The 72089-nt window shown below is 37.3% G+C and overlaps 2 protein-coding genes and 1 pseudogene across 3 annotated transcripts; all 3 read right to left on the reverse strand.

The window, feature by feature from the left end:
• Nucleotides 1–9340, reverse strand: part of LOC103959505 — a 10954-nt pseudogene extending 1614 nt beyond the window's left edge.
• A 5975-nt stretch (nucleotides 9341–15315) lies between these two features.
• LOC103959499 (transcription factor bHLH113) lies at nucleotides 15316–18556 on the reverse strand. 2 transcript variants are annotated; one of them, XM_048576276.1, is made up of 5 exons: nucleotides 18040–18556; nucleotides 17803–17944; nucleotides 17591–17653; nucleotides 17343–17456; nucleotides 15316–15935 (listed from the first exon to the last, which is right to left on the reverse strand). In XM_048576276.1, the coding sequence occupies exons 1-5, from the start codon at nucleotides 18370–18372 to the stop codon at nucleotides 15796–15798; spliced, it is 792 nt and encodes a 263-aa protein (XP_048432233.1). In that variant the 5' UTR covers nucleotides 18373–18556; the 3' UTR covers nucleotides 15316–15795. The 2 variants fall into 2 exon arrangements, with proteins under 2 accessions (XP_048432233.1, XP_009370127.2); XM_009371852.3 differs by having other exon boundaries at nucleotides 17837–17944; nucleotides 18040–18548.
• Nucleotides 18557–36006: 17450 nt separating this feature from the next.
• On the reverse strand, nucleotides 36007–41944 carry LOC103936904 (alpha-L-fucosidase 2-like). Its single transcript, XM_048576291.1, is given in 11 exon segments — nucleotides 36007–36719; nucleotides 36886–37081; nucleotides 37518–37653; nucleotides 37780–37881; nucleotides 37967–38191; nucleotides 38284–38442; nucleotides 38536–38668; nucleotides 38870–39732; nucleotides 40124–40269; nucleotides 41528–41905; nucleotides 41908–41944. Coding segments are annotated over 11 exon segments (2679 nt in total). The 3' UTR covers nucleotides 36007–36415.
• Between the last annotated feature and the right edge of the window lie 30145 nt (nucleotides 41945–72089).

Raw genomic sequence — 72089 nt, forward strand, 5'->3', positions numbered from 1 at the left:
TAAGAAGACGAAAACAAACATAGATCTCTTCAATATCTGAGTCAATCTTTACGTTAATATACTCCCAGAGAAGCTCAGAGAAGCTGTATACAGCTTCAATCCAGCTGTCAGAACTTGGATCCGGAGGATGTTGAGATTCCAAAATAGTATTTCGCAGAATGGTGGATAAATTTTGACTTGACCCTGATTTGTAATAAAACTCAGCAAAAACATTTAACACCATGCACTTGCTGGATTTGAACTCATCAACCCACCCAGGAGGACTTCCAATCCAAAGTTTGTGGTTCAAAGCAGGATCACTTGGTCCCGAATGATCCTTGTTACTTGGACCTAATAATTCCAGAGGCTTTTCTGCAGGAGGGCCCAAGGAAGCACTTGAAGATACGTCATTTTTCCTGTGTGCAGGAAGCTGCCTGAGTACTCAGTTCTTGAGGCAACTGTTGCAACACTGAGGTATCTGTTTGACTTAAAGATGACGGCATTATATCAGTGTTTCCAAGACCTGATGTAGAAACTTCCACTTGATGGTTCCCTCCCACCACAGCAGAAGGAATTGCTTCTTCTTCTACTACTGTATGCTATATCACATGAGGAGAGATACCAATTGTATTAACTATAGAAGTCTAAAACGTGGATATACAATAGACAACTAGAACAAGAGATTCTCAATAACAATATATTTTTTCTGGAATAAAAACATAGGCATTGAAAGAAGAGGCGTAAGAACAAGATAAACCAATTGAGCCTTCATTTAGCATTTGCAACAGACGGAAAAAAACACAGGGATTCTTATATAAAAAGTTCAAAATCCAACCACAACTTGATTTAGTACTGTCCAAAACAAGGCAGGAATGTTATCTAAACTTAACACTGCATCACAACTACAGCCATATCACCGAAAGCTATTATTATCGAAACTGAGCAAACAGCTAGATTGCTTGTAAAATAGAAAGTCAACTTATAGTTAATCTGAAGTCCAACAGAGAAGGTTTCTTTTACGTAATTCTGATGAAAGATACTGGCTGAATATATGAAGCATTGGCAAAATAGAACTGCAGAAGAAAGAGAAAAAGTTGGAAAACAAAATTTACCCTGATTTCTACTGCTGTTTCGTTCTTGGGGACCACATCCTTAACAAGTAGTCTCTCAACCCCCCTCCTTGCACCTAAGTAGAAAAGCCATTATGTATATCAGGACAAGGGAAATATAATGGAGTTTGCAATGAATAGACAGTTATGGAAAAATAAAAGAAACATTACCATGTACTTGTTCATGTGGTACAGTAGCACTGGAATTTTCTCGTTTATTTTTAGCAACATAATCAACTAACTTCCCACCATAGATTCCATTTAGTTCCGTAAATAATTCTGGAGGAAGACTCTCAACAACTCCCAAATCAAGATGACATAAAGGTGGTGGTTCAGAAACCTGGTCCAGAGAAGGTGACAGACTATTTAGCACTGGAGTTTGAATACCGAGTGCACAATTAGATATTTAGAATGTCAGGAATAGTTCCCTTTTAAAACAGTTTAACAGACTACCGACATCTTTCCAATCCTTGAACCTCACGCCCCAATTCGCTTCAGCACCAATAGACTTGCAATCCTGCACAAGACCACACGTAAGCAATGATGGTTAAAACACACACACAAAAAAAAAAAAAAAAAAAAAAAAAAAAAAAAAAAAAAAAAAAAAATATTTGTCTAAAGTTAGAGAGAATATTGGGACAAGAATTTCCTTGCTGTATAGAATTGTAGTGTGAAACAGTCTTCTATAAATAATTGCCCTTCATAAAGTTTATACTTCCATGTATACAGTATACTTAGCTGTCTCCATAACCATTTTTAATAATTTCCTCTACTTAGAAAACAAAACATCAAGCATAAATTCAACTAAAACCATTGAGATCATGGTCTTCTCATCTCAGAAAAGCTGATTTAAATATTGCAAGTTACTCCTGATAAAGTACAACTGAACCATCTCAGTATATGAAGAAAGAAAATCAAGACCCAGATAAAAAAATAAATAAATAAACCTTTGAAATCATACGCAAATGTCCACACATCTGAACATTTTGTTTCTTCAACTTCTGCTCTAAAGTGTGTCCTATACCTGGAAGTTCCTTGATTGGAAGTTGATGTAAATAATCATCCACCTGATGTACTAAAAAACAATGTAAGTGTGTATAGGAAAGAGTATTCCATGAGCTGTCCATATCCCTATTACAAACTGATAGTCATTTGAAATTCAATACAAAAGCCCAAAAGTTAAAATGAAAAATCACTGTTACAACTTAGGATTAAAAGGTATATAGCATCTAAGTCCTCCTACTTTTCACCAACACAAACAGAAAGAGCTACATAAACATAAACATTGAAAGTTTTGTGGCTGATGCGTGTGTGTTTAATACACGGAGATTATAATGACAAGGAGTCTACAGTCTTCCTTATACACATATAAATATAGAAAAGAAAAAGAATATCTACATTTGTGGGAAAATAAATCAAGATGTTATCATCAAATGAGACAAAACAAAACCATCACAGGCATGGGCAAGGGAAAACAACAGGTTTCCACGTCCTATGCATTCAAAATTTCATTTGAATGTTGATGGCTAAAAACAATGGCATACATGAAACATTTGAAGAAAAAAATTCCACATTGGTTTTAAATATGAAGCAAACAATAACACAAAAGAATAGAAGAAAGAGCACACCTTTTCAGTCCATCTGGCTTAGAAGTTTTAGTGGCAAGGCGAGCCATAAGCATATTGATGGCTATGCCAGCACTTGCAGAGCATCCAGTTGTCTCAAAGATCTCTTTTCTTACAGTTGAAGCTAACACCTCAGGATTTACCCCTTCCATGGCAGGTGACATCTAAAAATGCTTCATCACAGCTTACTGCCTAAATTCAAGAACTTCAATATTAACACGAAGGCAACTGAAAACTCAATGTACTTTAAGAATTAGCTTCCAAAAGCAAATATACCTGTACTTTATTGCAGTGCTTATGCAAGACGTTGTAGAACTGATCAGCTACCTACAAAACAGATCGAATAGCCTATAAAATCCCAGTCAACAAGGTAAAATACAGCAAACAAATGACAAAATGAGCGTTGTCTCTATAAAAAAGTATCTAAGCCAAAACAATGAGAATCTTCCAGAAACATACCTCTTCAGAAGCTTCAAAATCAAACAATGACAAGGTTTGTACAAATAGCCTTGGCATCTCTAACAAACATCCCAGCCTTCACTCCTGCAAGTTAGAAATAAAACTATTAAAGACAAAATATAACCTCCCAAGACAAAATAAAATTCAAAAATGAAAAACCCTGCTATAAACACTTGTCACCAAAACCAACCATAGGTTCGAGCAGGGTAGTTTGCAGATGAAATTTCAGCAGTTCCCTTTGGAATATCAGAATGGCATACAGCCACAGGCCTATCCTTAAACTCAGGGTGTTTCCTGATGACCACTGACACAAAAAAACCAGTCCTACAAGAGCATATTATCTCTCAGTTACATTCTTAGTTATACAGAAAACATCATCTCTTCCAAGATATTCATATTGCATATTACTATGAGATCAATCAACTTTACAACTCTAATTAATCCATCAATAACATCCCTCGGGATTAAATAAAATTATAGGAATCATGTATTTTCAACTTGGCCCTTAAGATACAAGTTAAAACTTAAAAAGGGTTTGGAAAAATAAAAATGACTTTGGTGTTGGAGATGAGAATTTGTGGTACAAGATTTAAGAATGACAGTCATCTTGATAATAAAGGTATATGCGGCCAATAGTGGAGAAGACGACAGTGATGATTTTCAACAGATAGCATGGCCAGTGAAAGTCAAAATTTAAAACACACAAGGGAGGCCCATCTGGTTAGCAGATAACACAGGGAGACCAGTAATTGCCAGACAAGTATAAGGATATAATAATCAAAATTCAGGTTTAACAGCCTTGGATTTGGAAGGTACCATGTCAATATAATGGCAGCCTTTTGAAAACTCGTCGAAGCATTAAGATTAGGCTCTGTGCTCTTAAACCCTTTAGAGGAACTTGGGAAACGCTTACGATACCAATTTCTCCACATTCCTATGAAGTGCAGCCTTGAGCTCTGCAGTAACCAAAGACCCAACATGATAGTAAAACAAAACTGCAAATAAGTTTAACTAGAATAACAAAATAGCATTAGCAGCAAAACTGCAAGTAAGTTTAACTAGTATAACAAAATAGGATTAGGAGCCAAATACTGATCGTTCACAATTATACAACATCCATTAGAAGTTTAGAACCACATAACAGATATAACTCAACATCAGAAAGTTCTGAAACTGTACAAGCAAATATACAAGTATCATCTCAACCAAAGCCCGAACTGCCCACCATAAGCAAATTCCATGGGTCCCTCCAAAAGATACCTTTTGCAGTTTTAACTGGTAACTATGTCAGGATAATTGGTTTTGAAAATGGCATAAGATCAATATTAGTAGAAAGTATATACCCAACAAGAATCATGGAGTATGCCAACAAGTGTCAGTGGAAAGTATATACCCTTCTCAACAAAAAACATCATAAGAAAAAAAAAAGAGGTGAAGGCATAAATAGCTTTTGATGGCACAAACCAAGATTAAAAAATGTGGCACTAGTGAGAGAGAGCACACAATTACTTTCCAGTTCAGTACCTTAAAAAATAGTTTTCCACAAAATTGGGATCCCCAAGAGTTGAATGACTTCTAATAGACCCGACATTTGAAGAGCTTGGGAAGCGGTAGCTGCAATCTGAAGCTGATGTTTGGTGGGTACTACACTGAAGTTCATCTTTTACATTGTCATCCTCTTCTGCGTCCAAAGTAGTCATATCTACAATTTGCACTTCACAATCTTTTTCACTACTTACATATGGCTCCTGACCAGGTTCTCCATTGTCATTCTCGAACATAATGCTATCAGATTCTCCACTAGTTTGCCCTTCGTGTTCTGTGGATCTGCCCACTTCAGATCCGGTAGCATCTTCCACTATGGCTCCCACCAACGATGTAACCTCACTTTCATATGTTACTAGATTAGCAGCATCCCTCAAAGGATCACCACAGTCTGGGATTACTTTTGGGGAAAAGAAGGCTGACAGCCTTGGTTGGTTGCAAGCAATCTGTTCAAGTTGGTAAGGAACCCCTGGAATCAGAAAATGAAAATCCCTCACAATTAAAATATTAAACTATTGACTAATGAAATATATATAGCTCTTCACGTCACACATTCGGAAACAAAAATAGATGACTGTGAGTAGACATCATCAAAGCCTGATCAATTATACTGAGGGGAAACATGTAAGAAGCTACAACACAAAACATTCCTTCAATCAAATACCCCTCGTCCAATTTCAAACTGCTACTTTTTGTTGCATTTAATATAATTATCCCATGTATCAAGATACAACCCACTTAGTCAGTACATGGTAGTAACGCTTAGCTGAGCCCTAAATCTCATCAGTTAAAAGAAGACCAAATTAAAACTTTAAGAAAAATAAGACAGAAGAAAAGACAGAAAAAGGCCCATGAACTTACAACTCAAGAGTTTGTTAGCAGCAACTGAATCTAAAATCCAGGAGGGTTTCACTACTGGGAGCCCTCCACTAAAAGACCTGTATTAGGATCAGGAGCCGTACATCAAACTTATTGGAGAGCAATTAAATATCGATATTCAAGATTTTATTGATCTGAAACTAATTAAAGATACACAAACCTCAAATTTTTTATTTTGCTGTCAGGGAGATTACTGCAAATGATGTGTGACACGATGTCTAGAAAAATAATTCTCATATTTTCTAGTTCAACATGTAGCCTCGCAGTTCCTGAAACAGATTATCGTCAACAACTCAAGGTCAAAGAAAACCCACATGCAGTAATGAAACAACTCCTCTCCCTATCGTTGCCACAAATCATTGAGGAAAATCAGTAGAAAAGGAAGCTCAAATTATACATTCTCCGCTACTAAGTTGCAACAAATGTTAATGCTATAAATGGAACGTTAATGAACTTGGCGATTCAGTTTTCCTTTTCCATTTTCTTTTTATTTCTTGTACATCACATCCGTTTTCAACAGCCAACCGTGGCAAACAGAAAATCACAAGAAATCAACCAAACCTGATTGGGAGGAACCGTGTACCCGTCTACAAATATCGAAACCCCGCGAAAGATATCTTTTCCGGTATTTGAACCACTGTGTGAAGAAGCTGAAGCTTCCGTACCGAACTGATTATGAAGTTTCCGTTCTTCTCTACCATGTAACTGCACCCAATTTCCCAACGTCCAATCAGAATATAACTCCAAATTACTAACAAGTACACAGGTTCAAAAATTGAATGCAAAATAAAACAAAACTAGGTTTTACTGATCTCATCCAATTCCAATTTTTCCAATTCCCCAAGCATTTCTCAACAAAAATTGAAAATTGACGGCAATGAACGAAAGAGGAAGAGAGAAGTACCTGCCGAAATCGGAGAAGGGAGCTTTTTTGAAGGAGAAGCGAGAGGAGGAGAGAGAATTGGCGCCCCAAGAGGCGCCAAGGGTTTTCTGGTTGGCCGTCGTCCGCTGCTGCTTCTTCTTGGAGTTACTATTCGAAGAGTTGGAATTGAAGCTCCGCTTGGAATTGGATCGCTGGCCGGACGAGCCGGCGGAGCGAGACGAATTCAAACCTCATTTCTACGGAGGAAAGAGTGTTGGAGAAGCTGTTGGTGGATTTTAGATTTTATCATTCGAAGCGGCAAAATTAGAAACTGTATTTGTATGTTTGGTGGGAGTCGTCGGTAGCCGGTTTTTTTTTAACGGTGAAGACCCGGCCTGGTTCCCGGTTTTTTTTTCTACTCTTTTTAATTTTTTGGACTTCTTTATTTTTTTTAGGGCCAATAACAATGATACTCTAATTTTCACGTGATTGTGTTTCATGTAAATCTAAATATTACTTAGATTTGAAACTATCAACACAAACATGAGTATTGACAAAAGAAAGCAAACACAACATGAGTCCACAAACGAGAGGCTTGTCTAATTTGAGACCGTTTATGTGGGAGACACTTGCATGTCAATACACATTTTTGATGAAATAAATTTTATTAAAAGCACAATAATTTTTACAAAAAATTCAAGTGCTTGCCAGAAAATACACTTCTTATTTTTGTTAACTATAAGCATTTTCAAGGTTTATGGTTATTTGAAAATACTTTTTCTCCTTATACGAGATTTGTTTGTAGCTCAATTAGTTAAAATTCACCCAAGTTAGAGGTGTTGTGATCAATTCCCTCATTTTTAAATATCACAAATAATTTTTTTTTTAAAGTAAACAATTGTTTTTAGCGATTTTGTACTATGAGGGAAGGGGATATTCCATGTGACTTGAATCGAAAATCTCTCACTTACAAATGAAGAAGAATACCACTATATTGCAGTACTAATTGGTAAAAAGAAAGTAAATAGTTGTTGCAAATTGGGGTGGTCAGGAACGAATTATGACATGCCCCGACACCAATATCCTCGTATACCAGGATGGGCACGTGTTGGGCGACAACCGAGGGTGACGAAGCCATTTCAAACATGCATACTAATAAAATATGTAATTAGCAAGAAATATGTCAATGCAGAAATGTGTTCAGAGTATACAACTAATCAAGAATAATGTGAAAGAACTATTATAAAAAGGTACAAACAAAGGAATGAGTCCTACACTGAGAAGACTTGAACGTACCTATGCAGAAGTGCCCTGACGCCAGGATCGAATGCCTCGATTCTAACTCTTGAAGGGGGCGCAAAACAAGGGGTGAGTGGACCAAAGTTTATAATAATACTACTAATAACATGAAAACTATTTTCTTTCTGAACATAATAACCCCCTGTTTTGAAAACACATATAGAGTACTACATAATAGGTTTTCTAAAAAACTCTAGCATGCCATGAAAAACATTCGTAAAACATGTACATGTAAACCAGTGCTCAATAATGGTAATATAGTCGCCCAAAGGCAAATCCATAAAATATCTGTAAATCACATTAATGATGCACTCAACTAGGGGTATTATAGTCGCCTGAAGGCATAACCTGTCCATCACCTGAAGGTGAAGTTGTACGACACTGGGTTATGCTAGTGAAGAAACATGGTAGGCCCCATCACCCGAATATGAAGTTGTATGACTCTAGGTTATGCCAAAGAAGAAACATATGCATAACACATCGACACTAACCGTGGCTAGTGAAGCTGTTCGACACTAGTTTCGCTAGTCAAGCTGGGGGTATGACATAAATATCCTCAACTATGTCCTATGACCATAGACGTCTACATACTCGTGTTGTGTGTATGTGATGTATGATAACCCATTAGATAAGCATCGAAAACATATCTCAAAATCTCGTATTAAATCATTGGAGCTCAAAAGCTCAAAGCCTCATCTCATAAATCCAGGATAAATCATTTTCGTAAATCCATAGAATTTCATATACAAAAATCCAATAACTCATAACCTTTCGTAAAGCGTAAATTTGATAAATCATAAATAATGCATCAAATGTAAAATCATGAAATCATGCTTTTCGTGAATGCAAGCCTAATATTTTGTAAAAACATGCAATTTAAGAAGGGGTCCACTCACAAATATTCCATTGTTGGGGAGCTGCTCGAACTAGAGAAGATGGTATCATTTCTAACCGACGCACCTAAACACAAATAGAGACCATTTAATAAAACTCTACTAAAACAATAGAATTTACGAAAATAGATTGCGGATTCGGATTCGGCATGTCAAGAAACCTAAGAAAAGACCTCAGGTTCCTCTACGCGCCAAAATGGTTTGCCAGAAAATTCGTTAGCGAAGCCATCCACAATGGTGGAGCACTGTACCTCGGCGAAGGCACGTGTGCTTCATGTACCAGCCATGACAGCCCTCCACGCACACCCACGTGCAGGCCACGCACTAATCCTGAAAACTAGGATTAGGTACGAGTCGGGTCGGATGTTGGTTTTAGGTTGCATGGTTGGGTTGGTTTTGGGTTGGGCCTGGTTTTGGGTTGAGGTTAATAGGTCATGGATTTGGCTCGAAACTCGAATCGGGTTTAGGCCGGGTTATTGAATTGGGTCCGATTATTGGATTGGGCCCAGTTATGGGTTGCTGGTCGAGTTTGACTCGTTTGGGCTCATAGGTCGCCGAATTTTGGAAAAATTGTTGGGAAATTCCCAAGCTTTGTTTAACTTCAAATCTCAACTAAAATTCACCATTTGAAACCCAAAATGAAGCTAGGAGGGTAGTAATTCGAGTTATACCGTTTTGGTTCTCAGTCATGGCCGGAAAGTGGTTGGAAAAAAGCCTGCAAGGTCGCGGGTCCATCATCGAAGAGCTGAGTTAAGCTCCATGGGTGTTTTCTGCATCCATTTTCCTCTAAACCAAGTACAAGGGTCAAATCCAGGACTAGATCGTCTTTAAAAGAAGCATTTGGATTGTCCCGAGGCTTACCTTAACTGGGATCATGGAGAACTTGCCAGATTCCATGGCAACTCGTCAGGAAGAAGAAATACATAGTGATGTCGAAAGAGATAGTGAGGTTGCAGAAAGGTGAGAAAGGGAGGAGCGAGGGTCCACAGATGGTGGTGGTACTCGCTGGAGATGCAATGGTGAGTGGTGGTGTGCGTCCGTGCTCGAAGAAAGGGAGAGAATGATGAGAGTGAGAGTTTAAGATAAGAGAGGTACGGAAGAAGGTTCTAGAGAGAGAGGAGTCACAAGAGGAGAGAAAAAGGACACCCCAGAAATGAGGAGAAAATCTACCACGTGTTGCCACCCTAATGGTCCATGATGGAGAAATATCTCCAAATGAAAATTTACCAAAATACCCTTATTGTTCCGAATCTCGTAAAATCTTCATTTTAGCTCCAAATTCAATTTCGCTTGCGCCGACACATCCATAACGCTGAGTATTACAAGGACACACCAAGGAAAATAGCCTTACGCGACACGACACGGGAGTCAACAAAAGTCAACGTTTTTATCCTCAAAGGGCTTTTTCGTAATTTCACGTTTGAAAATGATAAAAACCGAAATATTTGGGGATGTGTCGTTACAAATTAGGCTAATATTTGTGTTTGACTTTTCTTGTCAAGATTGTAAATGTACCACACCTACTTTAATTAGTTTTTAGGTTACTATGCCATTAAGGCGTGTTGCTGCTAAAAATCTAGTCAAGGAATCGATTCTCTCACTTCAAAGGTTTCCTAATGCATATGCATTTCACATTTAATTTACTGTTGCATTTCGACTAGTGACCTTGTCTTGTCATAATTGCTTGTTGTTTTCCAGCGAGGTAAGCACACAATTTAAGACAGCCTACATAGGCTGACTGACACCTTTTATACGGGATTAAGCTTTTCACCATTGGTCTTTCAGACTGCTTTTACATTTGACAAGTATCTTTTTGTACTTTGTTTGCAGCAATCAAAGGTTTTGTTTAATAGGGTTGGCGGAATTCATTTCTTTTTGGTTGAGATCAATTAATTTTATATAAAGTCTTTATCTCCATCTCAGATCCCCTAGCAGCATCAAGCATTTTTCTGGGTAATGTTCTTCATTGAATATTTATAAAACTTCCATGAAAATACTTGCGTAAATCTTCTTAAAAACTCATTTGTTTTGGGCTAGAAAGTTTTAGATTTTTAAGAGTGCATTAAAAAGCTTTGACCTTTCCCTTGTGTTTTTCACTTGAAACCCTAGCTGCATAACATTTTCTCATGCATTGAACTTGTGGCAACTCTGCACATGTTTTCTGAGTTAAGGTTTGCTTTGTACATGGTCTAGTATTATAAGTTTCAAATCTTCAAATAGACCTAGTTTGGATTCACATTGGTGTTCTTCTTTCAATTGTTTGACTGGAGAGACTGACTGGTCGTTAATCCACATTTCATATCATATACACCACAATATCATTTGCATTGGATGTGTTGCTCTCGGTGCCACAAGGAGAAGAGTTCAAGGGTGGAGTTGCCTCATTATGAAGATCGAAAAGGTCTCCATCTTGTGCAAAGTAACATTGCACAAAGGTAAAGCTACTCCATAGATTAAATCTAGGATTGAGCTTGATGTGGTACTTTGTATGAACCTTATTTGCACTAGTCGATTGGACTATATGGAGTCTTAAGTTTTTTAACCTAGATGTGGGTTTTTTTCCGATAAGAAACTTCTTGTGTTCTTTGTTACTTAAATTTGTCCACATATCTTATTTATTAGCAAAAGTTACATGCAACCTATGAGTTGTTATTTGATATGTGTTTGTGACAAAGTTTACACCGCATATTATGAGTAAAAAAATGAATTGTTGTTGACTAGGATAACTTGTAGTAAACTATGTTTGAGTAATAGATTTGTGTTTAGTTAACTAACGAATATGTATTAAGCTAGAGTTCAAGGCCAGTAACAACGAGGCAGAATAGAAGACATTACTAGTCAGGCTACAGATCGCGACGAGATTACAAGTCAATAAGCCATCAGTTCATTGCGACTTCATGCTGATAGTATATCAAGTCAATGGTGATTACGCTATTCATCATCTGACAATGGGACTTTACCTTACCAAAGCCAAGGCATTACTCGAAAGCTTTAGCAAGTACAAAATTTCAACAGATCCCCAGAAGCGAGAATGGACACGCCGATGCTTTAGCAAAGATCGCGTCAATCGTCGATTATGCATTGTGGTCAACAATTGATAACTCATATATTTCATATATTATACAACCCATTTCTAGTCTCTTTGTGATGTTTTAGAGTTAAAACTAGTTGTGTTTTACCCTATTTTGTGTTAGTGTGCAATTTCATGTGCTTTAGGATCAATTTGAAGTCAAAAGAAGTGAAAAAATGCCATTTTTGGAGCCAAACCCTTATTCAACCGTGGAAAGAAGTTTGGTGGCCTATTTTGAAGCCCAAATAAAGAATCCAAAGTGAATCTGGCTTATTAGAAGACCAAGTGCATAATGGGAAAGGAATTGGAATCCCTAGCCTAATTTTGAGGAGCCAAATAAAGAAAAACGTTCAAAACCTTAGCTTAATGGTTAGGACCACCTTGCAATCTGCTGCAGCCTCATTTAACATATAAATACTAAGGTTTCACATCACTTTTACACAAGGGGGGACGCTTAGAGCTCTCTCTCTTCTCTTTCTTTGGCCTTTCTTCCAGAAACAAAACCGTATTCCTGTTCACCTTCCGCTACCACCAAAGAAACCATGCAAACACGCTGTTCTTGAAGGAGTTTCATATTAGAATTACTTTAGGGGTTTCTTTTATGGATATAATTTCACTCATGTTTCTCTTCATATCTATATATTATGTGATCATGTTGTGTAATTAAGTTCATAGCTGGGGATTTTGATGTAGCTTCGCAAAACTACTCTATGTTATTAAATTAAAGTTTTCAAATTACCAATCTGTTTTCTTGTTTCATTCAGTGATTTTATTGTTTAATTTATTTGTTAATCTTAATGTTTGATCACCATTAGGGCTACTTATGAATTATTTGATCAAGGTTATAGTACACATCATGATTAATCTTGGTGGATGTGAATGAATGAAGAAACTACTATGCAAACATCTTGCCATGTGATTTCTCTGTTTCTTTGAAGTTTTCTTGTTCTTAATGGATTCTTAATTGGTAATCTAAGTTGAACATCACAACTAGGTTGCATATTAGGAGTACTTGATCACAACCACACATCAAATGGATGATCATAAATAAGTAAAACGAACCCTAGTTGCAAATTAGAGAGCTATAGTTCACTCGTTTCAAAGTCACAGACACCAATAAGGAATTTGGTTTTCCTTCGCCATCTTACCTTCACCCTACGCTACATGCAAGGCAATGGGTAAGTGGAAGTTTTAAAATAAAAAAAAATAAAAAATAAAAATAAAAAAAAACTTCCTACAATGCTTGAACATAAGGTTGGAGAAAAAGAGCAAATGGCCAAAAGAACTGCCTGGAGTCTTATGAGCATATTGAACAACCAGTAGAAAAGCAATCGAAGAAACCTCGTTCTTTATGGCCTATGGAACAAAAGTTGTCATCCTATTCCAAGTTACTGTGACGCCCAACCTATACACCGAAGAACGGACTACCCTAGAAAGTGGCGGAATTTTGAAGTTTGATCTTGACTTCGCGAAAGAGTGTCGAGAATGTGCTTCTGATTTGCAGCCTAACAATAACAGATTAGGTCTTACTACAACAAGGGCGTCAAGCCTCGAAACCTTTAGGTTGGGGATCTAGCTCTAAGAGAAGTCTTCGAGAACACTAAAATACCTAAAAGGCAAGCTCGGAGCAAATTAGGAAAGCCCCTACAAGATTGTGGGAGTAGAAGGCAAAGGAACTTACAACTTGGAATGTATGGATGGAATTCTGACCACCAAACAATGGAACACCGCCGAGCTCAAACGATACTATGCTAAAATGCCCCCAACTATGTGTAGACAAGTCCTTGGAGAACTAATCTCCTTCTCGCCTCACCATGAGCTACTTGTCAAAGTTGATCCCCAATGACAATTATTACATTATATTATCTTTCTTGAACTACATCAGTGATTTGATTCATCTTTTCGGAGATATGTAGGCAGTCATTTTCAGATTTATCACACTCCCTTTGTCAGTCTATTTTTCTTCAATTCAACTTGATATAATTTTCGGATAAATTTGGATGATTAAATTATTTTGTTTAATTGGAATATTACTACTGGCTATTTATGATGCAAAATCTATTAAACCAACTAGTTATTTATCTAATTTACTAATTTGTTTCAAAGCTTGAATATATTTCTATTGTTTTGGGAATCGGTCATCAAACTAATAGTCTATTTATTTTATTATGTAATTTATCTACTTGCTCAGTTGCTATTTTTTTTACTAATTAATTTTTTTTATCAATTAATTTTTTTTATCTTCTAATTTTAGTTGCTTAATTTTCTCTAGTGATCTAATTTCTACTTGTTTGGCTTACTATCTATAATATTAAAGAGCTCTTTTATTTCTTATTAGGAAATCTTTGAATATTTACAAATTTTTTTTGAAAATAATCTAATAACTAGTTTAATAAATTATTATGCTTATTATTTTCTAATTTTATATTTTCAACTTGACTAATAATAAGATTTATAATAGTATTTGCTTGAGAATTTTCTTAACTATGCAAAATATGGTTATACTTTCTTAATGGAAAATAACAAACTAAACTACATTGGTCTAGCGTAATTTTTCTCTTTTGTTGTTCACTAATTTCTAAATTAAGGTAATCTATCATAAATTAAAGTCTTACCTTTGTTTAATGTTATTGCTAACTGATTTCTTAGATGCTCTCTTTCTTCTTTCTTCTCTCAAATTCTCTAAAGTATTATTACTTGCTGCTAATATATTATGCCAAACTTCTTTATCATTTCTAGTAAATGTGGGGTGTTTAATAACACTAAGAAAAAGCTTTTACTTCTTCACAGTCTTGTTAATTCTCGTATAAATTTATACTAATCTTCTCTTTGAGAATTGTTTGAATATGTACTCTTGCTCTTTTGTTGATATACAAAAGATCAAAGGATGTTGAAAAGGATAAAAGTTCACAAAGGATGTTTAAAAGGATAAAAGTTTACAAGTGATGTAAGAAAAGCTTTGTACGTTTTCTCTATGGGTTGGGGAGTTAGTTTCGTGTAGGTATGTGTGTTGTGATGGAAAGAAAACCCATACGTGTATATACATATTGATATCAAATTTGACTCTTAAGACTGAATCTCTAAAGAAAATGTCAAATTACAATTGATGATTGATATAGCAATCTGAAATTTTATGTCAAATTTGCACTTCTCTAACCGAATTGTCAAATGTTATTTTATTATTTAAATAGAACTTTTTAATGGTTGAATCTATTAAAAAAATGTTGAAACAAAATTTTTATTGGTTGAAATGTTAGTGGAATAAGGGACTCCCTATTAAAATGAGTTAAAAATAAATTTGACATTGATGTCAAAATTTGACTCCAAATCATAAAGTCTTCAAATAGTCAGCAAACAACACTTCGATTGAAGAGACTTTGATGTCAAATATGTACAGTAACATTCCACCTAAGAGTTTGACATTTCATTTGAAGATGCTTTAATCACAAAGCTTTCAAATTTAGTTAGCTGGTTGGATAAACTTTTGATGTCAAACATACACAATGTCAGTTCACCTAAGATCTTGACATCCAAAGAGATGCTCTAATTTGCTATTTGTGTCTGAAAAAGCAATCAACAACTGCGAAAAGAAATCTACACCAGATAGCATTGGTGATTACTAATTGGTAAACCCAAGGATATTTACAGGTGTAAGACATGCCATAAACTAGCCACATTTTCCTCCTGTTTCCACTTTCTTTTCTTTTCCACGATTCCACAATTCCGAAAAAACAAAAACCCTTCTCACACCTACAACTCTTAACTTTCCTCCCTAAACTCTAAAAAGCCACTACCATCCAGAATCCATGTGATTTTTCAATTTCCCTGCTTCCCCCCTTTTCTCTTTTCCTCTTCTTCCTGTGTCTTTCTCCTTTTCATCTTTCTACTCAAAACTTAACATGTCATATCATAGGCCTGTAAAATACCAAAACGAGCACTCTCACTCTCACTAGGCCACCGACCATGTACAAAAGACAAGTTACCGACTAGCTTAACTAGCATAAGCTATACATACTTGTTTCTTTCTAGTTTCTACTAGTCTTCCATTCAATATTTGGTTGATGGAGATGACACATCATAAATGTTGGCCATGGCCGGTGACCAAAAGTCCGCACCGTTGCTGTTCCCCGCATGCGTTGTGTACTCCATTGGGACCAGGCATAGTCCTTGGCTCCTCAGCTCGCTTCTTCTTCCTTCTTGTTTCACCTCTCCACCCTAAACATTTCAAACACGCAAACAAGTGACCAACATGAAGGGGCCACAATTCACAAATGGTCAATGCAATTCTATCTATATTTCATTTTACCCTTCCCATTTACTTCTAGTTCCAATTTTGGTCCAATGTTCAATTTTCGTCAAGAGCTTGCCCTACCCATGAGTAAATGCTTTGTACTAGCCTCATTAGACCCTACATCTTTCTTCGTATTTGAAGAAATGATTCTCTAAAATGATGAGTTACCGTTGATATCGACACATCTGAGGTCACCAAACGTTCAAGAGTTCCTTTATTCAATCCTTATTTGTATAACTTGATATCCGCATGGGATTCATGTGCACGGGTGTCAGTCTTTAGAACACGATTCTTCGAGCGAGATTAGGTACTTGAAATTAAGTTGCAACAGAGTTATGTCAAGTTTTAATGGTTATAGTTGTTGATAGTTAAATTATTATTTAAATATTAACATGTTAATTTTTTTTATTAAAATCACATCATATAATTTGTAAATTTAATTAAAAAAATTTAGTCTTCTGACTTAGACCATCTCCAATCGAAAGCTGGTCAAATGACTCGTTTTGACCCTCTAGCCCTTCAAGAAATTAATATTTCTTACCAATTTCAACAGAGGGCCAAAGGGCATAGAACTTGTTTTAGCCCTGTCACAAAAAATCATTTCCAATCAAAAGCTAAAGGACCATAGGATAAAACATAATTTATTATTTTAAAACTACAACTTAAATTCAAATCTTTGGGCCAAAAGAAGCATGAAGTAGGTGTTTAAGTTTTATGTTGTTAGATGTTTTTAAAATGCTGTTTAAATTTTATGTTGTTAAATATTTTATTTTTATGGTGTATAATTTTTATGTTGTTTCATGTTACTTAATGTTATTTAATGTTTAATAGTTTAGAAGTTATAGGAAAACAAAATTACAATTTTTTAAACAAATTTTGTTAAAAAAAAATAAAAAAAACCTAGCTGATACTAATTAGCTGGCCATTGCAATTTGAATTTTGGTCCGGTTGGCTAGTTTATTTGAACTGTCCCGTTGGCCCTTTGGCCTTTTTTTATCCAGTTAGACCCATTAGTTCTTTGGCATGGCTCTTGATTGAAGATAATTTTTGAATTATTTTCGACCTTCTGATCATCCGAATCATTCGATTAAAGATGACCTTATCTTTTCTAAAATGAGAAAAATCGAAAGAATTATGGCAATTTTGGCAGTCACTCCTTTGACTAAAATTTACCATGACTTGACCAAAGTCAGTGAAGTCACTATCACTGTGGGTCCCACACTAAGACTACCGTCCAAGTACACGTCCGTCAAAAGATGACGTGGAAATACACATAATATAAAATAAAAATGAAAACGTGAAAGTGAGATGTGCGTTTGGTTGGTACTTACATGAACAGGTAAAGGAGGCAGGCGTTGAAGGTAAGGCGAGCACAGCACCTGAACCTGTTCCTGCAGAAATCTGATGTATCCCATCGCTTCGTGAAGCACCGATGCCGTGTCCGTCTGCAGACACTCAATTGTCCAATTTCCCAGAAGAACAAAAAAAAAAAAAATTCAGATTTTTAGGTGAATTTTACAAAAATATGGTTGAAAAAAATGTAACTGGGGTTGGTTGATTTGGCGTTTTGCAATTTCACCTTGCCGTATGGTGAAACGAGCTGCTGCAGCGCTGTGATTCGTTCTCCAAGCTTCTCTTTCCTCTGTAAATTTGCAGAAAATCAGAACCCATGTGTAAAATCACAGAGGGAGTTGTTCTGCTTTGCAGAAACGGAAGAGAGAGGGAGAGAGAGCAGAGCATGCAGAGAGTGGGTTTTGAGGGGAGAGAGAGAGAGAGAGAGATGTAGATGACTTTTTGGAGTTCTGTTTTTGTTGAAGGGTCGGACCTTTCCGTTGCCGGCCGATGTGGGATTCTCGGATTTCGCCCTTTTAGCGGCTCTCTGGATTGGAGGAGTAGCTGTGCTGCTGATCGGAGCCGAACCCCTTTGCCTTTTCTGCCAAGAAACAAAAAAAAAATTAAAAAAGTCAGAAAATTTTGAAAACAAATTCGAATCAAAATTATAAGAAAAAAAAAGGATTAATAACTGACATTGTTGGACTTGGGCAAGGCGTTGATGCTGGCGGTGCCGGTGGAAGAAACGGATGAGGACTCGCTGCATGCGGCGGCCGATTTCTTGGCGGTTTCCAAAAACCCAATTTCCACGCCGTTTCCGTGGGTTTGGTCGTAGTTTCCGAAGCAGAGGATTTTGGGTGGCTTAATCTGGGTGGGATAAGTAGACGGGCGGGTGTAGTTAAAGGTCTGGTCGGAGTCCACGGCAAGGTTCACGACTTCGTCAGCCGGGAAGAGTAGCTGAGAGAAACCAGGGCCCTCTGTTACCGCCAAATGATCCCCCTCGAACGCACCATTTTCCGCCATTTTCATTTCAGCCCCACCGAACCCAAAAGCTTTGAGCTTTTTAGTGAGAGAAAGTTAGAGAGGGAGAGAGTGACAAAGGGGGTTTTAGGAGAAAACAACGGAAGCTTCTTGTTGATAAGAGAGAGGCAGAGAGAGAGGGTGCTCTGTTTTTGTTCTATTGCTTTATGGTTGTGAGTGAGAGTGTCTACACTGTAGAGAGAGAGAGAGAGAGGGAAAGAGAGGGGATGGGTGGGCCTAGAGGAAGGGAGGGGAGTTGCTTTGGTTTTCGGGGACTCTTAGTCAAACCCACCGGGCCCGAGAAAACCGTGGTTTCGAGCTCCAACGCGGTGTTGCCTGACCCCAAAACTCTCAAACGTTTCGTCTTTCGTCACCTTTGTCAGAGCTTCAGGTCAGAGGCTCAGAGAGCATTACAAGCCAATGGACCAGCTTCGCCCATGACTCCCCTCCATATATATACATAACCGATGTCATCTTAGAGAACTTCCAGTGGTGGAAGGCCCTCAGGCAACTGCTTACTAAATTCCTTTGATTATCTTTAATAAACAGTAATTATATTTTGCATCTTTATTTCTAAATTAATATTTTTATTTTATAAAATAATAAAATATAATTTTATTTGTAATTTTAGATAGGATTTTTAATCTGTCTCGTTGCGCCACGTGTCATTAAATAAGAAATTACAACCCAAAGTATTTGAGAAAATATAAAATTTGGTGTAAGGTGGAAGATAATGATAATATATTTATAGAAAAATTAAATCAATTTTTTTTAATTCCGGATTAATTTTTTTACATTTTTTTATTAATTCTATACATTTTTTTAATTAATTTTTTTACATTTTTTTTAATTAATTTGTTAATGTGGCTAACGTCAGGATGCATCAGCGCCCTCAGACACTCGGGCCGTTGATTCCTGCCTCCTGTCTCTCACGGGCCCACCCCTAGCCTAATTGCCCGCACGGGCTGGAGCAAGAAAGGCTGGCTATTGGGTTTTTTTGGTCCCCTTTCCACCGGGCTATACCCTCCGGTGGACTTGCTCTTAGATTTACATATACGTACAAATGTTGAATATTGGAGTGCATGTATGTCATGTACATATGAGTTCAACGGTTGATTGTCCATTGAAATTTTTAGAGTTATTGTGCATTGAAGTTTTAAAAGAGTTTAACAGTTGAATCTGAATCACTTACTCAATTCAAATTCTGAACATATTCTCGTATGTAAAAAGTATGGTACTGTTGCACTAAGAGTTGGTTAGAGTCACATGTGTGATTACAGAAGCATTTCTTTACCTTGTGACATAGCTACTTACATAAGGCAACTCTAACTAGATAAAGAAATACTTAAACTAGTGTTTCCATGATGCCAAAATTGGCAACCATAGATAGGTTTTCAACAAATGCATTATATTGTATGTTAAAATTGCATAGAGCATCTCTAATGGTTAAATACTCTCCAACAATTTGCATAGAGCATCTGTGCAATTACTTGATGAACAAGCATAGCCATTTTAACTAAAGGTTTGTTTAGAAATGCTTTTAAAATGATTGAAAATGTTTTTCGAGAAAATATTTTTGAGTTTCAAAAGCACTTCAAAAATCAGTCTAGGTGGTCGCCTAGGCGCTAGGTGGTGGAGCCCTATCCTGATTTTGGGCAATGCGTTTGGAAAAATCGACTGGAACCTAGGAGGCCCTAGGTGGCTCCTAGACGGAGAGTTAGGCATCACTTAGGTGGTCCTAGGCGGTTCTTATATATATATATATATATATATATATATATATATATATATTATTAATTGTGTGCTTTTTTCTTTTTTGGTTTCATGGTGGTATACTTATAGAAATGGTGTACCTAATTTGCAAATGATGGATTTACTACAAATTCATCCAATAGTGAAACGAATTGGAACACTTTTGAGGGGATACATACAAGGAAAAGAAATAAACTTGATACAATAAGGTTAAATAATTTAGTCTATGTCTAATCCAATACAAAGATCATGATTCATGAACAAGAAGAATTCAGTTTATCATCCAAATCCTCCTCATCATGATTATGCTTACTGTTTTTTAAATATTGAATGTTTTGGATGTATATAATTTGTGCATTCTTCTACTTCTATTTTTGCATTTTATCATTATTTTATTATCCATACAAGTATAGTTTTTTTTTAGGTATAAATAGACACTTATTTATAAGATATATAATAAATTTACATAAATCCGTGCCTAGCGTATAATGATTTTTAAAACCTTACTTTTTGCAATGTGCTTCTTCCAAGATTTACTTGCATTTTTATTAAAAATTGGTTCCAAAAACATTTTCACCAAACATTCTTTTAGTTTTGAAAGTATATCCAAACGATCTCTAAAGTAATAGACTTTTTTATTGTTGGTATAATTATTATCATTTTGTTACAAAACTCAGTTCAAACAGTAAATTAAAACATCATCAGGACATAACTTGCATGTCAAACAACCAAAACGAGAAACCCAAACTTCAAATGAAGTGGTTAAAAACCCTTTCGGGCATTACATCGTACACGTACGCGTGCTAAACGAAGCATATTTTCTTCAACTTATCGGCTGCAGATTCGTCCACTGAGTATTGCAATCGAAAGAAACCCCAATTGGGTTCACCAGAAACACACATGAAAGCGTCGAAAACAGGAAAAAAAAAAAAAAAAAAAAAAAAAAAACACGAAAGACAAATGTGTGTACCTTGTTGAGAACCCAGGTGATTGTAGGCCTTGAGGAAGAGCTCATGGAGGGCTTGGTCGTCGTTCGCCTCAACCTCTCTGTAATTGATGAAGTTCTTGCGGGCGTACTTGGCGTAGTAAGGTTGAGAGTCCTTTGGCAACCTCCTCACCAATCTTAGAACTTCCGCGTAGATTTTCAATGCTTTCTCCATTTCTCAACTTCCGACCCGCCAATCAGTGATCATCGTCTCAAAACCTTCCACAAAAACAAAAAGAGCTCTTGCTTGTCTGAATAAACGGGCCCTTGTTGATTGCCTAACAAATATAATGGGCTAGGCTAAGTAGGGCCGCACCAAATAGTTATTTTTATGGGGCAACCAACCTAGAGCCTTTTTCAAGTACCGGTTATTCAAGCGGTATTCCATATGTCATAATACAAGAGATGAAATGATATATTTTTTTCGTGTCCCTCCACTTATTTTATGACACATGGAGTACTCCTTGAACACCGGGCAGTTTTTGGAAAAAGAATTCTCCAACCAACGAGCTGCTCCAACGAAAAAACTGTACAAGACAAAAATGACTAAGAAATTTACGTGATATCAGTTGTTTACAACTACATGCCTATAGCCCACATCGTGTATTTAGCAATTTCTTCTCAGCCCTTTTCCAGAGCTAGGGTCAGACAAACTAATCGATCCTTCCTGCCTGGAAGTTAATCTTCATCTGCTAAAGTAAATGGCAGATACCTCCTTTATTTCATGAACTTGGATTAACCAATCTTATATTGGTCCTCACGTGAAGTGTGCAAAAGCCAAAGATTAATAGCATGGCCTTATTTTTGCCCAGGCAACTTCTTTACCCGTTTAATTTGATGTTTATTTTATCCTTTTTACAAATACTGGCTGTACTGGTCTCCGTGATCGAATATATGAATCGACCAAGTTATATATATCCTTTCCTAAGAGCAACCAGCTGTCCATGCATAGAAAGTGTTGGATAGATAGTGCCATCGGATAGATAGTGCCGTGATACGATTTTTACCAACTACAAAAATAGGGATAAAAATACTTGCAAAAGAATAAAGTAATTGTTAATAACTCAAGTAAGGTCGTTCTCGACATGAATTGATTGAATAATTTGTGTAAAACCCAAATCTTAATTAATTATTTGAAAACAAAGTTTGAAAACTGTTGATTATATGACCTAAAATAATAAAAACGAATTTAAATAAAAACAATATAAATAAATCAGAAATGTAAAGAAAACAAAAGAAAAAGGTTTTAGAAAGCAATTTAAACACTAGAGTTCCGCTATCGCCACTAACAATTCCATGCAATTTTATCAATTACTTATGAATTTCCACAGTACATGCTTTGAAGGTTAGGTATTTCTAATACATATTTTCCTCGCGATGTTCAATTAAAAACATATATCTAACATGTAATTCGTCTGTGATGTTCAGATCAAATATAAACATGCAAAGCCATGCAACCTTTTGAAAAACCATGCAACCCTTAAGAGCGTAATGTTCGCCTCAAGTGAACTTACAATTATTAATCACAAGAGGCCCTCCTCAATTTTAAGGTGATGTTCGAACATAAATTGCATTAAATTACTTGTCTAAATACCCTAATAGTCATGAATCACTAAGACAACTAGATAGTTTAAACATGGTGATCAATAATTCAAAGCAAACATGCATCCATTCATAACCAAATTAATAAAATCACATTTCGTGCTAAGGCACATCGCCTCGCCCTAGCAAAAGGACTAGTTACACATAATCATAATAAAAACTAAAGAAAAATATCATTAACTAGAAAAAGGATTGAAAACACCTTGTAGGTAAAAAGTCTGAAATTCTCCAAAGCTTTGCTAAGTTCTCTCAATTATGTTGCGTCGAGAACCCTAATGACTAAATAACCTTATTTATACTACTACAATTAAAATCCTTGCTAAAAAGGATCTTCTAAAAATAGGAAATATAATAGCAAATGGATAACTTAAAACACAATCTAAATTTGATAAGTAAATCTATCTAGCAGAAAAATAGCCATGTTTCTAGACCTTCAAGGCTGCAAAAAAGGCCCAAAATGACTTGAATTAAAGATTAGGACCTCATCTTCAAGTTCCAAGAAGAGCCCAAGTCCAAAATCCATCATCTTCCAGCCCAAAAGTCGTGAATAAGCTTTGCAGCCCAATCTGCTGGGCATAAATTAATTCACCATGATCAGATGCTTCGGGATAAAATTATGAATTTTGATACAACCTTCTTGACAGACTCACGAACCCGCTCCAATTTGAATCACTAAAAAATTCCACCACCTGATTACTTTATGCCCAAAATGGATTCGCATGTCCTACATTGAAAATACATAACAATGCATCAAAATCTCATCAAAATAATTACTAAAATATACCAAGAATAGGGGAAAATATATAGTATAAAAGCGACTCATTATGCCATATAGTATTGTTGGCTTTTTAGCCAAAATTGTCCTTGAGATTTGCATAACATATCACTTTGGTCATTGAGATTGAAAATCAATAGAAATGGTCCCTAAGATTGTCCACCACCCATTATTTTGGTTTTTCCGTTAAAAACTCCGTTAAGTGTCTCGGAGCTTTTAGCTGGAAGTTTGGGCAATTTTCAAAGCTGCATAACTCAATCATTTCTTAACCAAATTCAACCCATAATATATCAAAATGAAGATAGGAAAGTGTAGAACAAGATTATACCTATTTGGGGGCCAATGGTTGCCGAAGATGGCCGAAAAATAGCCTGAAAGGTGACTGGTCCGCAACTGGAAAACTCACCAGAAACTGGGTAAACTTTAAACGTTCATAACTTCTTCAATACTCAACAAAATCAACTGATTCAAAAACGAAAATCATACTTCTTGATGAGAAAAAGAGAATGGTACCTTTCTCAATGGCTAACTCACTGTGTTTTGGCCGAAAAATGGCTCGAAAATGGCTATCTTGGTCTCGAGTTAGCCACTGTTGAGCTGCTGTCCGACCAAACCAAGGCGAGTTAGCCATCGAGAAAGGTACTCTTTGTCTTGTCGAGAAGTATGATTTGTGTTTTTGAATCACTCAATTTTGTTGAGTATTGAAGAAGTTTGAACATTTAAAGTTTATCCAGTTTTCAGCGAGTTTTCCAGTTTTCCTGCAAACCAGTCACCTTTCAGGCTATTTTCTGGCCATCTCCGGCAACCATTAGTCTTCCAAATAGGTATAATCTTGTTTTACACTTTCTTATCTTTATTTTGATATATTATGGGTTGAATTTGGTTAAGAAACGATTGAGTTACGAAGCTTTGAAAATTGCCCAAACTTTCAGCAAAGAGTTCAGAGACACTTAATGAAGTTTTTAAAAGGAATGACTAAAATAATGAATGGTGGACAATCTCAGGGACCATTTCTATTGATTTTCAATCTCAGGGATCAAAGTAATGTATTATGCAAATCTTAGGGACCATTTTGGTTAAAAAGCCTAGTATTGTCTAAAGTTTTTGTCTCCACAAGATATAATTGTAGTAAATAGAATAGAAAAATGATGTGGAATTTTGGCTTTACCATTGTCAAACATTGTGGTACCAACCTCCAATGAAGAAGCCAATTTCGGTAAACCATCAAGCATAATGATGAAGTAATTAACTGCAGCTGTGAAGCAAATAGGTCAAATGATATACTTGCACACATCCTAATTTAAATAGAGGAGCCAAAATAGGTTCCAAAACAAGGTCTCCATCACATAGCTCGTAAGGTGCATAAATTTTTCTCTTTAGGAATTATTTTTTGAAATCTTTCAGCAAATCTATAATAACTAGTGTTTGAAATTTATTCACCGTTGTCGACATTTCTGTGGAAATATCTAAAAAATCAGAAAAGATATGGAAATGGGAGTGAAGTCTCTTAAGATTAGACTAAAATCGACAGATTTCGTCGATATTTTCGACATATTGGTTAAATATCCAAGAAACTTTTATATTTCGTCCAAACCAATGTTTCCCATTCCCTAAAGTTTCAATTTTAAGTTTCCACAATTTCCACCAAAAGCAACCGATATCGATATTCAATATAGTAGTCGATATTTCCATAAATTTGTGCATCGATATTTTCACGGATATCGATGTCGATGCAAATTTCTGCCATCTTCAGTCTTGATGAAAATGCACCTACAAAACAATCAAAACCTTTAACCGAAGGCCTAAGCCTCATGTGTCCACGAGGTGAGGGATGAGGGGGGGGGGTTAGGCCTATGGATCTCCGACGCTTATGTTAGTTTCTCTGAAAAAAGTAAGTGTTTAGGGGTAACGAAAGCTTACTGAAATTTGGTACAAATGGAGGTATTTATAGGAGGAGGGGCCGACCATGGTGTTAGGGTTTTACTCTTGATAGGAGCATATTTAGGCGACTTACTTAGCTTGTTTTCGTGCATCTATGTTGTTAATTCATAGTTGTTTTAGTAGTTTAAGCCATTTTCGTGTGTTTTTAGGTTCATATGGCTAAGGAAGCAAAAAGATGCATATTGGAGCATTTTGGAGCAAAATTGGGCTTGGAATGGATAACATATGATTGGAGCCAAAGTGTTGGACGAATTTGAAGGCCTTGTATTCATTTTGGACATAAAACAAAGGGCCTAGCCCATTCTCTCTTAAACCAACCCCAAGGCCATGCATTTCCTTCCAATTCCAAAGCCCACAATCACTTCAAAAGCCATGCAAAGAACCATCCATTCCATCAAAAACAATCCATCAATTCACATGCAAAACCACCATTAACACACATGCACCCAAACAAAGCCAACCTAGCTAACCCTACATGCATTCTTTATGCAACTCTTCATCATTCCACCATTCATTCTTTATTCCACAAACAAGTCACATGCATTTCCACCTTCCTACTTCATCATTTCACCACATTTTCCCTTTTATTTCCACATGCAATTCTTCATCATTGCAACCACAAACACCTTAAACAAATAGCCATATACATCTCCACTCCTCCTATAAATACCCTTGCATTCATTCATTCAAAAATCATCTCATCTCATTCACAACACAACACACCACAAACACTTCCTTAGCCGTGAGTTTCTCTCCCTTAGAATCCAAAAACCATCTTCCATTTCCACCACTCCTCATCCATTTCCATAATTCCCCAACACTTCCATCCCCCCAACCAACTATCCCTAGACCTTATGCTACAATAAAGAGGAAGAGAAGAGTGCCTAAACGTTCATACAATTCACGTTTGAGTTGTTGGAATGTTTAGGCGTTTCTTTGATTTCAATGTTTAATTTCAATTCTCTTTGTTTTGTACGTATGAGGAAATAAACCCCCTTTAGCTAGGGGGTGATTCGAAACTATGTTTATGTTTGTAATATGATTTGATTACTTTTAATTACGTTTCATAAGTTGTGAATTCAATTTGTTTAACTGTTTGATTGATAACCTATTTATGTATGTTTATTAAGAATGAACGCTTAATTTTCATGCATGAATTTGACGCTAGAATATAAGTGAGTTTCACGTAATAGTTATGAACTTATATTCACAAGTAGTGGAGGTTGCTTATAAACAATCGCGTTAAACATATTCTTGGCATAAGTTTCGTGCAATCATAGTAACGAATGCCTCGTCAACACTTATAGTTTTCATGATGCTTAATGATTCTTGCTTGTATCTCTATTATGCAATTCATGTAGGGAACTTGTGAGGAATGCTTTGGATTGTCGTATGCAATCATCCAATTCATTAACTTAAGGAAAACTTGACGGTTAATTTAAGCGGACCTAATTAACCCGAGGCGTTGAGAATTCATAATTTATTGAAAAGCAATTAGACATCGTTTTGTATGCAAGTATAACATATGTGGAGATGAACCCCTTAGCTAGTTTCCCATCCATTCATTTCCGTCAAATCCGTATTTACAATTTGTTTTATTTCCAAGTATCCATTTTAGTTTAAAGTCGTCCAAATCCAATCTCCCTTTACTTTATTGTTCAATTTAGTTAGAAATCAATTTAGTTTGTGTTTTTAAAGCATTTTGAGTCTTTTGGTTTGTCTTAGTGTTTTAACGTTTAGTTTCACATTCTTTGAGTCTATGATAGGAGCATATTTATGCGCCTTAGTTAGCTAGTTCTTATGCATTTTTGTTATGTTTTATTCGTTAAAGTAGTCTTTTAAGCTACTTTCATGTGTTTTCAGGTTTAAAGGACATATTACATGAAATGATGCAATTGGGAGCTTTTGGAGCAAAACTGAGCTGGAATGTGGTGTATGCAAATGGAGCACGAGGAATGAACGAGGTTGAAGGTCAAAGGAGCTTAAGAAATGAAGAAATGAAAGTGAAGAGCAAGGAAGTCGGAATTGGTAACCAAAGTTTCTAAAGTTGGAAGTTTCTATTCTTGGAGGTTTCCATTGTCGTGAGTTTCTATTCTTGGCTTTGGGCTTTTAGAGCACCTAAACCCTAACCTTAGCCCTTGCCGTGGGCTTTAGCCCAAGTCCTTTCCCTTGCCATGCAAGGGGGGGCATTTTAGGCCCAAATCCATGCATTAAGCCCTTCACCCTAATTCTTCCTCCTAATTAGTGCATCCCACCATTCCATTCCATAATTTCCATTAGTGCATCCCACCATTCCATTCCATAATTTCCATTAGTGCATCCCACCATTCCATTCACACTTAAATGCCCATTATCCCATTTTTTTTAGCTTTTAATTCCACACCATCCCATTATCCTTTACATCCACTAAACCATGCATCCACATTCACCTAAATAAACCCTAAATTACATCCACTAAACCATCCATCCACCATAATTCCCACCATCCACACCTTTTCCCATCCACCAAATACCTTAAACAAACATCCATTAACACCCATTCTCTTCCTATAAATACCCATTCATTCCATTCACCAAATCATCTCATTTTTCCATTGCAATACACAAACACTTCTCCTTCCATTTCATACCATCACACAACCTATCCTTAAACCTTGTGCTACAACAACGAGGAAGAGAAGAGTGCCTAAACGTTCATACAATTCAAGTTTGAGTTGTTGGAATGTTTAGGTGTTTCTTTGATTTCAAAGGTATGAGGAACTAAACCCCCTTTAGCTAGGGGGTAATTCGAAACTATGTTTATGTTTGTAATATGATTTGATTACTTTTAATTACGTTTCATAAGTTGTGAATTCAATTTGTTTAACTGTTTGATTGATGACCTATTTATGTATGTTTATTAAGAATGAACGCTTAATTTTCATGCATGAATTTGACGCTAGAATATAAGTGAGTTTCACGTAATAGTTATGAACTTATATTCACAAGTAGTGGAGGTTGCTTATAAACAATCGTGTTAAACATATTCTTGGCATAAGTTTCATGCAATCATAGTAACGAATGCCTCGTCAACACTTATAGTTTTCATGATGCTTAATGATTCTTGCTTGTATCTCTATTATCCTCATCTGTAAGAGGACCATGGGAAGATAAGAAAGACGGGCACCATACCTTACCCTGACGAGACGTGACCGGATCACTGCTTAGACTCAAATCTAAGCAAAGGTTCGATGGGTTGGATGAGCTAGCCATTGTTCACGAAGTTAAAAGAGAAGGGGTGGACGGAGTAGATTTTCAAACGGGCCGAAGAAGATTTCTGGGCAATTTTCAAGTGTGCATGCTAGAAGGTGATCAATCACCTCTATTAAAGGAGAGGCGTTCACCAATTCAGAATGAAGAGACACCACTCTTCTCGTCAGACGCAATCCCAGCTTTTCAGAAGACGCGTGGAAGGCGAGAAATCAGCTGCACACTTTAGCCAACAAATGTGGGAGACAAAGCCGAAAGCTCCCGGCTTTCCAGAAAGCGTGTGCATATTTGTCGAAAACTCCCGGCTTTGCAGAAAACGCGTGCCACTTGTCAAAAGATCTCAGACAAAGCCGCATCCGCGCTGCTACGTGTCGTTCAGAAATCGAAGGGGCGACTGCTCAGAAATCGAAGAGGCAAATTCAAAGATCGAAGAGTCGTCACTATTTCAAAAAGCCGGATTTGCGGGATCAAAACGTTTGTCGACAACGGTAAAAGAACAGTACCACCACTTGCTATTGAATTCCCTATATATGTCGACCTTCATTTTTTTGGCAAAGCAGAACTGAAGAAAATGCCCAACTCTTTCTGACCTCTGAGGGCGCACTCCCAGCAAAGCCTTTTGAAATACTCCATTCTTTCTTCTTCCCCAAAGATGTTACCAGATGCCTGGAGTACAGATGACCCAGGAGGAAACAGCACCATAAATACATGTGCTGATTCATTCACCGCTTCTTCAAAAGCAAAGGTATCTCATATCATCAAGGGCAAAAGCAAAGGTATCTCATATCATGCTCTTTCCCTGTCTTTTCCTTTGTCCTTGATATTACTTGCATGACAAAGTGAAAGAAGCAATCAGCCGGCACTTGGAGTCTATCTGGACTCTATTCCCTGGTTGCTTACCTAGCTTTGCCGAGCTATCCTCTAACCCTCTTCAATACGAATTGGAGAGATTGAACAAAGAAACAGATAAAAGGAGGAAGCTCAGACCTTCAGGGGAGACCAAAGGAAGCCTGCTACCCAGTTCACGAGTAGCACAAAGGAAAATCAACGATGGGAGCAGCGCATTTCAAGAGTAAGCCTGTGGAATCACTCAAGATGAAGCCTCACTGCAATCACCAAGGAGAAGATGGAATTTACACTCAACAACCAGATTTGCATCTCTAAAACTCTTCTCTTTGATAGATACATTCTGCCATGTTTAGTATGTTTAGTATGTTTAGTATGTTTAGTATGTTTAGTATGTTTAGTATGTTTAGTTGTTGTTTTATATGTTTTCTTTTGTTTGGTGTGTTTTAAGCTTAAAACATTGAGGACAATGTTTGATTTAAGTGTGGGGGGGTAACTAAGTATGTTGATGCAAAATTGTTGGATTTTATCACCCATAACTTCAAGTGTTGTTCCTTGCTGTTTTAAAATGTTTTTAAACTGTTTTAGTGTGTGTTGACTTAAAAATTCGAAAATCCCATAAAAATTTGAAAAATTGTTTTGAAAAACCCAAAAAGAGTTGTTTTTGTGTGTTTGTGTCGTAGGTTACCTTCCAACACAATGATGAGGATTTGGTTTTTAATTGCATGACGGTTAAAGAAAGTTACAAACATGGATGGACGTTTGATATACTCTTTGGTTTATGCTTGGTTGTAGTTATAGTTCACGAATTCACATGCAATCACAAAGAAAAAAATTAGTTTTTGTAACATGCTTGAAGGAATGAGCTCAAACTAACACTACATCCCTGTGAGACTTGAGCTTAAACGTTTATTTGGAGAGTTAAAATCTGTGCATTCTTTGTTTTCTAAAGTCGTTGCATGATCTCATTATTCTTTGCTTGGTTGCTACTTAGAAGGCGTTTCATCACTTAGTTCCAAATGCTAGAACTCATGCCCATTTCATTCAAAGCATGTCATTGATTTGCATAACACGTATTCAAGATGAAGTTGTGTAGTGAACACCATAGCCAAATTGCCATATTTCCCTTTTCATTTGTTTGATAGGATTTAACCCCGTTGAGCCTTATGTAGCCTACTTTCTTTGTTAACCCACATTATCTTCACCTAGCCTAGATTAGGACCATCCGTACCCTTGTTCTTGAAGCATAGTAAGCATGAATGAATTCCCTTTGATTAATGTGTGCAGAAAATAAGTGTGGGGGAAAGTGTATTCATGTGAGTTTTTGTGCCATAGGGACGGTGGAAAAAAAAAAAAAAAAAAAAAAAAAAAGAAAGAAAAAGAAAAGAAAAAAAAAATGGAAAAAGAGTTGAAAATAGTTGAGAAGTATTGGTTGTTGAAGTAAGGGCCCAAAACAATGAATTAGGCCCTAAGAGTTGTTTGAATCTCCCCTATTTGTTTAAAAGTTGATTTCTGCATTCTAAGGGAATTCTAGGTCTTAATTTCATTACTTTACTTATTATTGCTTAAAGAACGTTTGTTATTCCTTACCTTCCCTTGTTAGCCAAAACCCCAAGCCCCGTTACAACCCTTGACTTCTATCTTGAGTGTTGTGCATTTCAAATGTGGATTTTGAATTTGGTATGAGCATATGGTGTCACTGGTTCTCGCATCTAAGTAGTAGCATCCCATTCATGAGATCATATCCATACACGTTTAATTACTCCCGAAATTGCTTTCTTTGTATAACGTATGTGAGTACTAGTCTTTCATGTTTACATCAATCTTCTCACATATAACTAGTGTAGGGTGTGTAGTCAGAAAATTTGAGTGAAAATTGAGTGCATAACGAGTGAGGAATTGAGGGAATTCTCTAAGGCATGTTACTACATTCAAAATATGTTTTAATTGATTAAATACGAACTAGTGAATGGTGACTATGATTAAGTATGTGCTTGAGGGAAAGGAAGACTAAAAGCCATGTGAGTAATGAATTTTGACATGTCATGTTTCATTGGAAATCCCTGAGGCGAACGTTGGAAGGTTTAGTTTTTGGTTTTGGTTAGTTTGTTTCGTTTTGTTTTCTTTCTTTTGTTTGTTTTGCTCGAGGACTAGCAAAAGCTAAGTGTGGGGGAATTTGATAGGAGCATATTTATGCGCCTTAGTTAGCTAGTTCTTATGCATTTTTGTTATGTTTTATTCGTTAAAGTAGTCTTTTAAGCTACTTTCATGTGTTTTCAGGTTTAAAGGACATATTACATGAAATGATGCAATTGGGAGCTTTTGGAGCAAAACTGAGCTGGAATGTGGTGTATGCAAATGGAGCACGAGGAATGAACGAGGTTGAAGGTCAAAGGAGCTTAAGAAATGAAGAAATGAAAGTGAAGAGCAAGGAAGTCGGAATTGGTAACCAAAGTTTCTAAAGTTGGAAGTTTCTATTCTTGGAGGTTTCCATTGTCGTGAGTTTCTATTCTTGGCTTTGGGCTTTTAGAGCACCTAAACCCTAACCTTAGCCCTTGCCGTGGGCTTTAGCCCAAGTCCTTTCCCTTGCCATGCAAGGGGGGGCATTTTAGGCCCAAATCCATGCATTAAGCCCTTCACCCTAATTCTTCCTCCTAATTAGTGCATCCCACCATTCCATTCCATAATTTCCATTAGTGCATCCCACCATTCCATTCCATAATTTCCATTAGTGCATCCCACCATTCCATTCACACTTAAATGCCCATTATCCCATTTTTTTTAGCTTTTAATTCCACACCATCCCATTATCCTTTACATCCACTAAACCATGCATCCACATTCACCTAAATAAACCCTAAATTACATCCACTAAACCATCCATCCACCATAATTCCCACCATCCACACCTTTTCCCATCCACCAAATACCTTAAACAAACATCCATTAACACCCATTCTCTTCCTATAAATACCCATTCATTCCATTCACCAAATCATCTCATTTTTCCATTGCAATACACAAACACTTCTCCTTCCATTTCATACCATCACACAACCTATCCTTAAACCTTGTGCTACAACAACGAGGAAGAGAAGAGTGCCTAAACGTTCATACAATTCAAGTTTGAGTTGTTGGAATGTTTAGGTGTTTCTTTGATTTCAAAGGTATGAGGAACTAAACCCCCTTTAGCTAGGGGGTAATTCGAAACTATGTTTATGTTTGTAATATGATTTGATTACTTTTAATTACGTTTCATAAGTTGTGAATTCAATTTGTTTAACTGTTTGATTGATGACCTATTTATGTATGTTTATTAAGAATGAACGCTTAATTTTCATGCATGAATTTGACGCTAGAATATAAGTGAGTTTCACGTAATAGTTATGAACTTATATTCACAAGTAGTGGAGGTTGCTTATAAACAATCGTGTTAAACATATTCTTGGCATAAGTTTCATGCAATCATAGTAACGAATGCCTCGTCAACACTTATAGTTTTCATGATGCTTAATGATTCTTGCTTGTATCTCTATTATGCAATTCATGTAGGGAACTTGTGAGGAATGCTTTGGATTGTCGTATGCAATCATCCAATTCATTAACTTAAGGAAAACTTGACGGTTAATTTAAGCGGACCTAATTAACCCGGGGCGTTGAGAATTCATGGTTTATTGAAAAGCAATTAGACATCGTTTTGTATGCAAGTATAACATATGTGGAGATGAACCCCTTAGCTAGCTTCCCATCCATTCATTTCCGTCAAATCCATATTTACAATTTGTTTTATTTCCAAGTATCCATTTTAGTTTAAAGTCGTCCAAATCCAATCCCCCTTTACTTTATTGTTCAATTTAGTCAGAAATCAATTTAGTTTGTGTTTTTAAAGCATTTTGAGTCTTTTGATTTGTCTTAGTGTTTTAACGTTTAGTTTCACATTCTTTGAGTCTAGTTTAGTGTTTTATCTTGTTTTTACGTTGTTGAGTCAGTTTCCAAGAGATTAACAATCCCTCCTAATCCCCGGTCCAGAACGATCCCTACTTATACTTATACTACAATTGACAAAAAGAGGGTTTAATTTGTGCGCGTATAATTCTCGCATCAGTCTAGTTTAGTGTTTTATCTTGTTTTTACGTTTTTGAGTCAGTTTCCAAGAGATTAACAATCCCTCCTAATCCCCGGTTCAGAACGATCCCTACTTATACTTATACTACAATTGACAAAAAGAGGGTTTAATTTGTGTGCGTATAAATCTCGCATCAACTCTACACATGGCGGCATCCTATTAGCCAAGGTTTATGGAGATAATATTCTCAAGATATTAAATGGGAAATGATATCTTGAGATAATCATGTAAATATCACTAATTGATTCAAATAGACATTACTTACTTGAATGAAGTTAATCTTTGGGAATGTATTAAAGATAGGATTTGGTAATTAATCCTTATCTTTAGTGCCTTGACTTTTCCTTGCCATGGGCAAGTGAGCTGTGGGCAATCGTATTTAGCTGTTTAAATCTTCAAGGGTGCTGAGCTGCCCGTGGGAGTATATGAGAAGCCTGCACATTTAATGAGGGCAATCTTGTCTTTCTTGGGCAAAAGTCCACAGAAGATTCAGCTAACTAAGTCTTAAGGCAGAAAAGCAGAAGGTGTGAGTAGGCAAAAACAAAGGTTTATGAAACACATTTATTTTCTGAACATACTAACCCCTCGCTGTAAAACAAGTATAGTTTCTAGAAAATCATAATACATATAAGTAAGAAATCAAATGGAATTCAACAATAATTCAAGAAATACACAAATCATAATATCTCAATCGTGGCATAAGAAAATCAAGTGCTCATCAATCTATGCTAACACATAAGCATATGCAGATAAGTTCTGACATGAACAGGACTGGGTGTATCATAATATACGCTCTAGTACTACAATCACGTGAAGCCTAGTGCTAGGCGCATCACATACGAGTTGCCTATTGCAACCTAGGACAGGATTGGCACCTACAATGGATCCAAGGTGAGTGTGTGGTGCAATGTGAACATACATGTGAAGCCTGGCCCTGGCCTGGCGTGAGTACTACACCGGTGCAAGCATGCATGATGAGCAGGTAAAATGTATATGAACATGCCATGATAATTTATAAATCTCAACAATATAATAGCACATTTTAAAATTAAATAAAACATGGCATGATAGGAATAATATCAATCCAAAAGCAATTGTGGAAACTATAAAACTTTATATATAATATACATAAAACCAAAAGTCCACTCATTGATACGTAGTCGGATCATACCCTTCTAGCCTTGCTTATCCTCGTACCTCATCGAGATAATTCTCTCCTATATGCGAAACAACTATAGTAATTAATTAATTAGGACATACACGAAAAGACTAGGAAAATCCCCCATAGTTTGCTCAAACAGAGGATTTAAATATACGAAAACATTCTACGCGACGTCATGGACCCGTACACATCGACCACACGCAGGCCACGTGCTTGCCTGCGTTGACATATCACTAGGGAATATTCTGTCAGATTTGACAGAATATTCCGTTAAATATAACGACGTCAGTTAATGGCGTCAGAATATTCTGTTAACTTAACAGAATATTCCTCCTTCTTCTCTAGTAGACCTCCGTTGTCGTCATCGCCGTCTGGTTCGTTGGAATGTGGAAAATTTGGCCAAATTTTTTGTAAAAACTTTAAAACTTCATATCTTCCTTATTTCTCAACCATTTTCGACGTACTTTATATGGAAATGAAGCTTGGGAAGAGAAGAAAAAGTTTGTATCTTTTAAAAGTCCAAAAAGTTGACATAAATGGACTGAAAATGCCTCAAAAGTCTCAGCCTTATTTCCAACGTTCCAAAGCCGCATGTTTACACGTTGGCTTGACTTCAAACTTAGGTTAGGGACCTCAGAGAGTTGTGTAATTGCATCTAGACCTTCCAAAACCTTGCAACTCGAACGGAAAATCGCTGGAGAACCTACATCGGAGTCGGAGCTCCGAGTTGGAAGCTCAAAACTCGATCATTTTTTAATCGGCTCATATGGATGGACTCGTGGGGGTGAAAGGAGTATGATGGTGGTGATTTGAGGTCCGATCCATGAGGTTTGATGAGTGTTCTTAGTTGTTGCAAAGGGAAGAGAGAGACTCGGCATGAAAGAGAGAATGAGAGGGGAGAGAGAGAGAGAGAGAGAGAGAGAGAGAGTTTCTGATTGTTTGAGAAAAGTGAAGGAGTGAATTGATTGGTGGACGAGATAGGGTCACGGGAACCCTTTTTAAAATGGAAAGAGATCAAAATTGCACAATATAAATTGTACACATATCTGTCTCCTTATCAAAAATAGTGTTTCTAACACTAAATAATTAGCACACACGTATACAATTCTACCCATTGTTAATGTACTTTAACTAAGAGTAACTTTATCGTTACAAATTTGATTTGGGCCTAACTCGCGTTGGCACATTCGTAACAACGAATACTATTTAACTACAGTAATAGGACAATTAAATTAAAGGCCGAATAACAACGTCCACGTCAGGTTCTACTTTGCCAACAAGGGCATAATCGTCATTTTACACACTCAGGAAGAAAATTACATGGAAAATTAGGAACGGGTTGTCATATGAGAATCCAATGACAACTCACAAATAAAACTCTTAGAGAATTCTTTGTTGTGTCGCTAATGATAATACAAGTAAAACACCTTGGATTATTCTCTCATTTGCTAAACTAAAATCAGTTTCAAAAAGTTTCTCACAACAAATGGATGGACATGACACTGAATCACAGATACAAAAGAAGAAACGAAGAAGGGACTTCGTTTCCACGTTTATTGGGAATAAATCAATAGGATGAATTTAACCTCAAAGCTTGACGATAATATGCTGCTCTCAGAGATATGTTGTCCTCAAACATTTTAACTGTCTGTTGAAAGTATAGATCCTGCCAGATGATATGTTTGCTATAACTGTACTTCCACTATAATGTAATATTTTCGTGGTGTTATGGTCCTTAGACCAAAGACCAACTTCATGAAGGTCACCTTCCTTCCAACATATATTGACTGTCACCCCGCCACGAGCTTTCAGTCCTTTCACACAACCGTTTGCCCATTTAACCCGTGGAAGAGCGGGAAGAAAATACAGGTCCTTGACGGTGCTTTGGACAAGCATTTCTGCAACTGCTGCTGAAAAACTGGCACCAAAAGATACAGAATTACCATCGCTGTCAAGCTACCAATCTTTTTCACTCAGAAAAGTGTCTGGTCTATTGACGCATATGAACAGTTGGAATTGAGACATACGAAGGAGATAACTTATCACGAAACTGATTCAATAGAAAATTAACTCATGCGGCTTACCCAAAGTTGGCGTCAATCTGGAAAGGGGGATGTGCAGTGAACAAGTTACCGTATAGTCCTCCTTCAAAATCGCTTTCGTGATCTGGATCCACCAAGTCAATTAAATGCTTTACCATACGATATGCATGCTCACTATTGTGAAGACGTGCCCACAACGCAGTCTTCCATGTAGTCGACCATCCTGGACCCTCCTCTCCTGTTTTAAAGTATACAAATATAACAGTATTTAGTTGCTAACCATGTCAACTTTCATTTATTGTTCTACATTTTCTAGAACCATGTTGGGTTTCCTGAAGTAAACAAGAGTCTTATGTATGTAGCTAGTCATCGTTGGATGAACTCTTGGGTAGGGTGATCTTTTGTAACGCCATTAAATTGGACTATCGCAGAAGGCCTGAACAAAACCAAACCTCAGGGGTAATGTTGAATGTCAAAAGTCCTACTTTCAGTTTGATATCATCATCTTTCTTCAAATGTCATTTGTAATGTATCTGCGTCACCCATACATCCAATGTTATCCTGATTCATGTAATCGTAAGTTGTTTGGTTTCCACGTGATACACCAATTACAACTACTTTTCAGGTCATTCCAATTGGCATCTAAATTCAGTTATCAATTACAATGTACAAACCTCTTTTAACGAGTGTATAATCGACAGCTTTACTGAGATATGGAGTTTTCTCAACGGTTATTGTATGTCCTGGATACAAGCCAAACAGGTGTGATACATGTCGATGGTGCATATCTGGGTCCTCAAAATCTTGTGCCTGCAATATTACAGAGATCAATATTAGCTTACAGTTAATTTGGCAATTCTATACAAGTGTGTCATCAGACATTACAAGACCTGGAAACGAATTCCTGAAAAATGGAATGTGCGATCTCTAGCTTACCCATTCCATGATAGAACCATCTTTAGCAATTTTTGTGGGTGGCAGCCGAGATTGAGCCTCACGAACTTTTCCAACAAGAGCATCCTGTGTTTTTCCCAAAATCTGATTTTTAAAGAATTACTGTTAGACAGTCCATGGTTTATATAGCTGAGTAGGAATCACTGCTAACACAAAATTGGAGCAAAACCTCAGCCGCAGAAAGTATTGCTGAGAAAACTTCTTTGATGATTGATATGTCCATGGTTGATGAGTAGCTCACGCTTGCCTGCTTACCATCAGGAGCAATAAACATGTGCTCTGGAGAAGTTGACGGGTTGGTTTGAAGATACCCTCCACGGCCTTCAATCAACCAATCTAGCAGAAATGATGTACATCCTTCCAACAAAGGATATGCCTTGTTTTTTAGAAAATCCTAATGATGTAGAGAAATTAGTGATCATTTACCTACTAGAAACCGTACTCGAATAAGATAAGCAACACATATAACAAGACGTAGGAGCTCACTTTGTCCATCGTATAAGTAAAATGTTCCCATAGATGAGTACAAATCCAGGCTCCTCCCATTGGCCATAAAGCCCACACAGCTTGACCTCGATCGGGTGATGTTTTTGCCCATATGTCAGACACTTGATGCACAACCCAACCACTGGCTTCATAGTTCACCTGAAATGAGCTATGTGAATTAATAAGAAAAGTAATGCACAGTGCACCGAAAGTTAAGGCTGTGAATTTAAACTAGAAAGGGAGAATTTCCACCTTAGCCGTTTTACTCCCGTTGATGGATAAAGAAGATGTGTAATCAAATAAGGGCTCCTGGCATTCTCTTAGGTTACAAGGAAGGGATGGCCAGTAATTCATTTGAAGATTTATGTTTAGATGCTGAGCGCCACTGCAAGTACGAAGTTGTAATGAAAAACCACCTCAAATTATTACTAAAACCTCTGACAAATAGAAGGGGGCCAAATTACTTGGTCAATGTAATATGTTTATGCAATATGTTCGGAAGGGTGAGTTTAGTTGTGCCATGTATGACATGCAAACAGGTTGATACCCTTGGAGGTAGGGAGGGGAGAGAGAGAGAGATACTTACTCCCATGGAGGGTAAAGATCCTTGCTCCATATACCCTGCAGGTTTGCAACTTGAGTTCCAACCCGTGAACAAGAAATAAGCAGATACCGGCCATACTGGAATAAAAGTTCCACAAAGGAAGGATCTTCATCAGTTTTGAAGGATTTCACCCGGTCAGCAGTTGAAACGAAGGCATCATCACTTCCCTTTATATTCAAATTGGTCATACGTTTCTTTGCCTCCAAAGTTTTATCTCCTAAATTGTTCTTGGAGCTCTTAGAAAGCTGCAACGAGACACGATGGAAAAGATTCTGATAGTCATCCAAATGATAAGCATAAAGATCCGAATAAGAAAAATTTCTTATTGAATTCAATGCAGTAAGAGACTCTGAAATTGGATCCCTCTTAGAATCAGAGGGCTTAGTAAATGGTCCATCAAATGATGATGAGGCCACAAGAAGCAAAACAGCCCAATCTGAATCTTCAACCCTTAATTTGTTGTCATCCAAAACATGTATGGCACCACTGCCGTTACTAATCTGCAAATCAACAACTGCCGAAAACAGAATCCCATTTGGATTGCCAGGACAACTTCCTTGTAGTATAATTTGCTTATTACCATTTACATTTGAATTATGCTGTAACTTGCTGCCTAGAGAAACTGTAAATGATAGGGACCCTGGTTTGCTAGCGGAGATCTTTGTCACAATCACTTGATTAGGATAAGACGAAAAGTGCTCCCTCGTATATTCTACATCGCCCACTGAGTAATGTATCCTTGCTGTTGCAGTATCCAGATCTAGCTCTCTGCTGTAAGTTTCTTCATCATATTTGAGATGAGAGTCACCGAATTCCAGGTTGATGTCACCGAGTGGTTGATAAACCTTCATCAAACAAGAAACTAATCTCAGATATAAGCACCCTCACAGACACGCAACTCATCCAATATCTAGCGCCATCGGTAAGATAAAGCTTGCATTTGCATAACAATTAAAAGAAGCCGTTAACTGCTTAATTAAAACTACATTAACAGTGCACAGCACTAATGACATTTAAAAACAGATGTCTATATGATAGATATTTGTACTCTATGTACCTTATTAAGTTAAGATCCCACCGTGAACTTATCAGCAAAAATTCGTAGTTCCATTGACTTGCACATACCACATTTTACAGTATTACGATGTGCTTGAATAGTGAACTCAATTCATTGTAATGAGTAAAAAACAAAAACGAAGAAGGATAGTATAAACTGAAGCTAATGAAGTTACATACAGCAGAAGCTTCTCCTGACAACTTGAGGGCTGCTTCAGTAGCTTCGACAAATTTACCATCGTCAACAAGTTTTCTAACCTCTGTTAGTACCTCTGGAGCTTTTGGGTTGGTATAGTTACCAGGATTTCCAGTCCAGAGTGTGTCCTCTACAGAAATTTAAACTTCATGCAATGAGTTTCACTATAATCTTACTCTCTGTGTTTGAGAGAGGGAGACATATAATAAACGTTTGATGATTAGGGAAAAAAAACATATTTTAAAACAATCCTAATTCCTAAGCATTATTTTCAATTGTGGTTGCGCTCTCATATTTCTCATCCACCAAGGATCAAGCTGTTTGAGAATTCATATGCGCAAACTCGGGAGATTTGCAATCATAATGCTGCCTGATTACAACAAAGCCAAATGAAGAAAGCTTCCTAGATCATGTTTGATACCTATAGGCCGTTTGATGTCTAGGATTGGATCCGACAATTCACTAGACTCATTGCAAGTTGAATGAAGAAATGGATGCAAAACTTCCAAATGTTGTCTAAGTTAAAGGAGTATAAGATGGTTTATTCACAAAGGAAACATATATATATTCTCTAAAAACACAAAAATGAGTTTTTAGAGTTTTTAAACTTAAACTCACTCTTTTCTCTTCTCTCCCTCCTCCTCTCGCACTCTGAATCTCTCTCTCTCTCTCTCTCTCTCTCTCATCTTCTTTCTCTCTCCTCCTCTTGTTTTTTTCTCCTTTTTTGTCTCTTCTCCAATCCTCTCTCTTTATTCTCTTGGTTCTTCTCTCTCTCCTCTTCCTCTTTATCTCCTCTGATCCTTTCTCTTTTTTCTCTTTCCTTCATTCATCTCTTACTTTGCTTTCCTCCTTTCTCCCTATCCTACGACCCCTCTTTTTGGATCTTTTTGTCCAGTTAAAGTGTCAACATTTAAAAATTTTAAATCTCATACCAAACAAGTTTTTGAGTCTTAAAAAAAATTATTTTCAAGAAATGTTTTGAGAAATAATGAATTTTCGAATAGAATACTAAACAGGCCCTTAAGTTTTCTTCATTACTAATCAATCTTCTACCTACTACTTAAACAAACATCTTAAATGTCTGACATCCATTTCTTCCTTCCACAGACACTGAATCCAGAGAGGATCCAATCCAATTCTGGACCCCAAACAGGCCATAGTCTTCTCACGAGCTAACTCTAATCATGCCAAATCATTCCAAGATTTCTAACTTCCTATTCTTGGTCTCTCTAATCTTTTTTTTTTTTCGGACAAAAAAAAAAAAAAAAAAAAAAAAACTCAAAACACCAAGCATTTCAATTGAAGCAAACGAAACACAAAACACAAAAAACCCTACAAAACAGAAGTCGCAATCAACACAATGCCATCAAAAGCTTTCAACTTAATACCATTGAGTTGGAGAGTTTCTGATGCCACACCACCCCAAACCATGGCTCCAAGCCTGCCATTTCCAATTGGTATAGCATCAGTCCAGTGCTTTGCAGGCCCAGAAAATGTGACCTTCAGAGGCCTAGAACTCTCCTCCTCCTCCACCACTAAAGATGGCGTCCACAGGTCCTTCTCTGCAGGGCTCCGCACCAGAACCCACTCACCATCATCCTCCATTGCACAAGAAGAAGAAGAAGAAGAAGAAAAGCTTGTGACTTTGTTGTGATTTTTGGGAATTGTGGATTTTTGAAGACCAGTGGATGAAGTGAAGAGTGAGTGGGTCAGAGGCAGTGCTGAAAACAGAGGTGCGGTTCGTTTTGGTTTGTTGAGGCTTTTAATGTCACGGCATGTAGTAAACCAATTGGGGTCCCACGCATCACGGCATTGTTTGTTTGTTTTCTACTCTCCTGTTTTGGCTTGGGAAAGCTTCCGGAAAAAAAAAAGGCAAGAAAAAGGCTTTGCAAAGTTTTTTTACTTTTCCACTAATATCCTAAATAAGTCGTTTGAAAGTGTTTTTGATAAAAATATATTTGAAATCAATCGTTAGTTGAAATGCAAGCGAGTTTTGAAAAAAAGAAAAAAAAAAGCACTTTCATTTCTACAAGAGACATATAACTAGTGTTTCTTATATGAAGTATTTCAAGTGCTCTTAGAATCTAAAAGTATTTTCTCTAAAAACACTTTCATTTATCTTAAAAATATTTCCAAACAAACTCATACATAGATTGTTGTGATTTGAATTTGTGATTAGGTGTTTCATATCGCATATGATGATTGAGATAAATTTAAAGTAGGGTGAGTGTGTGACATGGAGAAGGATTTTCATAGTACAGGTATATATCACGGTGGTATGTCATATTGATGATAGTTTTTCTTATTTTGGTATCAATGATGTGGAAAAACATGTATGCTTATTGTTATATTATTAGCGTTGAACTCCATAATGACATATACGATGTAAGTTTCTCTTGCATGGCATCGAGATAGTCGGGATTTGTTTGTGTTAAATTTTAAATAAAAATTTAAAATAATTTTTTATCACACGATGACGAATGAACGAATAAGATGATCCAATCTCTAAAATCTTGATCAAAAGAACTCGGATAGGATCATGATCCCCGAATGATGACATTGGAGTGGCATAAATTATTGTTTGTTGAACGTGGGTTGTCACGCCGCGGTTGGTACATAATGTTGCAGAGCTGACGAGAATCACGAGCCAACCCAGAAAGATTTGTCTTGTGTTCATCCCGATGTCCTCTCAGCGGTGAATATGTATGTTAAAAGGAATATGTCGGGTCGGGCCCACGGCTAAAATTGTTGGTGATTAGGATATTTAAAAGCAATATTGTTGAATAGTATAACATGTTTGAATTAAAACAATCTCTCTCTCTCTCTCTCTCGCTGTTGGTCCATTCTTAGTAAGCAGAGTATTTTGCACTCAACTATTTCCCAAAAAAAGAAAGTTTTGCCAGAGGTAGCATATAAGTTTCCTTTTCGTAATCGCCAAGAATATATGATTTCGCTTATTCTTTTCTGGACACCTAATTACTCTGCCCACCAAGTAATTTGCCTAATCACTTGTTTTACACTCAATTCCTTTCTGGACACCCATTTACTTTGCCCACCAAGTGCAATTAAAAATTTGTTAGAATTGACATTCAAAAAAAAAAAAAAAATTAATAATAATAATAAAGAAGTATTCTGACCGTACTAGGGCTAAAAAAATTAGGACATGAGGGTAGGGTTCAAGAGAGTATAATGTGTTTAGGAACATGAAATATAGAAACCTTAACGAGAAAATCTCTTTTTAGATGACACCTTCTTTAAAAAGAAAGAAGAGCATGTGATCACCTACAAGAGTAGGTCTCCAAAAACACAAATAGATTTTCTTTCATTGAGGAACGGGGATCGTATAATGTGGGGGATCTTAATTTTCTGGAGCCAAGACCTATGGTACCTTAGGTGGCAAGAAAGAACGGAATAACCATAGCACATGATGATTAGGCAAACAAGCTGAGAGGCATGATGTGAATCAGAACAAGTTACTTTTATCGGCATCTTAGTCAGATTGGACCAGCCTTAGTGAGATGAAGTCAGAATACTAAGCGAAGTCAGACAACCATAGACAAACAGACTAGGCTTAAGCTCATTGAAGATGTTACTTGTCTCTTAAGTAAGGAAACCCTAATTAGAGTCATTAGGATATCTTAGGGATTAGGCAACATAATCAAGATTTTAGTAAGATTGGGTGTGTAGGCAGTCCTTTCGGATTAAACCACAACACCCCCCCCCCCCAAAAAAAAAAATCAACCCCATTCTCCCCTCGTTGGTGATCATGGACAATTCTAACTTGGTTCTCGCCTTCATCTGCGGATGTGCATGAATTTGGTTCCAATAATTGATGGTTTCATTGAAAGTGAATTCTTATTCCCCCATACAAATCATTATATTAACATGCGAATTTACTTTGGGCAAAATATGATCAAATGAAGGAATTTTGGAGTAAGTTCAATCGTAATTGGCTAGACGTTCTTCGTTGGAACATTCTTGGACCCAACAATGGAACTTTCACTCTTGAAGCTGCTGCAAGTTTTGCATTATATGCTTTCTCTTTCTTATGTGCCTTTTGGGTTTTTAACTTTTTGGTCCATACTTTCCAAAACCAAGCCTTCTGGAAAACAACAATGTGGGTGCACTATTCATCCTTGTCTCATTACCATGTTAGGCAAACTTGACCTATTTTAGTTTTGTTGTATTTGAACCTCTATTCTATTGAAATTTGATTGAGTTAATCTCGGGTCAGTTTAGGTTGGGTGACTATATCTCTGAGGACGAGTTCTATTTGGTGGAGTTACGTAATTTTGTTTCTCTCATGCGTTTTAACTTGAAAGTTGTTGAGGTATTGCTTATGGGGGAGTTTTTTTAGGAAAATACTAATTTTAGGGGAGTAGTTCTCCTTTTAGGATTTTGTACTAAGTTGCATAACTTGTGCTTTACTCAGGATTATCTTTATGACTTGTGCTTACTTGTTGCTCATCTAATTGTGTTATTTACTGCCCTTGCATGTGATTTTCCACCTTGACTTTCTTTTACCATGACAAAATGGGGGAGAAAAATTTTATTTATGTTTCATACCTTGTGATTTTTTACCCATGGTAAATTTCACTTGTTCTTGTCAAGATTTGTTTTTGTTATTTTGTAGGATCAGTTCCTTTGTTCATCTGTTAAGTATGGGTGAGTGATATTATTTTAGGCTTAGGGTATTTTGTCAAGGAAAGCCAAAGGGGGAGATTGTGAAGTCTAGAGTTTTATGTTTGGCTTTCCTTGTCAAAATTGTAATATGTAACACACATGCTCAAATTAGTCTTAGGACATACTCTGCACTAAAAGGTTGCCCTTGTTGGAAATATTCACTCAAGGGTTTGACTTCTCACATCAAAGGTTTGTTCACACATATGCATTTGATGCTTATATTTCCAGGTTCATTCTATCTAGTGGTTTTGTCTTGTCAAAACTTCGTGATGTTTTCCAATTTGTTGGGCACACACTTTAAGACAACCCACATAGGCTGACTGACACCTTTTTTCTGTGTGATTTTCTCACCACTGATTTGAAACAATTACTTTGGCTTTTGACACGTGTTTCCTTGCTCCCTTTGTCTGAAATATCCATGCCTCTCTTTAAAAGTGGGGCTAGGGCTCATTTTGTCTTGGGTTGAGAGAGAAAAATTTTAGAGAGCTTTATTTTTTATCTCCATCTCAGATCCCTTAGGAGCATTAAGCAATTTTTATGGGTAATGTTCTTCATTGAATTTTTACAAATTTATCTTTGAAATTACATGCTTAAATCTTGTTTATATGCTCATTTATTTTGGCTAGGAAGTTTACATTTTCTGAAAAAAGAGTGTTTTTAGCTTTGAGCTACCTCTTGTGTTCTTCGTTGAAACCCTAGCCACAAAACCATATTCATGCATCAAACACCCAATCATTGCATATTAGGATAGCATTGTCTTCATGGTTTTTTTATTTTGGTGATCAAGTTCTTCAAGTTTCAAATCTTTAAGTTGACCCCATTTTTGGATTCATGTCAGTTTTTTCTTTCAACTGTTTGACTGAGGAAACCGACTAGTCATTGAACCCAGATTGCACACTATCATCATTGTCATAACATGTGCATTTGTTGGTGTTGGTCTTGGTGCCACAAAGTGAAGAGTTATGGAGGAGTTTCCATCTTGTGAAGATTGGAGAGGACATTTTGGTGCCATAAGGTGAAGAGCTCAAGAGAAGCTGCACTTCGTGAAAACTGAAGGAATCTGCAACTCATACAAAGTAAAGTTGCACAAAGATAAAGCTTCTTCGTAGACTAGGTTTATGAATTGAGCTTTGCATGGTACTTTGTAATAACCTTATTCGCATTAGTGGATTGGACTCAGTGGAGAGTCTCTAGGTTTTTAACCCAAAGGTGATTTTTCTGGCCAAAAACTTCTTTCGTTCTTTGCTCTTAAGCTTATCCACATATCTTATTTACTAGCATATGTTTCATGCATCCTATGAGTTGTTATTTGATATGTGCATGCGACAAAGTTTACACTACATATTATGAGCAATGAATTGAATTGTTGTTGATTAGGATAACTAATAATGAACTAAGATTGATTCATAGATTTGTGTTTGATCAACTGACGAATCTGTACTTAGTTGACTAATAGGCTTGACTAGTCAATCCAGCACACTTTAATTCATAATTTATTTTTCATTGTTGTTTGCATAATGAACTAATATGAAGTTGTGTTCAAGTTTAGGAATTGTCGTTGTGAAACTGATTTGGGTAGACCCTGATTAGTTGAATGTACTGGTCAATTAAGATTTATTCTTGCAACTGTACTTTTTATCATTGACTAACTTGTAACTAGTTGACTAGCTCATTTGTCTAATCTATTGTGCATAGTTAACTTTTATTTGCAGGATAGTCCGCCTGGTACCAATTTCACAGTAACTTTGACAACTACACAACCTCTTTGATGAGCATGGCAAAGTCTCAAGAAGGGAAGGAGGACACTGGGGGCAAGTTACCCCTAGAAAAGATAAATTTCAACTCCAAAACTAAGTCTTAAGTTTGGGGTTCCGAACCCAAATATGAATAATGACAATTCAACTATGCGGTGTCATGATTGCGTTACGACACGAAGAATAAAAAAAAAAAAAAAGATGATAATCCCATAACTTAGGAAGAGGCGTACCTAAGCAAATTCGCCAAGCATGGACCTAATTCACAAAGAGTTCCTAAGCGAAGGCCAATTTGACTATGTGTGGACCCTCATCTCATTGCAAGTTCAACTCGTGGACCTCTCATCTGAAGCCTACATGCAACTTAGTTCAAGTCCATCAACACTTTGACAAGGGAAAGTGTTCATGGAAAGCTCTGGGGGCAATGTAATTGTGCCTAAAGCCATTATATGCACTCGAATGATTTTCAACAAAAAGTTGACTTCCCAGATGAATTTCACATAAAGACCATTGGAGACAAAAGCTAAGACACCTAAGATCATTGTATCAAAGTTTTAGAGTTTTCTATAAAGCCAATCTTTCCAGTTATATGTATGAAGTAGTCGAAGCTGCATTCTCATCAGAACTACTCAGTTATGGTGAACAAAGATTTCAAGGCCTTTCTGATTTTTCACCACGACATGCCACATATGCCTGGAAAGATAAGAAGTTGAGCTACAATATTCTTACTTTTCCAAAATTTTGAACGACCTTAAATCTGGCACACAAAACAGCTGAATAACAAGCCAGTAGAAGCAGCACATCTCAACATCATTACCAACTTCCCAAATTAAATTGTACCTTATCAGGGCAAACTAGGTTTCATGCCATATATTATCGCGAGGGTACAGAAGTCAACTTTCTGCAAAATTTGCAGAACTCAAATCCAAGTTACGTGGAAGATGTTATTGCCATTTTACCATTCATAGCATATGATTTTCTACAAGATTCTTCTCCCTCTGAATTCATATCAGACAACATCAATGTGCCGCAATGACCTATGAGTTCACAATGTACGCAGTCATGATCAAGTCAACGGTTAACTTAAGGGTTCCAACCAATTTAAGTCCACTTCGATGAGCTAAAATCGAAGGTCACCCATTAAGCATTGCATGAGAACTCTACATTCATCCTTCTCCACTACTAACTTGTAATGGAAAACGATAGGGGGCATACCATATAGAGTAAGAAGAAAAAATATCATAAATCAGAAAGACTCATACAGCACATGATGTTTATGAATCCAGATTCTTACACTTGAAGAAATCTAAATGACGAATTACTTTCTATTACTTTGAACCATTCAGAGTAAGGTGGATTGAGCACATTTTGCCTTGCATCCATCTTTTTAGCTATGCATCAAAAAACCTACCAAGGGTTTATAATATGGTTTGGAACTCCGAAAGATCAAACCGTTGAAGGACAAGTAAGCAGGACTAGCCAAACTTGGGTAGCTCTGGATCAATAAGAATTTTGAAGGTCATTTCGATGCGCATTCTGGAGAAATTATCTTGGGATAATTCATTCATGGTCCATTGGTAACTCTCCATCTTCAAAGCGGAGCGCACTCTCAAAAGCATAGTTAGGGGTAATTATGGGACCATGATTTTTTGGACCCCAATACATGTGGCACCTTAGGTGACAAGAAAGACCAGAATGCCCATAACATGTGATGATTAAGTGAACAAGCTAGGAGGCCTAATGTGGATCTGAACAGGTTACTTTTACAGGCATCTTAGTCATATTGGACCAGCATCAGTCAAACAAAGTCAAGATACCAAGCAAAGTTAGACAGTCATAGACAGACAGACTAGCCTTAAGCTCATTGAAGCAATTACTTGTCTCTCAATTAAGGAAACCGTAATTAAAGTCAAATTAGGATATCTTAGGGATTAGGCAACATAATCAAGATTCTAGTAAGATTGGGTATCTTATCCTAGATTTTCTCGACCTAGTCTTCTGATTTGATGAAGATTTCTCTCCCTACAAAGGCTCTTAAGATCCCGATACAGACACTAGCATAGGTATTTATCGAGAGACGATCACTTTTTCTCTACAACACTGCCATAGATATTCACTTACATTCACATATTTCCCTATACAAAACCATAATATACTTATCCTCTTTATGCCTAACAAAGGTCCACACGCCGCCATCTATGTATATACACGTTTATGGATAATTTATATGCCGACACTCCACCATAGGCTATTCGTCAAGGATTGTTCACACCATTCTTTCTTAGAACTACACCAATGGTTTGATTTTCCTTCCTGAAGATATGTAAGCAATCATTTCCGAATTCAACCACACCCCAATCAATCTCATTCTCCCATCACTGGTAATCGTGTACAATTCTGACTTGGTTCTCGCCTCCATCCGCAGATGTGCCCAAATTTGGTTCCAACATATAACTTGTAAAGATTACAAAGTTGACACACCCTGACCCGAAATGTCCACTAGGACTCTGAATTGAGCTGTGCGGGCTGACACCTGGGTAATTGTTAGATCCCACATCGCCTAGGGGAGAGGATCCTATATGCCTTACATGTACATGCCCATCTCCTTTAGCACAAGGCCTTTTGGGAGCTCACTGGCTTCAGGTTCCATCGAAACTTCGAAGTTAAGCGAGTTCGCGCAAGAGCAATCCTAGGATGAGTGATCCACTGGGAAGTTCTCGTGTGAGTTCCCAGAAACAAAATCGTGAGGGCATGGTCGAGGCCCAAGCAGAGAATATCGTGCTACGATGGAGTCGAGCCCAGACTGTGGTGGAGCCCAGGTCGGGATGTGACAAAAGTTATATCAGGAAAGAGTCTGGCTAACCAACATCCCTTGTTGATGAAGGATGAACATATCAAAAGATATAGAAGAAAGAACAAAACCTTGAAGTGTCAAAAGACTAGATGGTGGAATCTAAAAGGAGAAAAACAAGTCATTTTCAAAGAGAAAATGCTCAACTAATGCTTAATAGGGAAGGATGCTAGCCAAATATCGGATTCCATGGCTAGTTGTATTCGAAAAGTGGCGAAAGGGGTATTAAGAGAGTCTAAGGGTTTTGCTCCACATTAAAAGGAAACTTGGTGGTTCGCAGAAACAAAATCGTGAGGGCGTGGTCGGGACTTAAAGCAAACAATATCGTGCTATGACGAAGTCGAGGCCGGGATGTAGTCGAGCCTAGGTCGGGATGTGACAAAAGTTATATCAGGAAAGAGTCTGGCTAACCAACATCCCTTGTTGATGAGGGATGAACATATCAAAAGAGATAGAAGAAAGAACAAAACCTTGAAGTGTCAAAGGACTAGATGGTGGAATCTAAAAGGTGTAAAACAAGTCATTTTCAAAGAGAAAATGCTCACCTAATGCTTAACAGGGCGGGATGCTAGCCAAAAATCGGATTCCATGGCTAGTTGTATTCGAAAAATGGCGAAAGGGGTATTAAGAGAGTTCAAAGGTTTTGCTCCACATTAAAAGGAAACTAGGTGGTGGAAGGAATATGTATAGGAAAAGGTTAAGGATAAGAAGGAATGTTGTAAAGCCTTATACAAGGATAAAACTGACGAAAACTGTGAAAGGTGTAAAATAGTGAAAAAGGAGATGAAGAAAGCTATGAGAGAATCCAAGCAAGCGGCTTTTGACGATATGTATAAATGATTAGATACCAAAGAAGGAGAGTTGGATATCTATAAACTAGTTAGGGCAACGGAAATGATGAAGACAAGAGACTTGAACCAAGTAAGGTGCATTAAGGATGAGAATGAAAATGTTCTAGCTACAGAGAACATGGTTAAAGATAGATGGAGAGGTTATTTCCATAATCTTTTCAATGAAGGATATCAAAGGACAACTTCTTTGGGGGAGTTGAGTAACTTAGAAGAGTATAGAAATTTCTCCTTCACCGCCGAATAAGGAAGGAACAAGTGGTTGTAGCTTTGAAAAAGCTGAAGCATTGACAAACAGTGGGCCCAGATAATATACCGATCGAAATATGGAAAGTCTTGGGAGAGATAGGTATAACATGGCTCACAAACCTTTACAATGAGATTTTGAAAACAAAGATGAGTGGCAAAAAAGCACTAGGTTTCTATCTACTTGAATAAGGATGACGTACAATATTGCACAAGTTTGGGTATGAGTCATACCTAGCTATAGAAGTAAATTCTAGAACCAAGATACGGGGATGTAAAAATTAAAATTATATTTGCTTGTAACTAATACATAATATATTGTACAACATTCACCAATAACTTATACAAAATAAACACTTTAGTTTACTTCATAAAGTTTATCGAATATGCAACGGAATAACATTAGTGCACAAAATTAATTCACAACAAAAAATACTAACTAAATAATTGTTAGATTGTAGCAATTTTTTCAAATGAATAAATATATGCAAATGAGATGGATGAATGTACTCACTCCTTTCTAATCCCACTAACGCATACCTAAGTCACCTAAGCCTGCACATCTCATACCATGCTTATCTAACACAATCACACACATCGAGTTTAAGTAGTTCACCAATATGGCTACGTCCACTAGAGTTGCATATGCAGTTGTATTTCACTATGTATGAGAGATTTACATAGGTGTCGCCAATTGAAGTTCTCCTAGGTCAGGCAGGTTCTATGGCTCCCGTGCTCTTTAACCAAACTGAAAGTTTCGCCGATTGTTGACAAACCGATGCTTAACCAAACTGAATATCTACCAACGGGGAGGGGTTAGTCTTTTTCTTAGTGTTTGAAAGGGTTTCGTGTAGAGCGTTGATTGGTGTGTTGATTTAAAGAGAATACCCTTTTCTCATTAAAAAGCCTCTTCTATTTATAGGTGTTGAACTTATGTTTTCCTATTAATATTTACATGAAAGCTACAATTTTTGTGATATGTTGAATTTAAATGAAAGAAATTACATGATATGTGTTTTTACAGTTGATACAAGAAAATGCTTAGTTGCATATGACTTTTGATTGAAGTGTAAACTATGCATGTATGCATTGGGATTCGGAAAATGCTTAAATTAGCTGTACTTTAAGGGCTCGTTTACTAATTCGTAATCAAAATAAGGGGAATTGATTTGAGGAGGAGTTAGATTTAGGGAGAATTGGAATGGGGTGGAGTTAGAATCAAATTCCTCTTGAAACTGTTCACTAAAATTTCTTAGAATCAAAACGAAAACTAATGTAATTACTAAATTGCCCATATTCCAAGTAATATTAATTTTTATATTTTTGGTAAATTTTTAATTTTTTTTTTAAACTTTGTGAAAAAGCTTTAAAAAGAATTTGTACGGTTTGTCATTTTTTTTTTTGGAAATGTCAAAAAGATATTCGTGTAGTTAATATGACACACCCTCACCCGGAATGTCTAATAGGATTCCTAATCAAGCTGTGTTGGCCGACACCTGGAAGGTGACAAAGCCATAAAGTATAATGATGTGGAAAATGTGAATAAATTTAAACCTAAAAGTGCCTGAAGACAAGAGTGCACTGTGAGCGGGAATGAACCCATTTCACATGCGACGTCAGAGCATAAGTAAAGTACAATAGTGTGGGTACGGATCATACCCTCAGAGGTAGCCACCTATATTGAGATTCGCCAAGAATCCTCATCGATACGAACTTTCAGCAGCTAAAACCTGGAGGGTCGAAAAACAAGGGTGAGTGGGCCTAAAAATAAAGTTTTAATAAAAACCTTTTGAAAACGTTATAACCCCTCGTTGTAAAACCCATATAGTTTATAGAAAATAATACTACGTTTATATGTAAAACAATGCACAAAGACAGTAAAAACCAAGTATGCTATGTCATAACGTTTCAACACTGAAACTTGTAAGCCAGGTGTGAAAATCAAGGTAAAATAATATGCCATCCTGAGTCACCTAATGTGACTTATACGGCCGAACTTATTGCTCATCAATCTATGCCAGCACATGAGTCGGAACCACCTAATGTGGTCTGTATGATAGGACTGGGTGTAAATATGTACACTTAAGTGCTACAGTCACGTGAAAGCTGTACGAATAATCACGGGTCACCTATGAGTCGAAATCACCTATTGTGGTCTATACGATAGGGCTGGCACCAAACTTGGATCCAAGGTGAGATGTACGATGTGGGAGGTGAACATCACGTGAAGGACTGTGCCATGGCCTTGGGCGGGAGCACTAACACTGGGGGGTAGGATAATGAGTTGTAAGTGCATCTATGCATAACAATGTAATGCAACCAATCATTCACATGCTAACTCACCCGAAGCTTACCTGAGCCTCCGCAACATCATTCCATATAATGCATAACAAAAGTAATGAAATAGTAAAAATATAATTCATTCATGACATGGCATTCAAAGCATAGTTCATATAAAAACGTTTCTGGAAACCATAAAGCATATATATATATATGTATATATACACACGCACACACATTATAAAAAGGAAGAAAACCCACTCACCTGGAGTCAGCATTACAACTTCTTAGCACAAACATCGAGGCATCACGAACGGTCGGCGCCTAGAACAATTATCAAACCATATCTACGAATGATTTAAGACCCAAAGACGTTCTAGAATAATTTGAGGCCCATTGACCAAAAGTCAACCATCAGTCAAACACATCCCCAAAGACATTCTAGAATGATTTGAGACCTATTGACCAAAAGTCAACTGTCGGTCAAAGATCTACGGTAAGGTCTACAACCCTACGACTCGATCCGCACCTCGGATTTCCGATCCATAACTTCAAAATATGCACATTATGCTTCTAAAACATCATACTAAAGTTTCATTATGATCCAACGGTTGGATCATCGCCAATTGCCAAAACTAAGTAGGGAACAACATTTTATTTTACGAACTTACAAATCTAATTCGGAAAGACCCATATGTCAGATTCCCAATTCATAAATTCCTATGGTCTTCAAATATTATGTACTATAATGTATTAAAGTTTGGTGACGATCCAACGGTCGGATCATCAATTACTATTCTAATCAAGTGGCGGACCATAATGGAACTAGGTTCAAATGACAGAAATTCATCAATCGGACTTCACAAATGGAATCATGGTATTAAAATTTAGCCCAAGAAGGTTAGGGGACGTCTCAGCCCACGCGCTGTTGTAGGTGGCGGTTGGTCGCCCCAACTTGCCAAAAAAATCAACTATTTCCAAAAATTACCAAATTTTATAAACAAGAATATCTCAGTAAGGGGAACAATTTTCATACTAGTGGCCAAGTCCAACTTGGCTAGGAAACACCTAAAATCCACCTTGATCTGCCAAAAACCCTTGAAATGGGTGTTCTTGACTCGAATCTAAACAAGCTCCGACACCTCAACCATTGTTTGGGCTTTGTTCCTAGGGTTGATGGGAGTCTATTGGTAGTGGTGGTTGATGGGATTAGCTTCAAATTTTGGTGATTCAAACCTAAAATCGCCGCAACCCACTGTGCAGGTTCTCCCAATTTCGAGGCCAAATCCCTTGATTTTTGGGGTGTAATAGGAAAGGGGAAGGTCATGAAGGGTTTTCCAAGTGGTGGTTTGATGATTTTGCCAGAAAAACGGATGATTCACCATTGAAAAATCTCCCAGAAACGGGTCGGGTTGCAGGTTAAGGGGAGGGTCCAATTCTCTCTTTCTTTTCTCCCTCATTTCACCTCCTTTCCTTTCCTCCTGATTAGTCGGTTCCCTCCCTCCTTTTTCTCATTTCTCTTCTCTCCTTCTCATCCCAGCCGTCCATTTCTTCCTTCTCTTTTCTTTTCCTTTCATCCCAGCGACATATGTGGCATTTCACATATATTCAAATTTTCTGGAGCCTTCTAAAGAAGGTTAAAATTACTAAAATATGCCTAACTTTGAACGTTAATATCTCATTTGTTAGAACTCCAAATTACGTTCTGGTTGCGCCTACGCGTTCGTAACGATGAATACTACGAGGATACATGAAGAAAATAGATCTTACATGACACAACAAGGCAATCAAACAAAATCAACGCATTTGCTTCGAAGGGCATTTTCGTACATTCACTTATTAAAATTATAAAAAAAGGGTAAAACGGGTCGTTACAATCTGTCCCCTTGAAAAAAATTGCATCCCTGAAATTTAAAATAACTTGTTAAATGTAAAATCCTCAAAAATAAGGAGAAAATATGTATACAAATACATATACAAGAAGAAATCAAGTTAGAGTGGCCGCATAAAAGAGAATGTCATTCCGTCATGATCGGATTGCAATTATTCCTCTTTCATGCCTCGAAGCTCATAATTTCCTTCCCCATTAGCACAATACTAAAATCTAATACTTTTATGAAAACATAGAGTCAAAAATAGACATATAAAAGCATAATGTCCAAATACGTATACGTAATATCCTAGAAATAGTTGTACTGAAATTAAAACTGTGCATAGAAAAATTTTACCTACGCACTTGTAGCGTATCATACTCCAAAGGTATGGAAGTAGCATCTTTGGATTAAACCCAAATAATAAATAAGTAACTAAACATATAAATAACTAAAATACTAATGTAAACAGATCTAAATGTCCACTTACACAATGAGTTCAACAAATAAGTTATCAATAATACGGCCTGCAGCCCACTATACCAACAAGTCACTATTATCTCGATAAGTAAGTAACAAAATCCTGAGGGTGCAATATTGCCATCATGCCCCCTATTGAGAAATACAAATAAATCGTCTGGTGAAAGCCTCGATCGTGCTCGCGAACTACCCTTTCGGGCAATATTGTCGATAATATAAAATTTTCTATATCACAATCTCAAACATTTAGATACCTATTCGCAATGCTTACCTGCCAATTATGCATTGTGCATAAAATCTCCAAACAATGTCTTAAACTGTGTCATACCCCAAAATCAAAAGTGTAACCACAATTACACACAACCCTAATATGTTTGCTACAAACTTACTAAGTATGCAGAATGAATAAAACGCAACACGTACACGAAGGCTTGTGTAGTTTGTTGAGACTAACCATCATTCTAAGAATAAAGTGCAGTACTGGGTAATAACTTCGTACTCATAACCTTCAAGATACAAAAGTGAACCACACATCATAAGATACAAAAGTGACAAACGTACCATGTAGTCGTACAATGTAGTCCATAACGCCTTAGCGAGCATCTTCAGATTAAATTCCTCTCGAATTTAGCAAAAAAAAAAAATATGTCGAGAGACTAAAAGAACACTCAGGAGTTTGAGAGTCAAAACAAGTCCAACAAGTCTCGAATATAAGGTAACTAAAATTAATGTATGATATCTGGCTACAACGGTAGCTTCAGGAATATTCAATCACCAACAGTAAAGATTCATTTAGTAGAGTATTTGTTAGGTGATTGAAGAATTACTAATCACAACTAAATTTCAATATTTGAGCAATTCCTTTAGATAGTTTCTCTGTTTCAAGAATAATACAAAGTATAGTAGGGTAGACACGGACCCAAGATTAACTAGAATACCTTCCAATACAAAGAGCTGAATATGGAATCCCCATCAGAATAGACACTAGGCTAAATGCCCGAGAAATTTGATAATTTCAAGAACGGGGAATTTTCCAAGTGGTCTAAAATGTAGTCCCTTTGGACCAATGGAATGTGGCTAACTTGTCGTGTCGGTCGATGGTCACTAAAACATCATCATAACTCCACAAGTACAAGATACCTCATATCGAAAACTTATGGTGAGATTTCCTATCCTTATACAGGTATAGGAAATGATTATAACCATCCAAAAAATTTATTGATATCTCATGATTAATGTCAAAACAATACTTTTGAATTCTGATAAGTCACATTTTGTATACATTTATATCTTCATTATTTGGTGTCTTTGTGATTGTTTTGGATTAAACTAGTTGCATTTTACATTATTTGGTGTTAGTGTGCAGCCAAGTGTGAATTTGGATCAATAGGAAAGCAAATGAAGTAAAAACATTCTAGAAAAGATGTGAAGTGTTAAGAGATGCAATTCGGCCATATTGGGTGATTTTAAACAAGGCAAAATCATTGAAGTCACCTATGTGGTTCCAACATCAAAACATGCATTCACATGCATGTCACAACCTTGGCCGTGTGTTCCACTACTTGTCCATTTACCTTTTGCGCCAAAAACACCCATTTCCATCACTTAATTCATTCAGTCATTTTGACACCAACAATCACAACCTAGCCGTGTGTTCCCATATCATCCCATCAGATTATGCACTTCCAACATCAAAACATGCATTCACATGCATGTTCACACCTTCACATGCATGATCCACATCCATTCCGTGCATTCCATTACATTTCTGCACTTCATCTTTGCAGAAATACACATGCACTTCAATTAAATAAAACCCATGCTTGCACCTTTCCCTTTTGTTATTCACCCATTATTCCAGAAAATCACTCATTCTTTGTCCATGCCGTGGGATCCCTTCCCCTTTCCAGATTTGAACAAAGCAATTTCTGGTGGTCCAAGTCACCTTTGTAGGTTCCACTCACTTATGGCAGCAAGAGCATGTGCTTCTTTGAATACATTAACATTTCCTTGCAGATCATGTCCAGGCCGTGAGTCCACCATCTCAGAAACACAATCATTTCCATCACTTATGCTCTGCCATCTGAGTTAAACAAAGCCAAGATCCAATCCGATTGTTGGGGACAGATTCTTTTCCATAAAACAAGTCTCATTTGACACAACAAGGGTCCGCAAGTTTTCTTCTTCATTCAGGCCATTACACACACTTAAACTCTCCCATCTCACTCCATTCTCTGTCCATTTTTTGTCCCAAGGGCAGAAACCATTCAAACCAAGCCAATCTACTTCATCCGCACCACATTTGGAGAAGCAACACCAAGGAACTCTTCAAGGACTTCAACATCAGTTTTGCTTCAAGGGTTCATTCTTATCAATTCTATGTTCATTCATGTTTTATATTTTTATGTCAAATCTGTTGTAAACATGAATTGTAACTAATCTATCTCTAGGGATTCGATGTAACCTTGCAAAGTTTGCTATGTAATTAAGTTAGAATGCTCAGTTTGTCCATCTATTTCTTGTTTCATTCTCTGATTTAATGGTGACTTAGTGAGTTGATTTTAATGTTTGATCATCATTTGAATTAATCACAAAGTTGTGTAGCCAAGATTAGAACACACATCATGCATAATCTTGGTAGATATGTGAATGAATGAAGGGATGGTTTAGCACACATCCTGCCAAGTTAATCCCTTTAGTTTTATGAAAGTTTCTTGTGAATTACATACTCTTGATCATAAACCAAAGTTGCACATCACAATTAGGTTCATGATTAGAGACATTTGATCAAATCCACACATCATATGGTTGATCATGTCCAAGTGAAACAAACTCAAGAAATAGGTAGATGAATGAGTACAAACTAACTTAACAAACATGGACTTAGTTGAGCAATGGTGAAATCGAATCCCTAGTTTCATTTCCATTGATACTATCTCATTGTATTAGTTGTTGATTCATTTATTTGTGTTTACTTCATGTTCTTATACTTTCAAGTTCCAATACCAAATCTGCCTATTTAGACTAGTTTGATGCAATAACAAATCTGCCTATTTAGACTAGTTTGATTCATTTCTTAATATGCATAGTTTGATTAGTTTGATTCAAATCTGCCTATTTAGACTAGTTTGATTCATTTCTTAGAGTTCTAGCAAAACAAGTAATTACATAGGTCCAATTAGTCCCTGTGGATTCGACACCCTTGCTTGTGCCATTATACTAAATATATTCAAGCATTAGGAAGGAAATACACATCAACAAATTCCAATTGAGGTGGGATAGGACAAGCTAAAGGTGCTCAGTAACTACGCTTGCACCACCAAGGTAATACAAATGAAGATGTATTTGAGATATCTAAGGTTGGTAAAGGTTTTAGACACGTTTCTCACTGAGAAGTGTCATCTAATATTTCAAATGAAGATAATAACAATTGACTCTAAGTCATGAATAGGATGGTTCATTTCAAACGATTTTAATCGTTGGGAAATATAAATGATACTCCATCATGCTGCATCTACAGAGTCAAAACATCCAAAGAACATGTCATCATGGATTTCCAAAAATGATCAATGTCATCGAAAGGTGTAACACAAAAGTAGATTGAGACAACAATTTGGCTGTCAGAACTTTATTCATACTAACATCACAACTAAATTAACTTTCCTCGGTTGTGAGTGAGGAAAAACATTATAGCTGAAAATCTCTAACCAATTGTCGATAAAATCGACAAGACTAAAGATATCTCAAAATTCATAAAACTTTGTGAGAATTCCCACTTTCTTCCACTACAATCTTTTGGGAAAAAGAAAAGAATCTCGTCCACTGAGATCACATCTCCCAAGAAGAGTATCAATTTAATCAAAGTTTACAGTCGAGGAATTTGGTATAAAGCTGACTAACATAGTTCAGAGAATTTGGTCTCATTGCCGAGATAGATAAGAAGGTAGTCGATAAGATCACTATGAATTCGTTAGACCATGGAGGCAAACTCAGGTTACAAAGTTTGGTCAATTAGACCATCAGCTCAAAGCACCCAATCAAGTTGCTAAAGTCTAGGTACAACCTAAGGTTCAATCTTTCGCCTTCGCAAGTAGGTTTAAAATTCCCTAGATAAAGTGTTTGGTTGGATAATTCCCTAATTGGTAAGCTTTAATGACTAAGTTCTCTTAATGAAGTGGGACTTATTCGAAAAGTCACAAAGAAAACTGGTATAGGAGTTGTTCGATAAGAAATAAGGAGAATAAATGTGGTGTTAACGAGGTGAATCACTGGTGCATTCCACTTCTCGCATTCGGTGGCATCCCAAGTAGAATTTTGAGAAATGATGCCAAAGGTATACATCCTTGAACCATGGTAAACTACTAACCAACTCTACGACACGAACTAAAAGGTCTTCACAGTTTTCTCGACACTCTAAACATTCTAACAGTGGGATGTCATTTCGTATCTTGACCCTACTGTCTACTTGTGAAAGTGATCAAGAAGTGGCTAGTCGAAAAGGTTTTGATTACATAAATAGGTAATATGGTTAACATAACCTTGAGTTTACTGTTTTAATACAAGGTTTACTCCTAAGTTTCCACAATTTAGTTTCTTCGGCTCAAGTAATCACTGTTAATCAATCCACCAGTCGTGCCATTAATTGACGCATATACAATATTTTGATATTGTTCGCTACCCTGAAACTATAAACTGGCGTCCCGGCATAAAGGTATCACTCCCAGATACTTGCCTGTATCCAATATCAGAAGTTATACCACCAGAATACTGGTTGACAGTTCCTGGATATTAGACAGTATCGTCAATTAATAGCGCCACCATAGGCTGATTACAAGCTAGAGCCCACTTGAATAATTGGTTTTGGACGATTGCTAAGGAATTGGCCCGCTGAGGTGGTTTCATTAATTCTAAAGAAAATATTTACTACTTCAGGGATTTCTACTAACTGTATGTATAACAACTCGTACCGGCGCCTATGCTGTCGAAAGGATGAGTATGTCACCAAAAGAAAACTCAGGAACTAGCGTTGGCTGGAATGTCCTAAGGCCGGAAAAGAATTTCTAATAATCTACTTCAGGACAGACTTAGACGGAAGTCGATGTTCCCCCTGAAGATCCGGAATAACCACTAGTACGTTTGGAAAGATTAGTGCTATTAGGGACCAAAAGTGATTGTCCCCCTGATGTTCTTACATCAAGTGCTACCCTATTAGCACCCCACCGTCACTCAAGACAATTCTGGAAATTTTGACGAAAATAAAACTTCGGAGGGATTCTAATAGGTGATACACTAGCGGGTACTGCCAAGAAATCAAGACTATTTATGGTTTCCTAACTCAATAGGTTAGAAGAAATGACTAGTTAATAGTGGCATTGGTAGATAATTCTCCCCTAATGCATAACTGTTGATATAGTAGCCCTGCTTCAAGGCCATCAACTTATCTCAAATCTATATCTTTCCTTGGCAGGGGAATTCTTCACTTATAATTTAGAGGCGTTCGCCAAAATAATTTTCTAAAAGGTCAATTAGTCGACTAAGTCACTCAAAAAAAAAAAAAAAAAACTAATACATTTTTGCTATTCGATGAGGTGGCAAAATTCAACATTTAGGTTCAAGAACCAAGAATGCTTACATCACGTGTGTGATGAACGCAATACTGCTAAACTTATGCTCTAATACCAAACTGACACACCCCAACCTGGAATGTCTAATAGGACTCCGAATCAAGCTATGCTGGCTGACACTTGGAAGGTAATGAAGCTATAAAGTATAATGATGTGGAAAATGTGAATAAATTTAAACCTAAAAGTGCCTAAAGGCAAGAGTGCGCTGTGAGCAGGAATGAACCCATTTCACATGCGACGTCAAAGCATAAGTAAAGTACAGCAGTGTGGGTAAGGATTATAGCCTCAGAGGTAGCCACTTAAACTGAGATTCGCCAAGAATCCTAGTCGATACAAACTTTCAGCAGCTAAAACCTAGAGGGGCAAAAAACAAGCGTGAATGGGCCTGAAAATAAAGTTTTAATAAAAACCTTTTGAAAACATTATAACCCTTCACTGTAAAACCTATATAATTTATAGAAAAAAATACCATGTATATAAGTAAAACAATGCACAAAGACAGTAAAAACCAAGTATGCCATGTCATAACGTTTCAACACTGAAACATGTAAGCAGGTGTGAAAATCAAGGTAAAATAATATGCCAACTGGAGTCACCTAACGTGACCTATACGGCTAAACTAATAGCTCATCAACCTATGCCTGCACACAAGTCCGAACCACCTAATGTTGTATGTACGACAGGGATAGGTGTAAATATGTATGTTCAAGTACTACGATCATGTGAAGGCTGTGTGAATAATCGTAGGTCACTTACAAGTCGAAACCACCTATTGTGGTCTGTACAACAGGGCTGGCACCAAACTTGGATCCAAGGTGAACGTGTGGTGCAGGAGGTGAACATCACATGAAGGACTGTGCCATGGCCTCAGGTGGGAGCACTAACACTAAGGTGCAGGATAATGAGCTCTAAGTGTATCTATGCATAACAATGTAATGCAACCAATCATTCACATGCTAACTCACCTGAAGCATACTTGAGTCTCTGCAGTATGATTCCATGTAATGCATAATAATAGTAATGAAATACTAAAAATATAATTCATTCACGATATGGCATTCAATGTATAGTTCATATAAAAACGTTTCTGGAAACCGTAAAACATATATATATATATATATATACATACATACATATACATACATACACACACACACACACACACATATATATATATATACATACTATAAAAAGGAAGAAGACCCATTCATCTGGACTCTGCGCTACAACTCCCTAGCACAAACATCGAGGCATCATGAACAATTGGCACCTAGAACAATTATCAAACCATATCTCAAAATCCTTAGCAATGGAACATGTAACTTACATAAAACATATCCCCAAGGATGTTGTAGAATGATTTAAAACTCATTGACCAAAAGTTAATCGCCGGTCAAAGATTGACGGTAATGTCTATAACCCTACGACTCGATCTAGAAGATCCACACCTCAGATTTCCAATCTATAACTTCCAAATATCCACATGATACTAAAGTTTCATTACGATCCAACAATTGGATCTTTGCCAATTGCCATAACCAAGTGTTGGCCGACGTTTTATTTAATAAACTTACAAATCTAATTCGGAAAGACCCGTACATCGGATTCCCGATTTGTAATTTCCTATGGTCTTCAAATATTACGTACTATAATGTATTAAAGTTTGGTGATGATCTAACGGTCAGATCGTCGATTATTATTCTAATCAAGTGGCAAACCATATTGGAACTAGGTTCAAATGATAGAAATTCATCAATCGGACTTCACAAATGGAATCAGGGTATTAAAATTTAGCCTATGAAGGTCAGGGGATGTCTCGGCCCATGCACCATCACATGTAGTGGTTTGCTATCCCGACTCATTGGAAAAATCAACTATTTCCAAAATTTACCAAATTTTAAAGACAAGTATATCTCAGTAAGGGGAACAATTTTCATACATATGGCCAAGTCCAATTTGGCCGAGAAACACCTGAAATCCACCTTCATCCACCATAAACCTTGAAATGGGTGTTCTTGATTCGACTCCAAACAAGCTCTGACACCTCAACCATTGCTTGGGCTTTGTTCCTGGGGTTGAGGGGAGTTTATTGGTGGTGGTGGTCGATGGGATTTGAACCCAAACCCGCCGCACCCCACTGTGTGGGTTCTCCCAATTCCAAGGCCAAATCCCTTGATTTTTGGGGTGTAATGGGAATGAGGAAGGTCATGAAGGGTTTTCCAAGTGGTGGTTTGATAAAATTTGCCTAAAAAACAGGTGATTCACCGTCGAAAAATCTCCCAAAAACAGGTCGGGTCACGGGTTAAGGGGAGGGTCCGATTCTCTCTTTCTTTTCTCCCTCATTTCCCCTTATTTCCTTTCCTTCTGATTGGCCGGTTCCCTCCCTCCTTTCTCTCATTTCTCTTCTCTCCTTCTCATCCCAGCATTCCATTTCTTCCTTCCTTTTTCTTTTCCTTTCATCCCAGCCTCACACGTGGCATTTCACATAGCTTCAAATTTTCTAGAGCCTTCTAAAGACGGTTAAAATTACTAAAATATCCCTGACCTTGAACGTTAATATCTTCTTTCTTATAACTCCAAATTACGTTCCGATTGCACCCACACGTTCGTAACGACAAATACTACGAAGATACATCAAGAAAATAGATCTTACATTACATGACAAGGCGGTCAGACAAAGTCAACGCATTTGCCTCGAAGGACATTTTCGCACATTCACTTATTAAAATTATAAATAAATAAAAAAACAGCAAAATGGGAAATAGTTCATTACATAATATAAAAAAAATGAGAGCCCTGCTTCCTTTTCTTCCCCATCCCTCAATTATTATTTTTCCCCTGAAGCCCAAACTGCACCTAATCGCCCAACTCTTTTCAGCCATCCCCCAACTCTTTTCAACCTTCCTTTCTTCTGATTCTTCCATTCTTCTAGTTCTCTTTTCATTCTTCTTCTCCATTAGCCAATTGTTTTTTCTTTCTCATGAAGACGGCACCGCACCCCATTCCCAATTATTTTCAACTTCCCTATCTCTTTTCTCGATCTTCTTCTTCTTCCCTTCTGATTTTTCTTCTCCTTTGATATTAGTCATTGCCAACAAAGACAAAAAGAAGCAAAAAAAAAGGTGGAAGGGAGACGAGATAAGGGTATTTTGGGTAAAAAAAAAAGATTCCAGATAGTGGCTTTCTCCTGGAATTCAAATCCCACATATTGTTCGATAGATTGATTCCGGGTAATATTGGGAGTTTAATTCCCCATATTAGATGGGTCCCACATACATTTCATTCGCTCAAGTATTGGTGACCCGGGAGGAGTGCAATCCCCATTCCTCTTGTCCCACTCCCCTTACGTAAATGTGCCATAAGTTTGTACTCTGTTGTCGGTTACCTTTGTTCGCACTTTGATTCCTATGCGACCATGTTTCAATGGATGTCCATAGTTAGTTGCTTTTCTTTTATCCCTCAACGACCATGTTTCAATGTGAAATATGTTGTTAACGATTTAAAATCAAATCCTGTAACAACTGCAACAGTAACGCAATTATTTACCTCTCCCTGACAATGTTGCACCACACCTTGATTACTCTAGTCTTCCTTCCTTACACATTCAGTATCTATAAACCCTTACTTAAACCAGCGCCGTGGTGCAGACACTGCCAGGCCTTGAAACCCTGCGACGGCAGCTACCAAGCTCAAGTCCGAAGATGTAATTTTGCTAAGGTGGATGCCTTAGAGAAGAACAAGGTATCGCAGGAGTACGGCATCGAGAGCTTGATAAGAAAGAAGTCAGTTTAAAAGAAATCCTAGGGTTGGAGATGAAATTCTACATAGCCTTTGTTATGCATAAATTGGCTCTCAATTCCTACAAAATTTGTCACATCCCGGCCCGGGGCGGATCACTTCCCGGGCCCGTTCCACCACCGTAGCACGATATTGTCCGCTTTGGGCTTACCATTCCCTCACGGTTTTGTTTTTGGGAACTCACGAGCAACTTCCCAGTGGGTCACCCATCATGGGATTGCTCTAGTCCCCTTCTCGCTTAACTTCGGAGTTCCTATGGAACCCGAAGCCAGTGAGCTCCCAAAAGGCCTCGTGCTAGGGTGGGATGGGAATATACATTTAAGGATCACTCCCCTGGGCGATGTGAGATGTCACAAAATCCATTACTTAATGAAATCCTTCAAAATCTATAACATTTCGAATACCTACATATTTGCACATTAGATTTTAAATCATAATTGACTACACCTGGATTTGAATGTATTCTTTTAAATCATGTTAAATATTACTTTAACTACACCAGGATTTTAAAGTCTTTTGAAATCCTAATTAACTACAAGCTGATTTTAAAGTCTTTTAAAATCCTTTCAAATCTTAATTTGACTACACCCCCTTAATCTTTATTTCTCTCATTTTCACAGACAAACAAAGAAAAGTCTTGCTTTTCTCTCTCCCATTTCCCAAGCATAGCTGGCATACTTTTTCTAAGAGAAGGATGAAGAATCAACTTTCCAATCCTATCTTCACTTTATGGGCTTTCACCAAGAGTATGAATTGAGCATTGGTGGCTTTTCATTTTATTAATTTCAATGGAGATTAATCATTTCTAGAGTTAGTAGAAGTCCAACAGCAAGACAAGATTCCCACTGCAAATCAAATGGAAAGTCAAAGAAGTTAATTGGGAGGATATGGTTGCAGCAAGTAAACCCAAGAGGCACAAGAGTATGCATTTCTTTATTGACAAATCAATGAAGGTGTTTAGGCTATTATTTAACATTGGGCTTTGTGATAAAGAGGACCAAGGATGCCAAAACAAATGGAGACTTGCCCAAAGCCCAGCTAAAAAGCTTGAAGCAAATTGAAGCTATTTTAGCTAAAGCATAGGCCACGTGCCTAAGATTGAAGTGATGGTTAATAGAGACCAATTCACCACCAGCCCAAAAAGCACTTTCTAATGGCATGAAGGTGTAAATACAAGATGACTCACTGCATCTGAAAGCCCTCGGCCAAGAACAAAGCCAAAGAGTCGGGCCAAATTGTCTATAAAATGAGGAAAAGACATCAGAGACAAGGAGACTCAACCAACCAATCAAAAGACATACAAACTCTACTCTCAAGCCAATTCGTACCCAGAAAGCTTAAACTTGTCCAAATTCAGTCCTTTTAGTTATAGTTCCCTTAGCAAAACTATCTTTTGTCTAGTGTAAAAGCTCTGCTACCTTACCTTAACATTGTAGTATCGATTCCCTTATGTAAAACCTGTTTACCATCCATCCCTTTTAGCTTACAAACTCTGTAAACTTAAAGAGAAGTGGTTGCAAGAAGTTCGACCTTGCCTGACAAGGTGAAATCTTGCCCGAGTCTCTTTGTTTGTACTTTTATTTAGTAGATATGTTGCTTAATGTACTTTTCAGCATGTATTCAAGTAATTTACAACTGTTTTCTACCTAAGAATCTCATTTGCATTTGAATTGCATTTGAATCTGGTTAACTTAATAAACCTGTTTTAATTAAAGAACCAGTTGTGTTCGAGGAAATGGTTAAAAGGGCCCTGAACTCCCTTCATTTTGGATAAACAAGATTATGAACTAAAAGTCTTTGTTTAAAAGGCAAGAAAAAGAACTTAATGTAGACTTAATTCATCTGTGACAATCATTCGATAACAAGAAGTTTAAGTAACTTGGGGTGCAAGTAATCAACTTAATTCACACTTGTTCAATATCTGTTATACTGAGTTAACAGTGGCACGCCAAGATCCTTGTTAGTTTTGATTATGAGCCTCAAGGCCTACACCAAAAGTTCCACAAAGGCACCTTTCAAATTAACTACTAACCTATCTTGCAACACACTAAGTAGCAAAAGCCCACGTGACAACACATTAAGTGCCAAAAACCTAAGGAGTTGTGCGAGGGAACTCATTGCCCAAAAATAGTTTTGGCATGCTTGGTGGGATCACATAAGTATTCTTGTATCAAGAAGAAGGAAAAAGTGGACTTTCAGTTGGAAAATAGAGTTTGGACAAACCCATTGTCTAATAGAAGCAAATATGACAAACCATCTAGAAGATTTCCCCTCCCTATGAGGTCCTACGGTCTTAGAGAGCCCAACTTCTTCAGATAAGTTGGGCAAAAAAGTTACTAATGAAGATCTGCAAGCTATTATGGTACAAGTCTTGAGAAGTATGGAGAAGATCACTCTGCACACCAGAGGAGAAGTGAGCAGACTCTGTTCCTTAACAGGAACTCTGCAAAGAAGGCTGGAGTTAGAGTACTCCACACCAAAAGATGGTTTTTCCAAAGAGGTGATCAGAGAAGCAAGCCCTAAGAAACAACTAGTGATTTCCCTATTTCCTTTACTTGAAGAAAATAAGGATAAAGGGAGGAAGAAGGTGGAACCCAGAATTAGTCAACCAGAAGAAGAAAAGATCCTGGAAACAAGTTTGCCCGATCCTCTACTATTCCCACTAGATAGTAGAGGGCCGATCGGGCTACAAGGAAGGAAGTTTGGAATGACTCAGCAAGTTGGAGAGTCCAGTGGAAAATGTGTGCCCACAGCTGCAGGCAAGCCCCTCTTATAGGCCACCACCATTGGGTAATAAAGGATGGGAGATCAAGTAGGGACATCCAGAACCATAAAGGAAGGCTTTTTCAGGCAATGAGTGTAGCCTGAAGTAAGGACCTCTTTACACCCTGCACAACAATGTAACTAACCAACAACTGAAAGATAAGTTAGTTGAACTAAGAAGACTGGTGGTCCAAAATGCCCAACCACAGGCTCGCCTACTATTCAGGATCACATATCAGAAGCCCTACTCAGAACCCCTTTCCCCTTAACTTCAAGACGCCCGCGTTCCTGAAGGAAAAATTTTGTCCTAGCTAAGAACATGTAAGAACATTTGAATACATATGCAAACTAATAACACTTTAAAGTAGGCATGCATTCAAAAACAATTCATAAAACCCATGACTTTCAAAGCCTAGTATATGGTGAACCATAAGACTCTTTAACAATATTAAAGAGAATAAGAATTTTAGAGATTCTTTACCCTTGAAGCTCATCCTTAATTGCACAAGGGATTCACCCAAGTGGAGGGCCTTCAAGTCACCTCCTTGCTCCTTGGATCTTCCTTGTGATTTTCTCCCTTTTAGTGCTCCTTTTTCTTCTTTGAGGATTTGAGGATTTGTTCTCCAAAACACCAAAAGTTTGGTGTCTCTAAGTCTCCACACCAAAGATGTTGTGTGAAGATGAAATGGATGACTTAGGGAAGAAAGATTGCTAGATGTTCCTCACCCAAGGTGGCCGGCCTCTATGTAGAAAATGAGAGAATAGGTTTCACCCAAATTCAATTAGAAACCCTAAGGATGAAATGGCTATAAAGATGTCTTTATACCACCTCACAATGGAGTGGCAAACTTGCAATTAAGCCAAGTTCACTACCCTTGAAGCTTATGGCCGGCCATTAGTTGTTATTGGGCTTAATTGCCCATTTTGTTTTAGTTGTCATACAACTTAAACATAATGGGCCTTGTGGACCAAAACGTTTTTGTGCTCCGAAGCCCAAAACTAACTTAAACGCCCAATACGAACGTTTCGTATAATTAATTAACTATTTAATTAATCTTGACCATTCTTCAATTAAACCATTTAATTGCTTATCCATTTCATATAATTTCTTCACTTATATCTTTACTCGGTGTACGATCCATTAGGTTCCAATTAGCGAGGTAGTGGGCGATGTTACTCTTAACGATCGATTGTGAATTGAAACCACATTTCAATTCTCCCTTAAAATTAGTGTTTGCTAATCTTTAGGGCTTCCACAAACCATGGGTGACGCCTAGCAGCATGTTATGGTTACCCAAGCTAAGTAGAAGTGGTTGGAGAACCTATCCAGTTACAACTACAATGCAATACGGTCCTTCTCTAATACAATACTCTTAATCACATTGTTTAAGTGATAGTTTGTTTCATGTCTACTATCCAATGTGATACTTCTCTATATGATTCAATTGAATAAGATTTGGAACATCTTCCTTAGTCATATTCATATGCTTTGGCCAAAGACTCTCGAATCATATCTTAGAGTATTCTCCTTCCATCATGGAAGGTTAGAGATCCCTTGTTGTGCATTCATATGCCTACATGACTAGATAGCTTGACCCCAACAATGCCGTGGACACTCCAATGGAATGCCGTTGACATAATCAAAGATCAAGGACCTAACCATTAGACATCAATGATGCCTCAGGTCAAAGGACTACTTTGCATATTGCAACTATTGAGTTCTCACATGACATGTATGTTCGAACTCTTGTTTGATCGTTGTTCAGTGTACTCGATTACTCTTTCGAGCACCTATGTGTTTGCCTTAGTGTCCAACACCAAATGACTTGAGACTAGTTCATACTCACGCTTGAGTCGACATAACACATACTAACCTTAGCGGATTGTCAATGCCCAATTGGCAATCCTATGGCTAGGAATGTTTTAGGAATGAACATAAGAGAAAGGTCTCGTTAATTTAACTAACTTAAATCACTTGTCTCTTAGATCAAATACATTCCTTGGATTCCCTTATTGCTTAAACACAAGATACTATAAATAGTGATTAACAATAAGCTTTGCCCTCTATTAAACATATAAAAGTTTAACACAATAAGTATTCCAAAAAGCTATTACATCAAATGAGTGGCTTTGTGGGCATACTTCCAACAATCTCCCACTTGCACTCAAAGCCATCCTCCCATGTATCTAATACCCATCTTTTCCATATGGCGGTCAAGTTGGATTTGAGACATTGGCTTCGTTAGTGGATCTGCTACGTTATCAGCTAAAGCAACTTTGAGGATGTTGACTTTCCCCTCAGCAATATATCTTCTAATGATATTAAAGCGCCTATCAAAATGCTTGTTCTTTTGATGTGCCCTGGGTTCCTTGGCTTGAGCTATCGCCCCATTATTATCACAGTACAAAGTTACTTGTGACGTAATGGTTGGAACCACTCCAAGTTCAGTGATGAACTTCTTCATCCAAAACGCTTCTTTGCCGGCTTCAGCTGCAGCGACATATTCAGCCTCTGTCGTGGAATCAGCAATTACACTTTGTTTCTTGCTTTTCCAGCTGACAGCCCCACCATTCAGAGTGAATACATATCCGGAGTTGGAACTTCTATCATCGACGTCAGATTGGAAATCTGCGTCTGTATAGCCTTCCACTCGCAACTTTGTCGCTCCTCCATAAACGAGGAACATGTCCTTAGTTCTTCTTAAGTACTTAAGGACCGTCTTGACAGCTGCCCAGTGTTCTGATCCTGGGTTAGATTGATATCGACTAGTAATGCTCACAGCATATGCGATATCAGGCCTTGTGCATATCATGGCATACATGAGACTTCCTATGGCGGAAGCATAAGGAATAGTATTCATTTGCCGTATCTCTTCAGGAGTCTTAGGTCCCATGGACTTAGAAAGGTGAATTCCATGTCTCACAGGAAGAAAACCTTTCTTAGATTGTTCCATCTGGAACCTACTTAGCACCTTATCAATGTACATAGATTGGGATAATCCAATTAATTTTCTGGATCTATCACGATAGAGCTTTATCCCAAGTACATAAGATGCATCTCCTAAATCTTTCATGTGGAAGGTTTTGGACAACCACACTTTTACAGAAGAAAGTACTGCAGTGTCATTCCCGAATAGTAATATGTCATCTACATATAACACTAGGAATACAACTGCTTCCCCAACGACCTTTTGATAAACACAATTGTCGTCTTCGTTTTGAGTAAAACCAAACGATTTGATTTCAGTATCAAAACGAATGTTCCAGCTCCTGGAGGCTTGCTTAAGTCCATAAATGGACCTTTGAAGTTTGCATACCTTAGTCTTTTCAAACTTGGACACGAAACCTTCGGGTTGAGCCATATAAAGCTCTTCCTCTAGGTAGCCATTCAGAAAGGCTGTCTTCACGTCCATTTGCCAGATTTCATAATCATGGTACGCAGCTATAGCAAGCAAAATCCGAATGGACTTAATCATGGCTACAGGAGAGAAAGTTTCTTCATAGTCAATCCCTTCTCGTTGCCTGTAACCCTTGGCTACTAGTCTAGCCTTATAAGTCTCCACGTTCCCATCAACGTCTATCTTCCTCTTGAATACCCATTTATTTCCAACAGGTACTATACCTTCTGAAGGGTCTACAAGAGTCCAGACCTGATTTTGATACATGGAATCCATCTCGGATTTCATGGCCTCATGCCATCTCTTTGAATCAATGTCGGACATTGCTTCATTGTAGTCTTTAGGGTCCTCCTTTGTGTCATTGTCACCTAAAAGGTGCAATTCCGCAAAGTCATTGTCTAAGCCATACCTCCTAGGTTGCTTACTAACCCGTTCAGATCTACGTGGAGCTAGGGGTTCAGGAACAGGGTTGTCAACTTGTCGAGTGCTTGTTTGTGGTTCATCATTAATCTCATTAATTTCTTTCAATTCTATCTTGCTAGTTCCTTTAAGAACTAATTCATCCTCCATGAATATAGCAGTTCTGGCGACAAAGACTTTCTGGTCGTCAGGGTGATAGAATTCGTATCCATAGGTTTGTTTAGGATACCCCACAAAATAGCATTTAACGGATCTCGCTTCAAGCTTTCCAGCATCTTGTTTCTTAACGTATGCTGGACAACCCCAAATCTTAAGATGTTTAAGACTTGGCTTCTTTCCATACCATATCTCATATGGTGTTTGTGGAACAGATTTAGAAGGCACTGCATTTAGCAAATAAGCTGCTGTGTGTAGTGCATATCCCCATAATGATATTGGTAGATCAGCGGAACTCATCATAGAACGAACCATGTTCATCAAGGTTCGGTTTCTCCTCTCAGAAACTCCGTTATGTTGAGGAGTTCCTGGTGGAGTCCACTGTGATACAATTCCACACTCTTTGAGATAATCTAGGAACTCGTCACTCAGATATTCACCCCCTCGATCCGATCTTAGGGTCTTTATTTGTTTCCTAGTTTGCTTCTCAACTTCATTCTTGAATTCTTTGAACCTTTCAAAGGATTCTGACTTGTACTTCATAAGATACAAATAGCCAAACCGAGAGTGATCGTCGGTGAATGTGATATAGTAGGAGAAGCCTCCTCTCGACGTAGTAGACATAGGTCCACATACGTCAGTGTGGATTAACCCTAGAATTTCAGTGGCACGCTCTCCTTTCCCAGTGAATGGAGATTTGGTCATCTTCCCCAGTAGACAAGGTTCACAAGTTCCCATGAGGTCATTACCTAATGGGCTAAGATATCCATCTTTCGAC

The sequence above is a fragment of a genome, unplaced genomic scaffold (assembly GCF_019419815.1).
Source record: "Pyrus x bretschneideri cultivar Hongxiangsu unplaced genomic scaffold, Pyrus_bretschneideri_v1 Contig89, whole genome shotgun sequence".
Lineage (NCBI taxonomy): Eukaryota > Viridiplantae > Streptophyta > Magnoliopsida > Rosales > Rosaceae > Pyrus > Pyrus x bretschneideri.

What these genes read in the sequence shown, in the direction of transcription:
- LOC103959499 (XM_048576276.1), bottom strand. Translation starts at nt 18,372, where the DNA reads ATGAAAATGGCGGAAAATGGTGCGTTCGAGGGGGATCATTTGGCGGTA. An exon ending in CCTTGCCCAAGTCCAACAAT is followed by an intron (nt 17,945 to 18,039) that starts GTCAGTTATTAA and finishes GTTTCTTGGCAG; the next exon opens with AAAAGGCAAAGGGGTTCGGC. An exon ending in CAAAAACAGAACTCCAAAAA is followed by an intron (nt 17,654 to 17,802) that starts GTCATCTACATC and finishes GCAAATTTACAG; the next exon opens with AGGAAAGAGAAGCTTGGAGA.